Source organism: Cyclospora cayetanensis, unplaced genomic scaffold (assembly GCF_002999335.1).
Source record: "Cyclospora cayetanensis isolate NF1_C8 unplaced genomic scaffold, CcayRef3 CcayRef3_contig_219, whole genome shotgun sequence".
In the NCBI taxonomy this organism is placed as follows: domain Eukaryota; phylum Apicomplexa; class Conoidasida; order Eucoccidiorida; family Eimeriidae; genus Cyclospora; species Cyclospora cayetanensis.
In genome coordinates, this window is record NW_020312169.1 from 1 (window position 1) to 57858 (window position 57858).

Consider the following 57858-nt stretch of genomic DNA (forward strand, 5'->3'; position numbering starts at 1 on the left):
CTACATCTGGAGCGCTACATCCATTGCAGACGACTTTGGCGCAACCAGGTATTGTAAGTGTGAGAGTAGGCTTGTCCTACGATCCACTAAGATTCAGCCTGCGTTGTCCGATGTGTTCATTCCTGCCTTCCTCTTTGCTTGCTGGGAGTGACGAAGAGGTGCGTACCATTGCAGCGCAATAGAAGTCCGTGCCTGCATCCGAGCCAGCTCCACTACACTGCACAGGGTTCACGTGCTCCGGCCATCGAAACAATGAGCCGCCTCACTTGCCTGCGCCAACCGATGAATTCGTGGATTGCACATACCTACGGCCTTCGTCGATCCTCTGGCCTTGCACACTGTTGAAAGCGATCACCAGCTTTCGCTTGCTGGGCCGTCGAAATACCTAGGCCGGACTGAATTTTTCAGGCAGCTTGACATGCGACGTAAATACACTATGCTTGCTGAAATTGGGAGTCCACAATGAACGACGTGCTCTTTGGCCCAGCAAAGTGGCAGCCTTGAGACAGTCACTCAGCACGCCTCGCTTTTCGAAAAGGAGTCATCCCTTCAGTACCTTATCTTGCCTGATTGAAAAGTAGTGCAGATGGTTTTTTTTATGCACGCTGTAGGATCAAAATGTTCGATCTGTGGCTCAGCCTTCTTTTGCTTGGTGGGCGACAATACCGCCTGCACTCCTTGATGCCTGCCTCAGGCAGTAGTTTTTTTTCCTTTGATGGCTCGATAGAAGCAGTGAACATGCGTGAAGTTACTAACTCATCTAGAGAGTAATCTTATCTAATTGTGTGACGTCCGCAACAATGGCAGCTAGGAGGATTTGTAGTGCTGTTGATACTGCAACATCCTAGGTGCCTGCAACGGAGCCATCGAATATTCTGCCTGCAGCAGGAAAACGCATGCCCAGAGTAGCACACTCTACAGCAGTAGCGCGTGCGCTGACGACAAAGCAGTGGCTTGCATTCTCGCCAAGACCTTTCATCCTTCCATGGCCTTGAAGAAGTACCATTCTACACATCGCTGCTGCCCGTTTGCTGCTGCGGGGCATATGCATGCCGCATGTACCACCACCATTCAAACGGCAATGCAAAGCTTTCAAAGCTGCTGCTCTTCTTGTAAATTACATAAGATGCACGTTAGGCCCTTTATGCATGCTGTGTGAAACAGCATTTTGCTCACATTATCATTTTGCTTTCAAGTCATCCTGTATAATTACCATAGCATATGCAAAGGGAGAAGTGAGCCTAAGAGTGAACCTCGCGCTCTTTTCCTCAGCACACTCAAGAAAGCGAAAAAGGAAATACATCAATAACACTACACCTACAGTTTTGGGCACGCTTATCTGCAAATCGCATCATCTCATTATGCAGCCCCTCCTGTAGTAGGAAGCCGGGGACCACAGTGAAATTGCATCATATTGGCAAAACTTCGTCGCTGCATTTGCTCGAATCGCTGCTCGTCGGACGAGCCTACTCAGGAAAGGTGGCCCAAGACTTGAAGAGCAAAGGCTGGTGCCACATCAAGGACGCACATGCGCTGCCTTGCAACGCCTTTCGTACCCGAGCCACCTCAGTTGATTTTTCTTGCTAGCAACCAGAGCTATTGACGTACGAGTCACCGCCTGACTCTCTTGACATGCTACTGGTTCTCCCATAGACCAAATTGCTGCTTGTTATTCTCACTGCTTTGTCAAAAATGCGGAGCGCTATTCCGTGCGGGAAAACGTACGCTACGCGGCGTGATGCAGGGCTAACAAATGCAGGCAATTTGCAAATGAGCATCTTTGTATTCCCTTAGGAATTTTCCGTCTTTACTGTACCTTACAAAATATTTCAGGTCCTTCATCTCGATCGAGTTGTTTGCTGGTTTAGGCGGGTCGTGCAGGGCAACATGGCAGTAAACTATATATAGAAGACCAACATGGTTCCTGACGCCGTGTCACAAAGTTACTTCCTATTCTGCAGCGCGGTTGCTCTTAGCTGTGGTGATCCATGGAATTTATTAAGCTTGCTTGACGACCGGGCTTTTGACATCGATATTTTGGGGACTATTCCCAAAAATCCAGAGTGTCAGAAGGGTGAAGCACTAACATATTTAGGATGGCTGGCTGCGGCTCAAAGCAACTTGAACATTCAAGATATGCTTCTCAATGCTGCCTTCCGCGCAGCAAATGGCCATGTCCTTTCGAACAAAGTTGGAACTCACACTGCAATGGGAAAGCTCTCACGGTTCTTCAGGCTGGATACGATGCTTCCCACGACACAGTGGTGTGCATCTTCGTGCCCAAGTTTCAAGCCTCTCAAACTGCGACTTTCCTGCAAGCGTGACACTCCATAAAGCGTTCTTGGTTCTACATTGCTTTGGATTTATCTGATTATGGGCGTCATCGTTGCCCTGCCGGGGGTGAAGTATCAGGATGGCATCTACTCCAGTTGAGTGACTCAGCAAATACGCCGAGTTCATCGCCTTGCTGCAGCTGTATCATGACACCGGAGGAAGCCCAAGTACGTTTTCCTTTAAGTATCGAGATGCGCGACCAAGCTCGCTAGCTCGGCACAGCGCTCTAGAGGAATTTGGGTCGCTATGCGTATAATTCCTTTACGACCCGCCAGCACAGTGACCATATCTAAGCCAATGAGAACCATCGGAAAGCAGATGGACAGATAGAGCGCAGCGAGCGCCCTCTCTGGGCGTACGCGCGACCTTTGGCTTACAAAATCCAATCGCTTCTCCGGATTTTTTTACTGGTGATAGGTTGCCTGTAACCCAGCAGTATCATCCTCCAGCCTTTGTGCGGCAGCGTACTTGATCTAGACTGAGCAGGTCGCTTTTGAGCTGTTACCTGCCCTGACCATCCGGGGTCAGCAGAAACTTTTTGCAGAGAAGGGATTCAGAGAGCTCGTGGCTAGCGCACGCGAACGACTCCGCAAAGCAAAACAAACAATCAAGGATTCCTGATAGGCGACGTTAGGCCGAGGGTTTCTTGCAGGGAGATATCATTCTCCAGAATAAGCGGGCTCTACAAGGCGTATCGGAAAGTTCACTACGCGAAGACCCTTGCGGCCAGGAGTCTAGGACCACTAAATATTCGCCTCACGATTGAATGCCTTGAATATTCGATGCATTTCGTCTAAAGTTGGAGGTTCCGCAGATGCGACGATCGCGGGTTGTTTTGAAGAACTTTCAAAACTCGCCAACTTATTCGCAAACAGTGCCGCGGAGGCAGGCGAGTTGTCAGAAGGCGCAGCATCCGCAGTGGTCGATGAAAATGTTGGGTTTTAGGACTCTCAAGTACCTAGGGGATACGAGGCAAGAGTTCCTATTAAACCGGTGTGGGAGCGCTTATATTAGCGGTTGATAGAGAGTGGTCGGTAACTTGTGCTGGAAGAAACTTTGTGCTGCTGGTGCTAATGAGTTGGATGAATACCTTCAATGGTAACCAGAGCCGTTTATCCAAATGTATCCCCGGCTATCCTCTGCGTCAAAGGCCCATAAGAGCCTTTGACTTGCCGAAGCACTTTTCTCGGGGCGTTTAACAGTCAGGATGTGATACAGCCGTACTTGACTTTGGGAGTGCCGGTGCGAGCGTCGTTTTGTGGGTGCCGTCTGGATGTATAAAGGATCCCCAGAAAGGGACTATGGAATACACTGTGTAGCAGATCCTTATGCTCAGATACGCTTATGCAGTTCGACAGTATAATCCTCGGGAACCTGCTTCACAATGATTCTGTCCGATAGCATACAGTTAACGCATGCCCTACCTTCCATTCATTTTCAAAAGCAAAGCCGGTTTATGCCCCCAAATGCTGGTCGATTCTCGCATTTTGCGATTTTTCACGTCAGCTGCGTTGTGCTTATTGTCCCCTTCATGCTGCGGGGGCTTCCCAAGTATTTGAACACACGCTGGGGCTGGCCGTGGAATCAGCTGAATGCACTGAGCTGGAAGGCCAGCAGGTTGCTTGCTTGTTGGCAGCTCGTCATTAGTTAGAACAGCTGGCTTGATATACGGACATTTTCGCGGCATGGCCGCTTTAGGTCCATCAAAATATTAAACCAATAAGTTGATTGCAGAGGCATTTAGACGCCGAGTTGTCTTTAGTTACCGCGCTGCGGAACCCACCATAAAAGACAACGGCTTCAACTTATTATGCTACCGGCTGTAGGCCAGTACCCACATAGTAAATGAGTGTTGTTGATGAGACCAGGAGGGATATACCACCCTCCACTGCGTGTAGCTGTGGCTGCACGTCTGTCTTTAATTGGGTCACCACGGCATATGTAGGACCATCTCTCGGAACTCTTTGCTGCTCCACCTAAGCTGTCACTTTTGTGTGAGAATCGTCCAGCAGTTCAAGCGGCATTTACCTGGTTGTGCGAATCCTTGTGCCATATCTCCCTTTCGCAAATCTATGTCTCAGGACTGAGCTAACGACTGTACAGCCAGATTGTACTTCAACCCCATTTCCATTGCATGTGCCACCGGTATCAGATTGCACGACATTTTTCACAATAAAAGAGATTTCGCTTCTGAAACGCTATTTAGGGTTTCTCAGGAGAGCAGAATCCCCATGACCTTTCTGTCCTATTCACCTGTGCCTCTAGGCATTGGTGGATAAACACAGCCGTGATGCCCATACGAGCTCGATTCAGGCACCAGAGCTTCCTTCATAGCCACAGACGCAAGACGTGAGCTCCAGTGCTCGTAGGGTCTCCTCTACTAAATTGTCTGGTGAATCGTCATCGCTTGATTGTTCAAACATCATGAGTCATCGCCTAGTCTGTGACTACCTGACCTGACGTTTCGGGACAAAGCGCGATACACCACGTATAGGGCAGCTGTCTTCTACTTTGTGGCTCTTTGCGAAGCAATGTCATATATTGTTTTGATGTGCTCATGTATCCAGAGTGTTTCTTGGATCAGCTTTCTCAAGTTTCCCAAAGCTATTGAGCTTTTTGGGTTCTCCCCTCATAAGCCAATCAGTCGGGGCGTCTGTAAAAGGTTGAGCTGTACTACTCCCTGCTGGCAGACAATTTACTTTGCTTCCATACAGCTGCCATTAAGCAGCAAAATGCCTCTGGGTTACAGTCAACTCGGTGTTCGACTTCTCGCGCCGCAGCCGGCATCGTGCTATCGGCAACTTTCACAGACACGGGCTACTTCTTGGCCGGTGGAAGAGCTATTGAGCTTGTTGGGTTCTCCCCTCATAAGCCAATCAGTCGGGGCGTCTGTAAAAGGTTGAGCTGTACTACTCCCTGCTGGCAGACAATTTACTTTGCTTCCATACAGCTGCCATTAAGCAGCAAAATGCCTCTGGGTTACAGTCAACTCGGTGTTCGACTTCTCGCGCCGCAGCCGGCATCGTGCTATCGGCAACTTTCACAGACACGGGCTACTTCTTGGCCGGTGGAAGAGAACAAAATTATTACATTGCCAGGTGGTGTGATAAGAACTCACTACTGCTACAGGTTGCTCGATATGTCACTGCAGCAGCTAATAAATCAGTTGGGAAAAGATGATCACACGGGTATGTTCTAACAACTGTAATGCTCCATATATGGTCTCCGTAAGTACACACCTCGCTTGAGATTCGAAATCAATGTATCAGGGATGACTCACTGGCCTCCACAAGAACAGTCGTCCTCCATTGCATGTACTTTTCAAAATTACTGCAGTTCGGGGCAGGTCGTGTAGCTCTACCCTGTAGCCTCACGCAGCATCAACAGGCACTTTTAGATAGCCTCTACCTCATACGCAGACAAACTAGCGTCCTGTTGTGTCGAGTTAAGAGTACTCTATAATACATTACGTACACCATCAAACATCTATTAGTCAGGCCCTTCCTAACATATGTTTGAATGATTCTAGTGCAGTAGAGCGCATCAAATTGTAGGTCAGCCTGCTACAATATTGTTCAATGGTGATTTGGTTAACTAGTGATAGAAAAAATTTTATCCCAATTCCCATCAGACATGAAGGCTTGCACCCTACGGTGGCATACATAGCTTCTCAGAGATACTAAAATTGCGCCCCAACATTTGTCCCTCTTCTGCGTTGTAGAGCAAAAATGGGCGGTGCAACGCAAGTTTCCTTTGTTGTTCCTGAGGAACAAAACAGCGCGAGGAGGTGTGTGGCATTTCAACAGGTACCACAGGCGGTGACTAGGCAGATGCACCATCAACACATTCACGTGAAAGTTTTTTCCTTAGTCTAAGCATGACGACATGCTTGTACAAAGCCATAGATTAGATAGTAGCCCGATCATTCCCCCCAAAGCGCGCTGCTGTCGTTTCATAGCAAACCAAAATCATGCTAAAATGCAGCAGCCCCCTTTATATAAGTATACAAGTGCAGTCAGACCCTGATTGCTCTAGTTGGCATTGCCCCATTTCTAAAGGCAGCGAGCGTTCACACGCGACACTCTGGATGATATCTTCTGAGCGCGTAGAGTAACACGGAAAAATCTAGGCAAGCTTCCCCGCCCTGGGTGCATGGCACGTTTTCTGCAATGATGGCATTACGAGTAAGACGAAGTGGCTTAGGCTAAAAATGCATGAAAGCAGCCCTCATGCACGGTCGAGGGGGCATGCACGATAATTCGCGAATCGTGGTATAGAAACAGAATTCCATACACGAATTGTCTTTGTGGAGTAGCAGAGCCGGAAGAGACCCGGTTTGTGGAGGAGCAAGCATACACAGATTGGATGGCTGTGGTGTGTGTAGATAAACTGGATAGATTCAGTAAGTAATTGAGCTTCAAGATATGCTCAAAATGTGTTTGCAGCATAAGCACCAAGTCTAAAGACTCCAAGCTTCGCAGGCGTTTGCTGAAAAGCAAACACCTACAAGCGTGAACCAGCTGACATCTAAGCAATCACTGCCAGAGCCAGTGTGCTGGTACTAGCATACATGTAACCATATGCGTAAAAGCTCCTTGCAGGCGTCCCTGTGCGTCAGAAGGCTACCCAAAGGCAGTCAACTTGCTACCTGGCTAGTATAGCAGCTCGCTTATGCAAAGGGATTTCTTCTCGTTGCGCGACCGTCCGTCAATAAGCCGCTGACATCCTTGCCGCTGTATCGGCTGATGCTGCCAGTGTAGCGACCGCAGTTGCTCAGATTGGGACTATCGCCCATGCAACTCGGTTGATTTTCACACGTGCTGCTTAGGCACGAAGAATCGCTTGCACTCTCTTGCTGCTGCAACTGCTGCTGAAGTATTTGAAGAGCCCCCATATGCGGCGGTTGCTGCTGCAGTTGCAGCTGCTGGAATGCGCGCGCTCCGTCGCTGCTGGCACCGGCAACCGTACACCACACGCTTGAGGGTTCTTTGTACGGCGAGGGATACGCCTGAAATGTGCTTTTGCTGATGCTGCCGTGGGTCGTACTGGTGCTGTTACTGTTTTTACTCCACGGCATAAAGGCCTTGAGCACGAGCAGGGAGGGCAGTAGCTCGGAGCCAAACAGCAGTATCAAATCAAATGTCAAGTGCTCTTGGTGCTGTTGCACAACCGTGGGATACATATGTCTACCCCATAGGCCTACCAACAGCATATACACGCCAAGCAGCAGCAACAGCGGCGGGCAACAGCACGCTATCAGGAACAGCCGCATGCGCGCTTCTTCCCCTAATTCATCGATATTGTTGCTATCACTGGCGTGCCGTCTACTAGCAGCTGGAGCAGCACCCAGCGAGAGTTGCAGAGTCAAGTTGCTGCTGCTGCTTCCGCTTCTGCTCCCACGGTGCTGCTGCTGCTCCTGCTGGAGGCCACAGTTCGGTAGCAGCAAGTAATCTCCTTCCGCCATGGCCGATTCGGCAAATGTTTCTGGTGCCACGAGCTCCTGATGTTGCAAGTGTTGCAGGTGGTGTTGCTGCAGGTGCAGCAATGGTTGTAGCATCAAGGCGTCTCGCTTGCGGAGCTCTCGCAGCACCAAAGTGCCAAAGAGGAGCAGCAGCGAAGCTGTCAGCACGTAAAGCCCACCCACGATTACACATGCCAGCCTGCAACAGCAGTCGCAAGCGCAGCATGTGGGAAGATTCAGCGGCGACGTTCGGCAAAACAAAATCATAAATGCCTGCGCAGCGACGCGCTGGCCGGAGTACCTGTGGAAAGCGTTGCAGAAGGGTGACACCACACCTACAGCAGCAGTCTCATACCGTTGAAAGAGGTGCTGCGAAGCCTGTCCATAGCTGAACGCAGCTGCTAAAAGGAAGGCGGTCATGCCAGCAGCAGCAGCAACAAGAGCCGCAGCAGGACCCAGCTTGCTGCTGCTTCGCTGCAGTGTGGCTGCAGCGTACAGCTGCCACGAAAAGGCGCCAAGCAGCAAGAAGACGGACACAAACAGGAGAGAGGGAGTAAATTGAAAGAGGGTGCGCCACCAGATATCCAAGGGGGCGCACTGCAGGGGCGAAGGCCATAGACCGCGCCTTGCACCTTCGGGTAATGCTGCTTCTGCAGGCGAAGCGTATGGCAGACGAATCCCTGCAGCAGCAAACGTGCCGTCAGGCGCGGAAGTAGTAAAAGCCATTGAGGCGCCACGCGTCTTCACCGAGGCATGCACAGACTCCGATATTCTTGGTGCTGCAGCTAGCACACGAAGGTGCGCAGCAGAATCGGTGACCTCCGGAGGTGTGGTGGCCAGGGGAGCTCCTCCAATTTCAGCTGGGTTTTCGTCCCGCTTACCAATCAGTAGATCCTCTTCTGAAGTTTGCTGCTGCCCCTGCGCAGCACTAGGAGTGTTTGGCGTCGGAAGTTGCTGCTGTGGCTCCAGCTGCTGCGGGGGGTACTCCTGGTTTGGGGGCAACAGCGGCATCACGAGAAGCAGGAGCATCACTAACAACAGCACGGCCCTCAAGAATGCAGCAAAAGACAACAGAAGCAGCAGCTTAGAGCGTAGCGCGCCACCTCCCAGAAGGCCGCTGCGCGGTCTCGATGCTGCTGCAGCAAGAGGAACGGCGGCAGCGGGAGTCTTGGTACTGTGCCATTGCAGAAGCGCAGTGGCAGCTACAAAGCCAAATCCTGTGAGCAGCAGCAGCAGCAGCACGTAGGCCTCTAGAGGGACGCTTCCGGGTGTGCAAGGATACTCTTGAAACTTGGAGACTCGTGCCAGTGCTCCTATACCGGTCATTGCGGCTCCACCTGGTGCGGATGCAGGTCCAACCGATTCCGCAGTTGCCGACACTGCTGCTGCGCTGGTTGACGTCGCAGCCTCCATGGCTCCAGGAGCAGCAAGAGCGACGGGGAACCTGCGCCACCACGAGCTCCCTCTGCCTCTACGAGGAGATCAGGCCCGTAGGCAGCCGCTTTAGGATCCACTGTTCAGCCTGTGAGCAGAGAGGAGGAGGAGGAGAAATGGAATTCGCAAATACACAGAGCAGCTGCCTGCCCTTGCTGGGGCCGCTGGTGCGGAGCCTCACATGCCGAAAACCTGCTCGGCACACCAGCGCTGCCAGGAGAGTGCCACATTCCGCTATGGAGACACAGCCATCAAGAAACGCCCGAATTTCACAATAAAAGCAGCAAAATGCCAGTTATGTCATCGTCGAAAACCGCTACTTAGCCTCTTGGGGGTAGAAGGTTTGTCTTGGCCGCCTACCCGTGCGGTCGCTGCGTGCATGCGACTCGGGAGCTTCAAGTGGCGTAGCACTCCTTCTGGTGGATAAGCATCTAGCAGTCACCAATTGGCGCATCTAGACCAATTTCTGCTGCAGTTTTCGCAGTTTTGCTTGCCTTTTAAGGGTGTCCGCCCGCTCGCTGTCTACGCAGCCCAGTTGTCTCCGCGTTTACTGCTCTGCTTGCAGCTGGATTTGGGGGTAATTCAGCGACGGAGAAGTTTTCGCTTCTGCCTAATGGCAAGGGTGTGAACTGCGTGTGTTTCCCGCCATGCCGGGGGGCGGTAGTTTATGCACCATAGCCAGCAGCAGGAGCAAGAGCGTTAGTGGGACAAAATTAGCGAGCGTAGCCGCGCCTGCAGCTGCAACCCATGCGGCTGCACCGCTACACAGGAGCCACGCCGTCAAGACGCGACTATCAGCCGGTACAAAAGCATGACCTCGAATTCCGCAGCGGCTAGACTGCGGAGGGAATGGCGCGCCCTTCAGAGGGAGAATTTGCCGAACATTGTCACGAAACCCGATGGCGATGATCTGCTCACGTGGTTCTTTCTATTGTAGGGCGAACAAACCGCACTGACCCCTTTTCTGTCTACCCCCTCTGCCCCTTCGTCCTCTTATTTCCTTCCTCCTCCTTTGGCGGGTGTCGGTGTGCACATGGCCAGCCCCCGTGTGTGGACATACTTGAGCGCATTTTTTACTATTGAAAACCTGCTTGTTTCAGCGAACTCAATCTGGGTGTAGCGCTGATTGCGCTTCAGACATGATTTACCTTCCGACACACCCTTTGCCGGCGGATACTTTCTAGGAAAACTCGTATGCCAGCCCTCCTGCGCCTCCTCCATATGAACCCCTAGTTTCAACAGTATTCACCAGTATAGGGCGTCCAGTGCTCAAGAGAATGCTGCTCTCCCTTTTTGACTCCACCTTGTAGCGGCATGTGCTGCATCTCCTGCCGCCGCCACAGCTCCTGCTTTGCGGCCACAGGTCTTTCCTGCCAATTACCCCTTCGCGCCTCCGTCGATTTCGATGGTCACGCCAAATGGGCGTTTCGAAGTTAACACGCGGCTCTGCACGTCTTTCAGCGACTTCCATCCGGTATCCGCATGCTGCAGGATCCCTCCTCCCGTATCTGTTCACACCTTCGTGGTGGCTGCGTGCTGCATTGCTCTGAGAGATAGACGTTCTGCTCGACTGCTTCTGCGCTGGTGCCGCCTCGCTGTGGTTGTGCAGGAGCTCTGGAACCCCTCTTGGAAAGTCGAAACGCTCCTCACCGGCTTTGTCTCTTTCATGCTGGGTAAGCTAGGCTTATAGCGGTTCTTATTGCTCAATATGAGGCCGTAGTTTGTGCACCAGGAGATGTGTCGTTGGCGCCACGCGTGCAGTGGTAGCCTGGTGCTCCACTGTCTCCATCAACCACTGAGCGGGACGCGCGCTTATGGCTGTTGCTGCAGATGAGAGATCCTCTGGCTCGGTAGGGTGTATAAACACCTCTGCGGAGCATCGAATGCGGCTGGCGAGAGAGTCGGCAGCGGCATGCATAGCAAATAGCACATTTCGGCGGCTGTTTCCAGAATTTATCGAGGTGGGGGTTCAAGGGAGGCGGTGGCGTCCGTCAGCACGCTGGTGTTCTAATATCCGGGCTTCTGCTGGAGTCGAAATCTAGCCGTGCCGTTGTCTGTGTCCTTGTCGTAGTATGTCAGTGTCAAGGAGTGTTCCTTGCCGTTTCGCGCACCTGCTTACCCTCCTGAGTGCGAGGCGCTGCGTCTGCATGCGTTTTCAGCGCGTGCGCACAGCACGGGAAGCCTCAGCAGTAACGCAGGAGGCCTGCGCATTGAATGTAGCAGCTGCTGACGGCCAGAGACATTATCGCATGTCCTCGCGTTTTTTCGCCGGCGCCACGAGCCCTGTGCCGTCACCCTACGCTGACCAGTTGGCCTCCGCAGGAGCAGCAGGAGTAACATCAGTACGGTCCATATGGCGGCTGACGTTGGCGATTGCATGCAGCGCGGTGCTCGCAGTTGTCTTTGGGCTGTGTGCGAGTCAGCGCTTCTTCTAGGGCCTCGCCGGGCATTTGCTAGAGCAAGCGGGTGGCTACAATAAGGACGGCGTTTGCCATAAGAATTGGCTTCAGTGGGTCAGCGCTCTGTTGAAGAGGGGGCAGCAGGTTGAATGTGGTGTATGTACACCTCATTCTCGTGGGACAGAATCCCTGGGTCTCTATATCGAGAAATGGGGGGGCCCCTTAGAAAACCGCTTGACCCTGCACCACAGCAAACATTGGAAGGCGTGCTGTTGCTCCTCCGAATACTTGTTATTGGCATTCACTGTACAGACTGCCAGAGAGGCTTCGCTTCCTTACCGCAGCAAGGCAGCGAAATGGCAACGAAATGTTTGGCCGTTCCTCCGTAGACTTGCAAGAGCTTATCGAAAAACTCCTGCAGCGGCGCATGCGAGTGAACGCCAAGCAGCACAATTGTATCTGGTCCCTCGAGCCGGCCATCGTGCGGCTGCATGACGGTGCTTAGGTCTTGAAAGCAAAAGGCTTCAGCAGTCCCGCGGAAACAAAACACACGGTTTTCGAGGCTGCCCACGAAGCGGCATTTTGTCACTGTATGTGCTGAAGCAGCAGCACTAGCGTGCGCAGAAGGTGTATGCTGAATCGTCGGATCGCAGTGTTGCGGCTGCATTCGGGGGTCTATTGACACACATCGCCATGAAGCTGGAGTCTGAAGACACACAGCAGCAGACGTCCTCTGCGAAGAAAGACCACACGGACACGCACAGGCCCACTTACGTCCACACAAAAACGCTGCATGCGTACATGCACAAGCATAGATCGCGGTGCCGGATTATCGTAGTCTGTTTCTTCTGACGGACGGAGTTAGTGCTACTGGTGATGGGCAGGTATCCCGCACAAAGTTGGGCGGACACATCCCTGGGGCATAATTATTTATGGTTCGATGGCAGAAACAGCTCTTCATTCATCCTCTATACAGCAGTCCAGTGGTTTTTACCGGGTGTTGGCCGTCTCCCGGGACGAACACTAAAGCTGAGAGACTCTCTAGAGGCAATCGCAGACATTTTTTGAATGCAAACTGCCTACGACGCCGATCCACACACACAAACACACATACACCCGTACGGACACAAATATGCTCACGAAAAAGTGCACATAGACAGCTGACAAGTGGTCACAAGAATGTTGCCCTTGATGCCATAACCGATCTTGTGCTTGCGTGTCCGTAGAGCTCTCAACAATGAAGTTCGACAGCACTACATGGGCTATCATCTGTCAGCACAGCAAAAGAAATGAGCATGTGTGGGTTAGGGCATTTAGGCTGGTGCGGCGCGTGTCTATCAGCATATGCCTCGGCTGCCGTACAGTTACGGCCTTGACTAGGCCTAAGGAGTGCAGCCATACCAGGCACTGCCTAAGAGCTAAGTGAAGCCGCCAATATAGAGCCCTCTCTGTCGGCACGTAAGAATACAGCACTCAAGCTCATCACAGTCCTCTCATCACGCATCGCGTCTGGGGCGAAACCTTCAGTGGGCGAACACAGGGCAGAGCTGAACAGTCAGTTTCCAGAGGTTTACCGCCTACGGAGGCCGTCTGTAGGCAGCACACTATCAGCGCGAAACTTACAAAGCTGCAGCGACTCCCATGGACTCGCTGAGTTCCTTTGCAGCAATAAAGCCGCCCCCCCGGCTCGCCTGAACGCGTTGAAGGCGAATAGCAAAACACAACAGTCGCCCGAGCAAGAGGTGATTTAGGAGCAACCTGCTTAACTGCAACAGCAGGTAGTGTTCGGAGTGAGGCAGACACTAGGCCAATTGAAAATATACCCCCGCCTCCCAGTGGAACTACTATTGATGGAGCTGCATGCAGTAGGCTCGAGGAAACAGAGCTGTAGAGGAGGCTATTAGTTCCACAGTGTTGATGGCGTACAATGCGCATCAAGGGGAGATTTTTTTGTTGGCCATGGAGTAATGACAAAAACTGGGAGATGTGGCGAAAGAACAGCGGAAAGTCAACGGCTGCTGCTTGGGTTGCTGCTGGGGAGGATGGGTGCCTAGTAGGCGATGCAAAGGCTGCCGGCGATGCTGGCTGTGCTGCAACTGGGGCGGCTGCTGGAGGCGGAGTTGTGCATGTGCTCTTTAACGGAACGATAAATGCAGCAGCAGCAGCCTCAGCTGCTTCTGTCTCCTTGAAGTGTTTGGCCACGCTGCAGCACGTACACCTGCACGCTTTGCTGCTGGCAATGCGGTCGCCGTCTAAAAGGTGCTTTGGGAGAGAGGGCGATATCTTGGCGAGAGTAACGGATAGCCTTTTTTCCTCTCTACAGCCACTGGCAGCTCCGTCCAGGTAATGAATGGCGGTCGCTGCGGCTGCGGCTGCACAGGGGTATCCAGGAGTGGCATCAAATACACTCGAGGGCAGACTGGAGTAAGTAGCAAAGCAATAGCCGTGCTTGCGTTGAAAAGAAGTGACGTGGCCAAAGCAGCTGAAGAGACGCGCCAGAGCGGCGCTGTTGCTGGTGCGGCTGATGCCACGCACTGCAGCATATGAATAACAGCAGGAATGTCTAAGGATTGAAGCGGCAGAGTGAATGAAGGACAGAGCCAAGACACACAAGCCGCTAGACTCTCGAGAGCAAAGTGAAAGGGCGTGCCTTGCACAGGACCGATATTAGCGCAAGTCTCTCTGCCTACCGTAGACACTATACTCCTCTCGATCCTGGCTGCGGGGCAGCTGAGATTCCCTAGTGCCAGCACGCTCTCTACCGTTGTCAACGAGTGCTCCTTGTGCATCGGATTTCTCTCCAGGCTGGGTGTTATCTTCCTCCACAATAGGTTCTTCCCCCTCCACAGTACGTTCTTGACGAACTAGGCGCTCTAGGTGCTCCAGAATCACGGGCAGGAGCATGTGGTATTCCAGCGCACCCGCGGGGGGGATTCTCTCCTTTTGATGGTCAGCAGCATTATAGACTGCCGCAATTAGTGCATTGGCGGTAACAAACTCAGGAGTTGGTGGTGGCTGATCTTTTGAGGACTCGAAGATGGCTGGCGTAGATCCTGAAGCTGAGGGTGCTAAGTTAATGGTTTCTGCTATTGCTGATGCTGCGGTAGCCAAACGTGCGGCAGCAGAGGCGACGTTAGCAGCAACAGCAGCCGCCATTGAAGCGGCTGCGGACAGGTGTGGTTCTGCGGTGGCCTTTTTAATACCCGCGCACTCGAGCCCGTTGAACACAGTAAGAAGACTCATTTTCATAGTGATGCACTGGAGGATATTCCTAAGAGAGACAGAGTTTAAGGATCCTCCCAGTGGCTAAGCGTGCGGAAATCCTTGAAGGGGGCCTCGGCTGCGGTCGGCATGTTCGCACATTACCAGTACGAGGAGGAATACAAGTAATGGAATGTGAAGCGAAAGAAACCTTTTGAATATCTGCAGGCGTTCAAGTAGCCTCTAACTTTAGGGTGCTCTCCACAGTAGGGGCCGCATCGACGCACAAAGGGGGGCCCCCGCGCCCGGAGGGGGCCCCCCTTAAGAATGTGCCTCCCATGACTCGGAGTGTATTTTGGGAAGCAACCTGGAGTAGAGTGTTGATGGCGCTCATTGAAATCTAGGTGAAGGGCCAACCCGATATCCCTATGAATGTGTGCTCTCCTATATCCTGCTGAATCCAGGCATCGCCGTCCTCTTGCCTGCAATTGAATCTGCATGCTTTGCCTTCGGCTGCCTGTTTTGATGGACAGTACTGTGTGACAGGTGGTATGAATTTATTTTCATATCTTCTCAAGTCACAGATTCAGAAACAGCCAGAACATCGGCAATCGCTACATGAGCCGATGCAGGAAGAGGGTCGCAACATTCCCAACATCCCAGACAGAACCAGGCAGTTTTGTACACCGCAAGGAGAGGCCCCTGTGTATCCTCTTCTAAGTGGGCAGGATGCAGACCCTCTGCAGCTGCTGGCGAGTCATCGGCAAAAGACGAGCTATCACGGGGGCCAGTTGAAGCGAAGGGGAGGCAGTGCTTGCCACTCACATTGTTCGACTCCCAACCATCGCGAAGGCTCCGAAGTGCTGCGGGAACAGCCGCTGCGGCTGCACCCGCAAGCCCTACAACAACCGCAGCAGTTAGCATCACCGCAGCACCCACAGCAGCACGAGTTGCAAATAGCTTTTTTTGGAGATGAAGACTTCCCCGCCCTCTCCGCTTCAACGCACGCGAAGGGCTATCGTGTTTCCTGCTTAGCCACTAGTGACAGCAGCGGCTGCCTCACTGCAGCAGCAGCCTGCCCGATCGGCAGTGGCAACAAGAGACATCAAAGCAGCACCAAGGGCAGGCGATGGCCTCATGGGGGACCAACTGCATCCATTCCTTTAGAGCTCTGCGTGAAGAAGCAGCAGCCGCAAGAAGCGCAGCAGAAGAAAGGGCCAGAACAGCAGAAGCGCCTCCAGGAAAACAAGCAGCGTCCAAGGCATGGAGCAGCGCGTGATATCCCTTCAGTGTCGGCAGCAGCTGCTGCTGCTGCCGGACTGCCTCTGGAATCCCTTCGATACAGAGGCAAACCTTTGGCGAAAAAGGGCAGGCTCAAAGGCATGCGCAAGCTACTGCAGCACGAAAGGGCGCACAAGCAACTTCTGACACGCCAGCTCGTAGACGTCTCCCAGGACGGTGAATCGGAGCTGCAGCGTGAGGCACAGCATGAGCAGCAGCCACAGCAACAACAAGACCGTGTAGTGCTGCAGCCGGAGGATGAAGTGATGGCACCGGGAAATGCAACACTGGCGATGTCGCAGTCCGGAGCAGAAATAAAGACTGCTGCTGCTGCTACTGTTCCTGGTACTGGCGGAGCAGAGATCACAGACACGCCACAAAGTAGCGGCGTGCGACGTTTGCCTGCTAGCCTTGTTGCGTTTGAGCCGGTAGCCACAGCAGATTCCAGAGAAGCACTAGCTGGCGTCAGTGGCTCCGATGACCATTGCGCGAACAGCGTAGAAGAGGAAGAAACGCTTTCTGGGGTGGCCATCTTTCAGGCGAATCACCCGCAGTTGCATAAAGAACTCTCAGAGGTAAGCAGCAAGAGCAGTAGCAGCGCGCTGCATATGCATCAGCCAGGGTAGTTTTGACGCCTGAAGCAGAGGTAGAGAGAATAGGCCTGACATCGTAGCCTCATGCCGCTGCTGCTACGGCCTCTCTCGACACGCGTAGCGCTTCGTCTTCACGTGCTGTACTGGAGACTCTGTGGGCGTTCACTGCGGATATTGGTGCGGCGTCCACTGCCACTGACGCCGCAGCGCGTGGATCTACTGCTGCTGCCTGCCTTGAATGTGGTGCTGAGATTTTTCCTCAGCTGATGTGTCCTGAAATAGATGCAGCTGCTGTGAAGCTTCTCAGCATACTTCGAGGCTTTCAGGTATGCATCCTGCTGCTACCACAGAAAGCTCTCGAAGCGCTCATTTTTGTTGCGAATTCTCCCTGCCGTCGCGCGTAGCTCTGCGTGCGGTCCTACGCATCTTTTTGCTGCTACTAGCGTTGCACATTTGCTGCTGCTATAGCTGCCCTGGCTGCTCTTTTAAGGTTCGCCTGCAACAGCGCGCTCCCGTACGGGCTGCTGCGCGGCGACGCTTTATTTGCGGCCTCAAAGAGACTCGCAAAGTGCTACAGCACTATGCGGAGCGTCTCCGCCAGTCGAAGGAGCAGCGGCAAATCGCCAGCCTTTTGGCAAAGCAGGCAGCGGCAGCAGCACTGGAGCAACAGCTCCGATGGAAGCAGCACGTGGAGGAGTCACTGGGTTGCCAGGCAGCTAAATGCAAGGCTCCCGAGCAGCACAACCAGGCGGAGCCGCAGGCAGTTGACTTTAGTCTAAGGAGCAGTAGCAGCAGCGACAGCGAAGGAAACCAGCTGGAGCTGGTGGAGTCCACCCGCAGAAAGCCTCTTCTTGTGCTTTTGGCCGCCAATGTGGAACGAACTATTACACCTGGTGCGCTGGTGCTGACTGCTGCCTGGGCAGAATGCCTCTATTAAATCCCTCGCTGAACTGCTTTTTCCCGCAGCTGCGTAGTTTGGGATCTCAGATTTGTCATTCCGGTTGCTGACACTCCCGCCGACTGCCGCTTTTCTGCACGGTGAATCTCCTACGGCCGCCATTGTTGCTTCCGGTGCAGTGGCTGCTAGAGCAAAAGAAGCAGCACAAGCTTCTGTGATGGCTTTGACGGCTTTCAGGAGGAATCACTGATCAGGTGGACGCCATTTTTTCCGCAGCAACAGCAGCGCGGGTGCCTGTCGGAGTTGTCTCTTCTCGCGGAGTCTTGAAGAAGTAGGACGCCGGCTTTGCTATTGCCTCCACCATGGCCTTCCTTCTTGCGGCTGTCGACCCTTTGCCGGCTTACTGCTGCTATAGGTCTCTGGGAGTTGTCTGCTGCTGTGGTTGCGGCTCCTTATGTGTGCCGCTGTTGCTACAGGGGAGTGCAGCTGGCTACTCGACAGAGCTGCGTGTGCATTCTCGATGCACAAGGCGCAGAGGCACTGCTACACACTCTGTTAAACCTAATCGTCCAGAAGCAGCGGAAAGTAGAGCAGGACGCCACCCACAAGGTTCAACAGACTCAGCAACGTAGCAGCCATCAAAAGAAGCAATTGGAGAAGGAGCAGCACGACGAGTTGAGCAGCATTTCAGCTGCAGACCACATTGGTTCGGAACAATGGCAGCAATACTCAGAATCAGCGAACGTAGGCCAGCAACAACAGCAGCAGTAACAACAGCTGGCCTTCCGCCTGCGCAGTGACAGGGGAGCCAGTCGCTCCCCGGCTCTAGTAGAATTGTTTTGCCGTCCAAGCTTTCTGCGATTCTCTCTCGGCACCACAGGCTTGTTAAGAAAACTCCACTGCGGTGTACCGTGACGCTGCGAGCTTGCCACCGTGTTTTTTCGTGGGTGCTCCTGCACTGGTGCATCCAACAACAGGCTTACTGCTATACGATTGTGGAGGGCACCGCTGCGTTGCGACGTGCTTAACCTGATGGGTGTTCTGCTGTTGTTTTTGTGCCGCACTTCGCGATTTTTCGGCTTGCTATGTTCCAGCCATCTTGTGGCTTGCAAGAGGAGGTGCTCTTTTCTAAGCTGTATATATTTGCTAACGTACATATGCATGTAGGGACACTTACGCCGGAGCAAGGAGCAGGTATCCTCAGTGGTGGCACTCCTGCCCGCCGGCTTGGTTACCGTTGTGCTATAAAAAGTGTCTGCCTAAAACTAGGGAACTTAAGGACAAATAGTTACACCCTTGCAACTGCATCCCCGTGCTGTGCTGCTTCGACATCCTACAATGCCTGCGGCCGTGTGGGGGGCAGCATCAGTTGGTCTACGGCTGTCAATAGCCAATTGAGGAAATTGCGCAGCAAGTGCATGCCTTTAAGCGCCGGCAGGTGCTGCTTCTGCTGCTCGCACTGCTGAGGTGAAGGCAGCCGAAATTTGTGTCTTAATTGCTGCTGCAGCAACAGCACCGGCGGCGAAATCAGATTAGAGTCAGCGGCTGCAGCGGGTGCATCAAATGCCTCTGCTGCCCACGCGTCAAGGAATAGCTGCCGTAGCGAAAGCACAACAACGCGCTCGAACTGCCGCAGCAATAGGCCGCTGAAGCTGCAGCAACGGTTGCACAGAGAGTTGCTGCTGCAGGTGGTAGAGTTGGTGGCGTCGCTGCTAGGGGGGCCAGAGGCAACATAAGCAAGAGACAGCGCAAGATCATGTGTGTGGTCGCACTCGGGTGCCAGGCCCCCTTTCCGATACACAGGAACATTCCGTATGAGGAGGTCGACGCGATCACCGGCAATTTGAAGTGCCTCAACGGAGAGGCACTGACTCGCGCATTGAATCCCGCACCAGCTGCTGCTGTTTTCTCTGCTGGCGCGGTGCCGACAGGCAAGTGCAACGCCTCCTTCCTGCAGCAGCAGCTGCGAGATGAGAACATGCGCAGCTGCCAGATCTGCCAGCACCCACTGCGCTGCCTCTAGGTGCTGATAGACTTCTGCCGCTGCGTCAATTACAGCGCTCTCGCCGCTGCTGCTGGCGCCATCTGCTCGCAGAAGGGGCCGCAACTCAGGAAGCGGGGGCAAACAGGTGGATCCATGCGGTGAAAGCGAAGGCGAAGCTCCCGCATCGGCAGCTGCAGCCTGAGCCTCCCGCCTTGCCAAAGTAGGTGCTCCGCACCCAGCTGCAGCATGACTTCCCTTGAGGGCGCAGCAGCAGCAACAGCCATTCTGCTGTTGCACGCTGCGCACCTCTGTATCCGGCAACGGCAGAAGCAGCGAGACACTGCAATGTAAAAGAGACTTGGACTCAACGAGAGGACCTATCGGTGAAGGAAACTCAAGTTGCAAGTGCAGCTGCTCTGCCTGGTCTTTATGGTTCCGGAGCTTCTCATCCAGAGGCTCTGTAGCGGACAGCAGCGCAAAATGCTCCTGAAAGGGAGGCGGGGGGGGAAGCGGCAAGCGTGATCTTAGGTCGGCGTTGCCACCCCAGCAGGTGGATGCGACATGAATCAGGTGTATGTACACCTCGGCCCGGTACGGGTAGTTGCCGTCGCCCAACTCGAACTCTAAAGGCTGGTATTGCTTCTTAACTGTCTCCCACTGCTGCTGCTGCAACAATTGGAGGAGCAGCAGCCACTGCTCAGACGCACATGCTCCCTGGCGGCCCGTAAAGCTGCCTCTGCAATCAGCAATCGCGACGTGGAGCTTGGCGGCTCGCTCGTAGCGCTGCTGCAGTCCTATGAGAAGCTGTTGCTGCTGCTCCTGCTCCTGCCGCTCCTGCTGATCCGGTTGCTGAGGTTGATCTACAGCAGGCAGCAGCGTGAGAAAGCGCTCTCCTGGTGCTGCATTTATAGAACCTAGGAGCATATCGATTGCCATCCCACCTGCAGCGAGACGCTGCGCTGCTCTGTCTCTCTTTTGAATGGCTTCGGCCCATACCGCCTCGTTCCGCAGCAAAAGGCTTTGCTCCTGCTGTTGCTGTTGCTGCTGCTCGTCAACCGACATAAGGAATGCACCGCTCTTCTGCAGCAAGTCAAGCGGGGGGGCGACGAGGTCTTCAGCTGCGGATTGCGCCAGCCATTCTCGCAAATTGTTCCTCTCCTCGTTACTGCCAGATTCGGAAGCCGCTCCTGTTGTTGCCTTCACCACTGCCGCGGAAGTACTTTTTGTAGTAACCCCTGAGGCAGCCGGTGCAGCGACACAACCTGTCCCGACAGAGCCAGCCGTACCTTCAGAAACTTCGCGAGCAGCTGGGCTGTGCTTCAGTTGCTGTAAATGCTGCTGCTGCTCCGGGAGGGGCCTCATAGGAGGGGCCTCCCAGGAAGGCTGCGGGGGGTGTTGCTCAGTGAGAAACCGCAGCAAGCGGCCATCTCCCACAGTTGTTGGCTCAATGCGAAAGCGAACCGGCTGTGACATTGCTGCCGGGCCTACTGCTGCTGCTGCTGGTGCTCGCAGGGCAGAAATTTCAGTTGATACCTATGTTGACAGCGGTGCGCGTTGCTGTTGCCGGACGTTAGCAGCAGCCGCTGGTTTTCACGCCACAAGGATCAGAGGAAGGCGCTTGGGAGCAGTGGAGGCACAGCAGCTGCTGGTTAAGGTGAAGTTACATGAGCAGGCGTAGCAGCTGTTGCGTATACCTTCTGAAATGCGTGTAGTAGCCGCTGCAGTAGAAGCGCTCAAGAGCAGGAAGAACTTGCATACATTGGGGGCCTACATGCGGGCTGCGGGTAACCAGGGCAAAACTGCTATTTCCGGTGTTCCCGCTGCACCCTGCACTGCCCGCCGTGGCAGAAGTAAGAGCAGATCATCCGAAATGGGTGCTCTTAGGCAGCATATAATCATCTACATGAATCTGGAAGGCCGGAGGAGGGTGGCCCCTCGTAGTGCCGCAGGAGTGGCGGCGTCGATGGCGTTGCTGTACTGCAGCATCAAAATAGAATACTTAATCGAAAGCAGGAGTTTCTAATTAAGCAGCTCGTGCCCGCTGCGACTTTTCCCTAGCTAGGGCTGCTGTCGGCTGCCCCTGCTGCTACTCCTGGAGCCACTTGATATCCACTAGCTCTGTCGGCGGTGTCGCTGCGACAACATAACTAACCGCAGCAGTTCCTCGGTAGTCTGATAAACAGATTAAGCCTTCTGGGTTACTGATTTTTTTTCAAAGATCCGCTCTGCTGCTGCATGCAGTAGCATCAGCGATCCCGGACTGCAGCTGTTGCCCCCATTGGGGGCATACCTACCATAGGAGCTGTGCGGCTGCACTGCGGGAATGGTTCCATTGGGTGCTCCTAGAAAGGGACTCTGTAGAGTTTTTGCGCCTTTCACGAGCAGCTAAACGAGCCGAGCAACGCCAGGAAGGGCCGCGGCTACCTACGTGCAGAAAGCAGCTCGTGCTGTCTGTGGAGAACAAAGGGCCGACCGCTCAGAGACATGCGCATATAACGCATCCACAGTGGCACTAAGAGTCGTAGGACCTCATTGAGAGCGGCATCGCTGCCTGCAGGAGCACTGCACATGCAGCCAGCGGAGGTCAACTAGCTCCCGACACTGCAAGTGGATTGTTGGAGAGCAGAGGACGGGGGCAACACGAGCAGCAGACGCGGAGAGAGGAGCAACATCGCTTTCAGCAGGATGTCTTCAGCGAAGGCAGTCTGCTTTCTGGAACCGGAAGCTGCCGTATCGCGGCCGACGCGCAGCGCTGTCTTCATCAGCGAATGGTTGACGCACTCCATGATCAAAAGGCCCGTCAAATGCAAAGCGGTCCCTTACCACTGTTGTTCTCCATGTGTTTTTCCTATTGAGTGTGAGCTATTCCAGTTTCTGTGTCAATTCCGATGATGCGCGTGTCTGGACGGGCTGGTGCTCGTGTGTGCAGGTACTTGGCAACCTTTGCTGAACAACAGTGGCCAGCAGTTGTGAAGTGGTAGGTAGACAATGTGTCTTACGCTGCTTTTCTAGCGCTTTTCGACATTCATAGAGACCCTCGGGTCTAGTTTCTAGGTTCGAAACCACCCTTGCAGCCTTGAAACACTTATGGCTGCTCTCTCTGTTGATCTGCACTGTCTGTCTTGCTGAAGGACCTTTGTTTTGGGAGTCGTGTCGCTTCGCAACTCGGGACTGCCCCTTCATTCTCTTTCGGTTCAAGATCTTATCAGCATCGTCAATGGTACTTCCTTCATGATGCCCTTGTGCGCCTGCGGACGCTTGCGCTTCCATGATAGATAGTACAGCCACCACTGCTGGTGCTCTCAGTACAGCTACTGGCTGTCGAATGTTCTCTGGTGTCAGTGCACTCAGCCGTAGCGCGGGGTTGTGTACGACCGCAGACACGTGAACCGTCTGTTGTTGCGGCTGCAGCAAACACCGACATTTCCTTGACGCCGGCGCACAAATTAGCTCCCTTACAGCTGCTGCAAGGCAGCAGAGGCCGAAAAGACGCCGCACAGGCTGCCGAAGCTGCAGCGGGAAAACACAGGAGGAGCAGCAGCGCCAAAGCAAGCAGCCTTTGGAGGAGGGGGGACTGTGGGGCCGACCCGTAGGTTGTTGCTTTGACTGCGGGTGGAAGTGCTACAGATGTGGCTGGAAGTTTCTGCTCTTGGATCTCGTACGAGCATGCGTTTGTGATTGTTGCTGTTGCAGGTGCACGGGTAGCAGCAGCACTTACCCAGCCTGGTGGGGAGATGGTGACGTGCCGCAAGAGGAGCTGCCGCAGCAGGAGAACCAAGCGGAGCAGGAGCACTCCATACAGCAGCAGCAGTTGCTGTCGCTGCGGGAGGCGACTGACCCCCAGCACCTTGACACTGTCCAAAGGTGTGGGGAGTCGATCACTTTGCGGGGGACGGAGCAACGGCTGCCGCAACAGAAGGCGGGGGACGAGCAGCGGGAGGAAGTGGTGGAGCCGGATCCGGAGGAGGCACTCCAGCTTGAAATGCTCCAGAAGCAGCAGCGGCAGCTGGAGCAGCAAAGGAAATGGCTAGAGATGCAGATTCGCCTGCAGCAGCAGCAGCTTGCAACGCGCTTACAGCAGCTGCCACAGCAGGAGGTGCACCACCAACACCAAGTCGATCAACAACCCGAGGTAGGGTTGCTGCAGGTCCGCAAGCAACAGCAACAGCAGCAGCAACAACAGCAATCGCAGCAGCAACAACAGCAATCGCAGCAGCAACAACAGCTATCGCAGCAGCAACAACAGCAGCCACAACAGCCATTATTACAGCGACAACGCCAACAGGACCAACAGCAGCAACAACAGCAACTCCGCAGGTCGCGCACTCCGCTGAATGATGAAGAGGCTGATGCCTTGGTGAGGAATCGAATGCAGCGGCTGCGGCTAACGGACCAGCCGGAGAAGAAGCAGCGGCAGCTTCTGCTTCGGCAGCGCAATCTCCAGCCTGGAAAAGCGGCAGCAGCCAGTCGAGTGGTTAGCGGTTTCTTTGCAGATCGTCAATCAGCAGAGCAGGTGTTTCTCTCGTCTCTTCGGGCCGAGAGCAATTCTGTATCTCTTTGCGCTGCTGCTGCGAGTGCAAGGTCAGCTGCGGCAGCAGCGGCAGGTAACAAAAGACATCTTCGTGCGCTTGGGTGCAGCAACCTGAGAATAAGGCAGCAGCAGCAGCTGTTTGCTGCTGCGGCGGCTGCGGAAGGAAATAGCAATCTGCTTCAATCCTTGACCCGCACTCAGGGATTGCTGCTGCGGCAACAAATGAAGCAGCAGCTGTTCCTGCAAAAGCAGCTGCTGAAGCAAGAGGAGCAGCAGCGACAGCACCAACTTCAGCAAGAGCAGCAGCAACAACCTCAGCAAGAGCAGCAGCAACAACCTCAGCAAGAGCAGCAGCGGAGCGAGAAACAGCCACAGTGGCTCGTGCTGCGACATCAACTACAGCAGCGGGAGGAGCAGCAAAAAAGCGGCAAAGACAGTTTAGAGGCAACACTGGAGCAGCAGCAGCAGAAGCACCTTCAGCTACAGCGAAAGCAGCAGCAGAAAGAGACTTTGATGCAAGAGCAGCTGCTGATGCAGCAACAGTTTGAAGAGGCACTCCTCCAGGAGGGGCCGTCTGACGATAGCAGCAGCACCAGCAGCAGAGGCAGCACGATTGGCTTGCCCACGCCTTGTCTGCCTGGAGGGCATCCACTGCCACCCACTCTTAGCAGCAGTAGTAGTAGTAGTAGCAGTAGCAGCAGCGTTGGCATTGCCATGCCGCAGACTGGTTTTGCTGGGTGCACACGACCTCCACCTACGGAAAGCAGCAGCAGTAATAGTAGCAGCAGTAATAGTAGCAGCAGTAGTAGTAGCAGCAGTAGTAGCAGTACCTATACTGGTGCCCTACCCCTCAGCTTTCCAGAGCGCGTGCGGGTAGGATCCTCTACTGAAGCTCAAGGGAAGGCAGCAGCAGCAAACTCCGGCTTCGCGGCGGGCAGTGCTGCAATCCCTGTTTCCCCTGGGTTATCGGATGTTGTTGATGTTGGAGGCTTTGCCTCCTCAGCAGTACCTTTGGCAAAAGAATCAGCAGCAGCGCTGTCTGTTGGTGCCGCCAAAGATAGTCGTAACGTCTCGAATCCTGCGAATGCCTCAATTTCCTCTACGCGTGGTAGAGGCGGCGACGAGGATGCCTCATGGCGACAGCAACCCCAGCAGCGTCCGCTGCAGGGATTTGTGACTGCCGAAGACTTACTGGGGCAATTCTCTTTCGAGCCGCCAGCTCACCAGCTTGACAAGCACCAGCCGGATGGGGCAAGTACAGTGGGAGACGCGCTGGCGTCTGCAATGCTCGACGGCATGCTAAAGCAGCTCGATGCTTCCGGCAGCAGCAGCAGCTGCAGCAGCGGGAATAGCTCGCCGATGCTCCAGCAGCAGACCAGCGCCTCACTTCTTAGCAGCAACAGCAGTACTACTGAAGGAACGGGGGCTATCACAACGTCGGTGCTGTTCGCAGCGGAGCAGCATATTCTCTCGGCTGTCTCCGCTGCTGCAGGACAGCCAACGCTAGTCCCACCAGCAGCGTATCCCCAGGCGAGCCAAACGGGCGAGTTTCCCGCAGCGAGTGGCGCAGGAGTGCCAACATTCGGAACCAGCAATAGCAACACCAGCAGGGCATCAGAAAATCCTAGCGAGATCAGCACTGCAGTGTTGCTGGCAGGCAGTGAGATGGAAATTCAGCGCGCACTCAAGCAGGAAGACCAGCAACAGCAACGCCACCACCCTCGCGCATGCGCTTTTGAGATTCCGCTTGACTGAGGTGCATAAGCAGCTAAAGCTCGTGACTTTTAATGAAAATATGATATTTTCATTAAAAATAGTTTTGGCGTCACCTGACTATGGTTGAAACAGCGAGGCACTGGAGGATTAGCAACTGCCACTGGGTGTGCTATTCCCACTATAGCACAACTTTGCTGCCATTAATGTCCCAGAGAGCAAGCGGAATCAATAGTGGCGTTGCCGTATCACCAACACGTAGATTCTTGTTCACCCCTGTTGGCAGCAGTCGTAGAAACTGCCTTGTCGGAAGAATGTCAGTAGTTCAACTTCATTGATGCTTTGTGTAAGGAGTTACTCGACTTGAGCCCCTCAACTTTTTATTCATTTGCTAGTTGTATATAGCCAAGAATCTGTTAAAACGCTGGCGATTTGCATAGTCCATTTCTTCTTATTTACTGTAGAGTGCTGCTTGCTCGATGCAAAAAGGCTTTATCTCTTTTTCGTCCGCGCAAAATGCGACGTGCAACTAGCTGTGATCCCTCGGAGTGTTTTGAACTTCAAGCAACACGCAGCCTAGCTGCGCCTTTTACTTCATGTCAGGAATTCTTGGGGGCGCGCCTGGGATAAGGGGGCAGTTCCAGTGTGAAATACACAATTGCATTTAAAGAGATTATCGCTGAGTGTGGACGTCAGCGTCTGTTTGTAGACACTTTGAATGAAACCACTGTCGTTCTCCCTACCAACTAACGTGTGGGCATGAAGAAACATGAGGCACTAAAACTGCGCATCTGAACATCTCCTGAGCCTTTCGAGTACTTTTCCATCAGTAGAGATGGTAACTTTGCGCTCCAACGGACTCCAGGCGTTCCAACAGTATTTGATTTGCGCTTAGGTAGAACAGGAAAAGTGATCAAGAAGCCGAATGTATCAGCCAATTTTTGAGAATTCTATTGCTGAACAAACGAAGAATCTGAAAAAGCAATAATGCAGCTGCGAGAGGAATGAATGAATCGTCATAGGAGGCTGCTGTTTAAGGGTCCAACTATACTTCCGTACTTGTGACTACACCTAATACATTTAAGTGAGAGCTAATGAAAGTCTAACTATTCGAGCAGGCTTCTAGTACTTCGAGTGCAGAGTAGATTTGGTTTAACACAATGATAGTTAATGTTGTGTGCTTGTGAGCCCTAACACGCATCATGACTTGCTTAACACATTTTACCTGTCGTCTGTACCCACGTAAAGGGCTCAGACATGTCGGCGCGGTGACCACAGAAAAAAGATAAGTGCCAAATTCGCTTTGTGCTGTTCCCTCGTTCGTTGTTGCATAGTGTTTTGTCTGCTTCTTGCTTCAGAATTTACTTAAGCGGTTGACGTGGTCTCTATTTTTTTAAGCTGGAATGTTTGTCGTCTGTGCCTGCCTGGAGAAGGGCAGTAGTTCAGATGGTCTTTTGACGTGCTGCAAGCAGTTGTGCTTGAAGTACAGGCATGAAAGAGGAGGGCAAATATAAGTGGGGAAGGAAAGAAATCGCAGTTTAAGGTACATATTAGGATTTTGTAGCCCACTGATTATATATAAAGGGTTCATTTAAAAACTGTCTATTTGGATAGTCTCTTCGCGTATCTTTTTTTGTCGAGATATGTGAGCTAGATAAGGTCTCTTTTGAAAGAAAATTGAGCAACACTAATATTCAAAATATAATCTGGTTGGCGTCTGACGACCCATCCTTCAAAAATCCGTGAGTGAGAGCTCGTTACACTGCGCGTACACTCTTGCGCCTAACTGAGTGAAAGTTAGAAGAGTCGCCCATTTTACTTCATCTAAAAAGATCATCCCATCGTTGGGTTAGGACCTCCAAGGACCTTTAAAAGAGATCTTTGGAAAGCCTTTTTTCACAGGTATGTGCAGACACATTGCTGCCCTTTAGCTCCAGAGCCTGTACAAATTTGGAAGGCTGAAGGCTTTTCAAAATAGCTGCCCCCTTTTATGCACGCATCGCTTCAAGATCTCGACGTAGGCAAAAGGGCTAGCTAGGTTGCAGGGTACTACACCTCCTAAACCCTCCAAGCATTCTCAGGTTACGCAGATGCACGCAACATTGCGTCTTACCGTTTGGAGCTAACTTTCTTCTGCAGTAAATGATACACATAACGAGACCGAGCAAATAAAACGTTTCTACTACACTGATTAAGTTTAATTTAGCTCAGTGAACTGGCTTCGCGTCGCTTACTGCGCAGCGCTTTTCTCTTCCCAACTCATAAAATACGCCTTCGTGTTCCATACAAGTATGTCAGGAACATCGGTCTGCAGGAGAAAGAGAGATTCCCCTCACGCTATTATAATTACTCAGGCAGGCAGAAGCGTGAAACCATGCAACAAACAAAAGAAGGGAGGCCTTAATCTTTTTTCGGCAAAAATTTACTGGAATATCACACACCTATACACGTTGCGAGAGCGAACTAGGGTGGTGGAGTCAGCGCTCTCTCTTTCGAACGTTGAAAGGTGTGAGTTTCCAGCTACGGGAGAAGAGAAGGCAAGTAAATTGTGTGACGAGTTTCCTAGCCTTATTAGTTTAGAAGAGCCTTTGCTATTCATAGGGAATCTTCTGCAAGCAGCTGCATTACGCCAATGCATTGTAGTGTCGTTCAAAATCCCCTAGCAGAACCAAAACGAATATTGGGCCAGCAGACATGAAAGTGACCGTAAATGGATCCCAGACTCGCAAAAACGTCTGTAAAAATGCTCGGCCGCTTCTAAAGCAGTGCCGATAGGTGACAAAAGCTGCTTGAGGCACTGCGTGCCGTGGGGAAGGGAATTTTAGAAGGAATACTACAAACACTGTTCGACTAGAAAAGAATGTTTAGTCAAGCAGGGCGTATCTACTCGTTTAGTCTAGGATGCACCCCACTAGGTACCCGAAGCTACTAAGGCTGCCTTTTTCGGCGTGTTACACTTGAAACTTTCGTTCAGTGTCTCCTTGGCGCATTTGTTTCTTTGATCCCTGCGATCCCCCATCGTCCGGCTTCACATTGTGCTGCAAGGCGTGGGGATATTTTCAAAACATTTGAATCGATAACAATATATATAGTTTCGGAACACGTAAAGCTTTAAGGGAAAATCAAGAGGTTGAGAAAAAGCACTGTGTCTTAAGGTGGGTCGTGGACACGTAGGAGAAACTGATGGGTCTCCTCAAATTCCGATGCACCTTGTAAACCCTGCGATCCACGATGACCGTATCTCTAGGCTCACAACACACGGCCCATGGCTGCTTTGCATAATTCCGTACGTTGCGCATGCGTTCACGTGCACTAGCCAGCCACTCCCTGAATCCCTCAGGTTTTAAAGGGTCTGTTGTCCCTGGACCACCAGATCCAGGAGCGAATTGTAGAGGACTGGGGCTTCTCACTATAGACCAAGGATGTGGGAGAAATGAGTCGGCGAGTGAGCTGTTTTATTATAAACTCAATCAGCATAAGGAAGAAAGTCAAGCCAAGCAGCTGCACTCTTGGGAGGACAGCGTTGCACATCAGCAGAGAACTGCGGTTGATGCGTTCTGTCCCTTCATCTGCCTATGGATACTTCGCAGTGGGCACATTGTGGACAGTTTGGAAGCGGGTTACGGTTACTTTAGGGCGCACTAACAAGCATCAAATCCCTTTCCGCAATGACGTTGCCAGGGGATCCCTAAAGCGTCTAGATAAAGGTGTACTTCTGAGTAGTGACATAGCTTGAGCCACGGATACAGTGGGCATGTATGCAGATAATATATACAAGGCATGTGCTAGTCTAGCTCATGATATATAGCATTATCACCGTAAACTTGACAGGAATTTCTGTCCAAGTGTTTTTTTTTCACGGACCAAAAGGCTTTGCAAAGGGTTGGAGCATCTAGAAAATCGCTGCTTGAGCTGCTGAAAAGCTGGGCAAGACACGGAACCCTCCGCTCCTGGGAAATGCATTCCTGGCCTCCAAATGGGCCGCGAGGGTTCTGGTAATAGCATGCGATCACACCATGGGACTAGGGGACGCGGTCGTGTAATTTGTATCAATTACGCTTTCAAAGTAGAGTCAAAGCATACGCGTGGCAGTCCCCGCTCGTTGCGAACCGCTTCAACTCACCGTCAACGTGTTAGTTTTCAATCCCTTTATTAGTGTGGACTTCGCAAATTGTTTAGCATTCATGAGTATCAAAAGTAAAACTTACTTGATTCCGTTGCCAATCGTGAATTGTCAGAGAAGAGCGGTTTCTATGTCCAGTAGTGAATGGCTGGGGCATAGTAAGAGCACCAGCACCATGGGTCCTTCTCTGATGGTATCCGATCGTAAAGTCGCACAGAAGATATCATCCAAGCCAGCAAACATCTATACGGCTACCAAACTATGAGGGACGGTGTGTAAAGTACCTACAGAACAAGTGCACGCCCCTTCTAGTAGAAGGCCGCCAATAGAAGTCGTTATAGTTATTCCGCGCCCTCCAAGGCGCACAGAAATGGTGGCCCCACTGAATATATCTGCTCGCTATTGGTGAACGGAAGAGAATAACGAGCAATAATTAAATGAATTAGAGAGAATTCCGTCAGTGGAGAGAAAATGGCGCCACTTGCTTCACTAGTAGCATCGCTTGTTAGGAAAGAATAGCACTCCTTCTCGGGCAATGTGGGTATGGGAGGGGTTGTATGGCCGGCCGTAAATGTTCTTCCTGTGGCATCAGCCTTCTCCGGCCACGCCAAGGGCGACGTGTTCCTCAGTTGATAAAAAAAATGAGAACGCTCATACACGTGCATGTGAATGAAGTTGCGCTAACAACCTTATAGCCCATTGAACAAGCCAGTGACCGTGGGAGAGCATAGAGATGAATGCCTCGGCATAATGGTTTCATTTATGCCATTTTAACACATTCCCTGGAGACGAGAGAAGAGTGCCTGAAACCAAGTGTGTTCTCATTGTAAGATGGACATTTTGCCTGCCACTACACTATGTTAGTGTCTTATAAGAGCTGAAGCACAGTCGGTAGTCACTATGGGTCCTCTTCAATCGTTCGGCTGGTGACTACGATGTCTTCCATGTAAACATTCATCCATCCTTCCTCGTCAGGCTAGTAAGCATCCCTATCAATATGCTGCTGCAGTTCAGCTGGCGTATCAACAACCTAAACAGCATATACGTATGATTATGTGTAGGAATGCGAGGGCGGAGTGCCGTTTTGTGCCCGCATCAGGTGGTTGGAGACTTGAAAGAAAACATCTCTGAGGTCTACTATCAAGTAGGCTGCTTGTCCGTGTAGTGGAGGTGCCCTTCACCTCGTCACTATAAGGCTCAGGACAGCTATGCGAGAAAAGATTCTTTTTAGTGTCTCGAAGTCACGTACAAGGCCATCGTCCGGCATTCTTAAGGACCAACAGCGCGTTATGCCCCAAAGGCGTATTCGATTCCTCCACTGCTTTTCGCACGAAATATCTAGTCTGTTGCTCAATCGCTTATTTACTTCGTGGGGACTCCTGTGATACCACGGTGCATATCCTGGGGCTGATGCAAGGAACATTTTAATGTGGTGCGCTGAACAACCACCAATTGGTCAGCCTGCCAGCAGTGGGTTATAGTTCAACACATCCACAAATCGCTTTTTAGTTTCTTCCTAGCCGAATATTCAATCGAATTGCTTTTCACAGAACTAGTGTTAGTTACACTAAAACTCAAGGGTGCTCGCCCTCGTTTTCTCTTGATTCTATCTTGACACCCCCCCACGGAGGCTCTGCTTCAGCTTGGAGTATATATACTCACTCCGTCACCATAGATGAGATGAGCGTTAGTAATAAGATGACAAGCTGTCTCTTACCAGGTCTTCCTGGAACACTAGCTTCGGCAGCGCGAAGCTGTAGCAGCGTGCATGCCCTCCATGTTTCACCGGCGCATTTTGTATGACATCATGGTGGAGATTTTAATGTAGAACTCACAGATCCTGCTGAGAGCGCCTAGTTCCTGTTTGAAACGACATGCACATATCTTTGGCTTGCGACTCCTTGTCTTCTGCCACCCGTCGGCATGCTTTAATTTAATGGCTGCTTTGGAGGGTGAACAAACAGATTGCCCCTGGGTGGTCTCTCCCGACGGTCGATCCACTTCACATCCTGTGTCAGCTAGCTCTACCAATGCTCGAAGATTAATGCGAACATGGCTCAGCGCGCAGGAGGTCCTTGGTGCGTCCTCTACTGCGGCGCTATCTTATCTGGCCCCTGAAGCTGCAGTGCAACGTGCTTGGGGGCATTACGTTTGCCTGATGTGCTATCTTTGCTTTCCAGGCAGCCCTCTCCCGCTGGGCTCAGTCATCTTCCTCTGGTTTATATTTTTTGCGTAGGGCTGCAGCTCAGTATTTTTTGGACAAAATTTTTTCGTTAAAAGCAGGTGCGTTATTTGGGGTCTGCTGTGGAGTGCAGGCTGCTTGTGGCTTTTTTTTCGTTCACTGTAGACCATAGACGAGCGTCGATTATGACAGCCACGACACCTACACACTTGATTTAGTGACTGGGCTGTTGTTCATAGCCAATGAGGCTATATTTGCAGTTGTGTGCTGCTGAGATGTCTACTAATCCATCATATCTGCAAGCTTGACCAGTTGACTGTCCAATCAGAGAGTGCCTTCCGATCGTGCAATTGATGATAGACAATTCGGGTAGATTAGAGATAGTGTACAAAAGGCAACTGCTCATTTATTTCGTGACTTTGGAGACGCAGGCTTCAGATTGCTCTACATAATTAACTATTGACAGATTTCCCTGCTTCAGCTTCCTGAGCTTTCCCAAAGCTTGCTAGTGAACTGATTTCTGCAGTCGCTCACAAATCTGAGATTTGATGATGATTGCACTGTAGTAACGTCTCCCCTCAGACAAATTAACCGGCATAAAAGACCATTGTCAAAGGGCTTTCCCCAAGAGTAAACATACCTGAGTGATGTCTCAATTCTCTTCATCTTGGGGCGCAAAGCGAGTAGTGTTTCTAACCAGCTGATGATTTGTTTGACTACTTGAGCACACTCACTGCCATCATATTTTCTTGGTCGATATACCTTCATAGGTGCGTTCATAAATATTTTTTCGGCTGAAACGACATGGCTTTCTAACAGCTCTAAACAGCTGCGTTCTAAATATCTTGCAGGCCGGCCTCCTCTGCCTCAACTGCCATTGTGTCATCATTTGCTTCCTTCAGCAAGTAGCTATCTGTCAACCTGCTAGCAGGGCAAGCCAAGTTCTTGAATCACTAACTAACGGTTAGAACTACAGTTCCTGTTGTAAAGCCTGACATCCCACGCCGTCAAAAGACTAAGGATGAGGGGATAAATACGCTCATAGAAGTATGCGGTGTGACTAACTGGAGCGCGTTACGTAGGGTCTCCTTCAGGGCAAGTTAGACCTTGAAAATACAGAGTCGAAAAAGACTTATTTCAAGTATATAACAAGAAGTCCTTTCCTTCCCTCAGCGTCCGCCTCAGAGTTCCTGACATCAGCACAGTAGGGACAGCTTAGCTGCGCATTGTTGGACCCTTTGAGCTTTCCGAGTCTCGAAAGCTATCTTGCACATAGCAGCTACTGCTTGCGAGGAAAACATTTTGACATCTTCCCTGCGGCTCACAGTACTCTGAAAAAATACGGTATACGAACAGAATATTCAATAAGCTAATTCCTACGTAATTCTTCGGCCGGTAAATTTACCGATGTAGGGAATACTTACGTGTACTTCGCCCACTAATGACAGCTCGCAGGAAGATGTTGCGCCCCTCCCTACAGACAGGAGCGAAGTGCACTGTCCTCCGGGTGCCCGCGAGAGCCGCCCCTCTTCGCTTGGCCCCAGCACCGACTGAAGCTGAAAAGGGGCACTATGTCGAGGATTTCTCTAGGCCTCATAAATGAGAGCAATATCTACTAAGAGATATGTGGGCTAATAGGACGCAGAAAATCATTGTGACCTCGTTACACAGATCCCTGAGAAGATAGCATGGTGTAGATTTGCTATAAGAAGAAAATTTTGATCACTTAGAGGCACACTGGGTACCCAATTGATGTGGATCAAGAAGCCTACGCCCAACTTCAGATTTCGCCGTTAGGGCGTCGATGGTTACAGCCCCTCTGATCATCAGTCCTAAAAGGCAGTGACACGAACTCTCCAGCACTCTTTTTAATGAAGCACAATATTTTATAACAAAATATAATGTTCTATGCAGGGTGGAAGGTGTAGAGAGACACTGACCGGGAAGCAGGCTGTTTGCGATGAGAAGGCAGGCACGGAGACCACTGGTCAGAGGCAATTCCAGTTGAGCCGTGCATGGGGTCATACCCACGCAAGTCTATTAAAGCGCGCACAGTGTATCATGTGGAAAGCAGTGAGAAATGCTGGTATGTGTGTCTACGGGTGCAAATAGAACGCATGCACGCCACCTCCTGTACCTTACCTTGCTGATGAGGCAGCTAGAGCGCTTGTGGATGAAAAAAGCGACGGACCAAAGAGAAGTAGCTACACATACATCAATCTGGTACTATTTATGTGAGCAGTTGAATCACTACGTGCATATTTTCGCTAGAAGAAACCCGGCGGCTTTCCCAAGTAAAGTGTGGGAACTTCATTGCCTTTTGGCCGACCGCTTTCTTTCCTCTGCAGAGGAACGCAGCCCTCGCACTTTGCTGCTCCAGTAATATTGCAGCAGTCGCAGCGTATTTGATTCCCGGGGGCGCTGCATTAACAGTGTTGTAGGACCGGCAGCTCTCCATCTAAGCGGACGTTTAAAATGGATCGTGCTGCAGCAGAAGTGGACGCATGGCGTCGCAGCAGCGCTCCATCCCCTGCACAGAACCCTATTGGCTATCTAAACCTGGAGAGGTTTGTCACTTTTTGTATCCACCAGCAGCGGCAGCAACAACATCAAATGAAGCAAGCGGCATGCACTTTCCTCTGCCACACTGTCAGCAGGGCCGCCAAGAGGCGGGACAGTGAACTCCTGCGGCAGAGCCTTATCTCTTGGCGCTGCCGCATGATCGCTGAAGAAGCCGAAGCAGCAACGATAGTAGCAGCGACGGCAAGCCCAGACCCTGTTGGCGATGTTGCGCTTCAAGTCAAACGACAACACGTCCCCAGTGGACCTTCAGATGGTTCCTGCTATAAAAACAACAAACGCGATTCCGGGATTGGGAGCAGCGACTTGAAACCTGGTGCAGGGTCAGTCTTGGAGTGCCGAGAGTCCCCGGATATGCCAGGCTTAGCAACAGCATCAACACCGGCAGTGCCCAAAGTCGAACTGGCCAAGAGGTGCGTTTTTTAGGAACTCAAACTCGTGCGTTTCTCTGCCTCTCTTCTAGTTTTTGGCGTTGCACGTGTGCTGTGTCTCGTGCTCTTGTTTTGGAGAACTTTTTATTCTCTGCAGAAGCCTTACTTATGATGTGCGCACACAAGGGTGTTTCTTTACAGGTTTAGCGCCGAGGCTGCTGCAATTTTACGTCTCGATTTTTCAGCTGAGCCCTGCACCCGTCGACCCTATCTGCAGTAGCGCTGTGCCAATACTTCATCTTGCCAGCTGCAACTGGCTTCGCCCACGCTGCCGCGACAAGCGCAGCAGCCAAAGGCGCCGTTCTCTGCAAATAGCGGAATTCATGGCGCTACCGTTGCAGATACGGTAGCAGTAGAGGTGGGCCAGGCAGCAGCGTGACGAGAAGCTTCGGCTTCGGTTATGAGGCCCTGGAGAGCAGTAGCCGGCAATGATGCGGCATTCGGGCCTCCAATGTGTTTCTACTGACCCTTTGCTGGCATTTGGTCTTTTTGGACTTTTTCCCTTCGGCCCTACCGCCCATTTCCTGCACGTTGTCGCCATTATCAGCTTGGTAGTGCGCTGTCATGGGCAGTGGAGGGCTCTCTTTTGTGACCCCCACGCTGCAGCTTCTGCTGGGCACAGTTGGTCGCTGTCACGAGGAGCTGAAAGCACTTCACGCCCCTCCTGAGCGGCAAGTCTGGCCAGCCTTAGGGAGATATTGCATTTGCGACAGCAGCAGCCCCTACAGAGCCTTGGCACAAGGAATTTGTCGCAGAGAACAGCAGGGGTCTGCCAATTTTAGGTGGCCCTGTCCTAAAGGGACATTATAGAGCGTGTTGCTACGTACGATGCCGTCTGTGCAGTGGGATGTGCTGGCATAGCTCAACCACCTCGCTAGGGCCAGCTGGGGATTATAGAGCTGTACACGTTTTACTGCAACACCACAGGAGAACTTAGCTTGCAGCAAAAGAGGATGTTTCGCAGCAGTAACTCAGATGCATTCGTCCATAGTGAGACATAGGTCTCCTTCACCTTCTTACCAGTAGTTAAGTGACGCAGTGACCTGCTTCCACCTGTTGTTTCCATCCCTCATTGTATTTTCTTGTGTATTTTTTCGCCGGGTCACTGCGCTGTGGGTAGCCAGAGCAGCAGCATATGGCAGACATGGCAAATAGGTCTCCTTGCCCCTGTTACACGCTGAGGCGGGTGTCTAGCGCCATTTTGGTGGTCTGGCATTGGAGCAGCAGCTGTTGCTGCTTCCACTGCCCCTACATTGCAGTGCGTGGGACATGGAATGGGGACCATATCCAAAACGCGGAGAGGATAACTCTGCAGTGCCATCCATGGGGACTCCCATTGTGCGGCTTGCACATTGTTGCACGGAAGACCTTGCCTCCTGGTGCTTGCGTTCCTGCTGCTGCCTGTGGTTCAAAGTTTCCTGCTGGCGCGAGTGGCGTTGCCTTTGCTCCAGAGAGGTAGACCAGGGCAGCAAAATACTCATTAATAGTCTGTTATGGCGTGTAGTGTGCGTATACATAGTATTCTGTTGCGTGTTCGTACTGCACTCATTGGTATTGGTGGTGCCGCTCATGCTAAAGCCCTCCTTGTCTACTAAGGCAGTAGAAGGTGGGGGTTTGCAATGGGACAGACTTGTGCGTTACTTTGGCACTTCTTGGCCCTGCCGGTGCTGCAACAGCTCCTGATGGGTTGCCACGCACCGTTACCAAATTTGCTGACACCGCTGCCAGAGAGGCCTGCCAAGATCGGCATGCCAAGCAGGTCTTGCCCTCCAGCAGAAAAGAAGGAAAAGAGACCCTATGAGGCCTATTTTTCGTTGCTTGACAATCTAGCATCGCTATACTCTGCTGCTGAGTGGTTGGGTGACCGTCCCCTCCAAGGAGCGGCGGCATATTTAGGGCGGCTCTTGAGGCTGGTGTTGCCATATCTTCCTCGCCGCCGTCGAACAAACAACAGGTGCACTCGATGTTGGCCACGCTGGGGGTGCGTCAGCTGTTGCATTCGCAGCTGCTGCTGCGAAGTGTTGGCCTGACCCTCCAGAGTGGCGATACTGTCTCGACAGGAAGCGTGAAACTGAGTAAGAACCGCAAGCGTGTTTGCGTTACTACACCCATACTTGCTAACGAGGAAATAGCGTGCTACCTGCCTTGAGCTAATACTCCAGCTCGCCACCCACCGACGCCCTGCGGGGTCATAGTGAACCCCTGGCATGTTTGAATGAGCGATACCGCCCTCGTTAGGCGGATATGTACTGCTGGAATCCTCAAAGGGAAGGGGGAAGCAGCATTCCTGAGTGCTCGTGTTCTGCATGTTGGCGCTGCTACGACGAGGGCTCCCGCGTGAGGGCCTGCTGGATCAAAAGAGACTCATGAGAGTCTCACCTCCTCTGTTGCTGTAACAGCAGCCCAATGAAGACTTGACTGGCAACTGCATGTGTAGAGCGCCACGTGAAACACTTGCAACCACAGCTGCAGCTGGTGGTTCTGTCAATGTTATCGACTGTATTTCGACACAGTCCTGTAGACATTGAATCTCTCCGTCGCTTGCCAGCGGCCCCACATGGCGAAGATTCCCTGTTGATAAGCATGCGGTTTTTGTTTTCACTCCCATTGTTGATTCATTCACTGTGTGTGTTCATGCTCCTGAGACCGCACAAGAGTAGGCATCGCCTGTAGCAGTACTATCACCATCGAAGGAAGAGTGGGTGTTTTTGTCGTCCGGCGAAGTGCTCAGCGGCCGATGGAAACGCTGTGCGCCAGCATCGTGTGCGACTGTTCCGTTCTGGACGGTGTACTCGCTCCGCTGACTGCGCACCGCAGGTGGTCGTACGTGGGCTTCTGCCTGCGTGGGTTGAGGCTATTGTGCTCTCGAATGACAAAGATCCTCAGGAATCCAGAAGTAGGGCAGCGTTTGGTACCTGCGCTTTTCGCAAAGCCAAAGCCGCTGCTGTTTGCCCATATGCTGCAGGCAGGCAGCCGGTGCAAGATTGGAAGCGCGACATACTGTTGCATCCAGTGCTCCGCTGATCGAGTTACCATGCGCCCGAGGCCCAGCAACAGGTGAGTCCTCCATGAAGCACAGCACACCCTGTCGCTGCCCAGGTCCAAGTGCGTGTGGGTGCAGAGACTGTTGCTCAAAAGGTTGCTGTTGCTCGTGCATCGGCCGCTGCAGCGGGCGCTTGCTACTGTTGCACTATCCTGGGGCGTAGTTTAATTGAAGCCGCCTACTGGCGTCGATCGCCTCTTGGGACGTGTAGTCTGCTTGTCTACCAGCGGATGTCTCAGTACCCAGGTGCCCTGTTTGTTGCTGGCGCTGCTGTGGCTGGAGAGCCTCGCGTGGATGTGGCCTAAGATTGTCAAGAATGTTCTCTGAAGCGGTAAGCACACACAAGCAGCTTGGGCCGCCATTGGACGCGTAGGCAAATAGTTGCAGCAGCTGTGGATTACGTCAATCACCGCGTTACTCATAGACAGACCACTAGGTAACTTTCTGATGGCGCCTGCATATGCCGGGCCTTTCTGTGTTCTTAGGATGCTTCTGTTGGTAAGAAGAAAATCGAATGACTTCGCGAAAAGCTGCGAAATACTCAACGGCAAGGGTGCACTTCTCCATTTTTGTTTTACTGCTGCTGTGCCTGCTGCCACTGATGAGGCTTTTCGTGACATACTGCAAATGCTTCACCGGCATCTTTCGTACTACCTGGGTAGCTACCCCGTTGCACAGCGCTTTTACTTTCGACTGCGCACCACATGGTGATCCAGCTGCGGCTACTGCTAGCTGAGTCGTGGAGCTGCTGCTGAGGATGCAGATGCCACGCAGTGAGCCCCCGCAAACCACGCTGTAGCACGTTTCGGCGATACTGCATGACCTGAGGTGCTGTTGTGATGCAATAGAGCAAGCGGCTCTAATCTGCGTGTTCTTATTGCAAAAGCAGCACATCGCTTCCCGGCAGCGTGCAGAGCTGCAGCTCAGGTTCCAAGAGGGTGCGTCGGCCTTTGAAAAAGTCCGCACTTGCCATACATTTTCTTTCTAGGTGCCCTGGCGGTTCTTCATCAGCTAATATGGCATGCCCCTGCGCAACAATATGCTCATTGCCACCCGCGCCCTCTAGGAGCTCACTGCCTGCTGTTGCAGCTGTTCCCACAATTCGCTGCATCACGACTGTCGCAAGTGGTGATGAATGCCGCAGTTGCCGCTGGGGTTTCTTTAACGTGCATGGCACGGTGAGTGCTCGGCAGCAGGGCCCTTTGCAACTACGGTGGAGCGCCGATAGCATTCCTGCAGGTGTCGCTGCTAAGGCCGTGTGGTGAAGGAGAAAGGAGGACAGCATGGTGCTGCACAAATGCATGGCCTCGTCTGTTGCTTCCACGGGCTGACAGGGAGCCGCACAAGAACGCCCAGAGGAGAGCGACAGGAAACAGTCTCGCAGAAGGGGTATGAGCCGCAGTACATTACTGAAGAGGAGATAGCTGTAAGTCAGCGATTGGTAAGAGCTGAGTGCAGCAGTTTAGTGCGCAGGTGCTGTGGCGGCTGGGTCCCACGTCCCCGCGTCGCTTTTAGAATCAACAGCAGCAGCAGGGACAGAATTACACTGAAAGATCAGCAGCACTATGCTTCGGCAGCAAGGACCCCATCATGCCGAGCAGCGGCAACTATGGCAGCAGCGAAAGCATTACTAGTATCCGCAGCAGGAGCTCACCTGCAAAGCAGTCCGTGGTGTGACGCAGGTCGAGGCTCGCAGCGGCTGGATATGCTCTGCAGGCTCTGGACAAGGCCCACTGTACCACAAGAAAGTGCCGAACCACGGAGGCAGTATCACTTAGTGCATACGGCTGGAGGCAAGTCCAGGGAGGGAGGTGTCTTCAATGTTGTAACACATGTTTCAGCGGCTTTCCCTGCGTATGAGCGGGGGCTGACCTGCGTGCGCGGTGATTTGCGCCGTTTTTGAGAAGCAGTTTGCATCAGCAGCCATAGGTATGCCGCGCTCCAGCAAGTGGAACAAAAACAGCATGCCATTCTGTTGCTGCTTTGAAGTCCCACAACGCAGTGGACAGTCCTACAGGGTTCTCGTGTTTTTGCGCAACTAGCAGCGCCAGCTTGACGCTGCTGTGCGCGTTTCCGTTGCCCCTGTAGTTCCTGCTGAACCTGCTGCAGGAGCCAAAAGCCTCTTGTGCCGAGCCATAGCACTGGATTCGCGAGATTCTTGTTTGCCATCGTTTGCGTGGACAGACAATCTGAGTGAGACGCCGATGGGCTGCTGTGCGTGTCTATGTAGCTGCCCGCGTTCCTGCTCTTCGGGATAAAGTCGCAACAACCGCTGCACCACCAGCAGAGGCAAGCTGTAGGTACATATGTCACTGCCTGTTTGTTAACTACGGCGCTTTGTTGGTATTCCTGTGGAGGGTTCAACCGAGGCGGCTGACGTGCATCGGGGAAGGTTTGAGATCCAGTTTGCCCTCGAAAGGCAGCGGCAGCCCGACTCTGGAGTAATGCCTGTTAAGAAGGGACTTGCTGGGATTCACTATATGCTGTGGCCGCAAGAAAGGCCGATGCGGTGCTGTTGCAGGAGTGACGGCTACTGCTTCGCTGTTGCCCTGATGCTGTAGGAGGCTGTGCAAACGATGCAGGCAACGAATTACCACACTGATCTGAATGCTCCTTCTCAGTATGTGTGCACAGTCCTGCGGTGCAACATAGCGCCTTTACTCTAGCGGCAGCGGTTGCAGGAACGGCCGCGGGAGGGAGTGCAGAAGTGGTGTGATTCAGCACGTCGACGCCAGGAGTTAGAATACGGAGCATATGCTGCCTCAGGTGCAACATAGTTGCAGCGGCCGCAGCCAGTGCAGAAGGCGCGGCCATCTTCCATTGTTTCGCCTGCAAAATCGTGTTGCATGTTATAAAGTTTTTCAAAAGAGGGGGTAGCAGGAGGCGCATAGCTCTTGCTGCTGCCGTCGCCTCTTTCGCAACTCTCAGCAGCTGCCCGTTCACCTGACCTAACAGTGTGTTTACCCTCCGCAGGCGCAAGTTGAGGTACTGCTGTGCAGTCTGCATTTGCTGCTGTTGGTATAGCCGATAGCGCATCCCCTGCAGATGCGCCTATGTGTATAGCTGGGCTGCTGGGGAAACACAAAGACCGCGATTCCGTGTCAGGGGCCATCCAGATGCAGCTCCGTGCCTGTTTCGTGGAAACTCAGCAGTGCTGCAGTGGCTGATGTACTGTACAACATCATCCTTGCTTTGTAATAATGAGCATCGCGGGATCTGCTATGGCGCTTGGTGCATTCGCGTTTGCTGTTGGTCTGCATTTCGTGCGCTTGAGGTGCTCGTCATTCGCTGGTAAAAAGACTCTGCTGCTATAAAAGGCCTGTAGCGTGCTTCTGCTTCTGCTGCTCACGCAACGCCGCTTTTGACCGTTCAGCTGCTTCTGTGGCGAAATGATGGGTGGCCAATTTCGCTGGTTTAGCGGCCTATGAGTTCTGAAGTCCTCGTCATCGTGGCACTGGTACCGCAGGGGGCTGTTGCGGCTGCCCCAATGCGTGCCGTTGCCGCAAAAACCTTTGTGATTTCTAGGGCAGCAGCGCCTTTTGCTGGATGTCTTATCGATACTGCAGTAACTGTCTGCGGGTCGGAAGCTATAGCTCCTTCTTAGGGCTCTGCTGTGGACACTGAGGAGCGTGCTCCTACAGATACTGTTGCTCCTTGCCCGTTTTCTGGAAGACTCGCTACTGAAACAAACGACGGAGCAAGGGAAAGCGTCGCTGCCTCGTGAGGGGCACAGCAACAAGCCCCTTGTGCCGGCTTCAGCAACTGCTTCAGCTAAAGCTGTTGTGTTCACTGTTGCCTGCGTCTGCTGAAGGTTCTGATGCCTGTATCGATGCTTCTGGTGTTGTTGTTGGCAGAGCTGCGCTGTATCAGTCGGCGACATTCGGGTGAACAACTTGGTGTGAACAGGCAGCAGGAAAAGGGCCTTAATGGTCCGCTTCTTGGGAGGCCCTTAGACCCCACCCTGGAAAGCCGATTTTGCCAACAGTATTGCTGTTGCTGCGACTTGTTCACAAAGTTCTGTTCGTGCGGCGTCTCACAAAGTGTCGATAGACTTGCAGGCACTATAGGCAGCAGCATTAGCCTCGCTTTGTTCCCACGTAGAGCCATGGCTGTCGCTTTTCTGCCTTCGCTGCGGGAGTTGTGCTGATGCACAAGGGGGTATTTGGCAAATATTCAAGGATAAGAGGAAGCAGTCAACAGAAATTTCGTAGCGCAGGCTCTGAGGGCCACGGAACGCTGTGAACTCGGAACCGCATGGGCAGCAGCACAAGCAAGACGGCGAACACCGCCCTCATGCATTTTGTCGAGTTACGGGGCCGATGAGGTCTACCGTTTGTGGCTTAGGAGCCTCTCCAGTGGTTCTGTCGGCTGATTCTCTCTTATAAGCATGATAATGACTTCCTGTTAGAGGAACTTTGGGCCAGGAAAGCCCCTCCTGCGTAGCACAAGTGACCCTAAGCCCACGACTCGGCATTAGGGGCCTCACACACCCACTCAAGGTGCTGCAGCAAAACCATCTACACAGCCATCAGACTATTCGCCGATGTTATGTATACGAGCATTGTCATATTCTAATTTTGGGACTATGAGGCAGAGTCCATATGTTGGGGCAAAAAAACTTTCTTGAAAGACAGATCCCCTAGCCGACAGGAGGAACGCCGACAAAGAGCCGGCCACGCCATCGCTAAGAGCACAGGTGCCCAGTCTGCCGACTTGAAGGGTTCTACCGAATCACTAAGTGCATGTTGTGTTAAAAACATGTTTTGCTTATTTCACTATTGCCGTCAACTATAGAGGGGTTTGGTTAAACCAAGCGCTGAAAGTCCGAGCACGACACGAGCAGGAGACACTGAAGCACTGGGGTATCTTTGATCAGGAGACCTTTTCCCAGCCTTTCCCCTCTTCAGGGAACGAAGTCGTTTTCTCGCATATTGAGCTCTAAACAGACATACTTACAGCATCCAACAATATTATAAATAGAAGTCAATACGATCCGAGCTCCCGCTGCCTCGCCGACTACCATAGCATTGCAGTGTCGGCACAAACCACCCTGCGAGAACCTACGTTGCGCTCAAGTAGCGTCTAAAGGCATTGCATCATTCCACAGAAGATGCGGTAGTGTGCTCCTAGCAGACATGAGTGCCATTCACTACGAGTAGTAGTGTTCCTAGCTGACCAGATGTAGTTTGAGGATACCAGGTGCAGCGCTCCGCCTATCGTCTTCATACGATAAGAATTCCACCCCCATAGCCCGTGGATTGCTTAGCCCAAACGTTTCTAGTGTCATTCCAAAGGAGCCGCTTCTCTCCTCACAGTGCCCTCTCCCAATAGAGTTCCCGCGTGAGGCAAAGCTTGAGTGCACATCGCTCAATCATATGAGCACTCCAAACACTCACACGGAGTTGTGTAGAACAAATCGCATAGAGGGTCATAACCTCGACTTTTAAGGTATCGATGCTACTTTACTCTGTAACCCACAATGTAAGAACAGCCACATTGAATAGTCAATCCTTTCGCAGCTCTGGGATGAAAAGTGTAGCACCAAGCGCTGGCTTGAAGCTCGGCTTGCTGCACTTAAGGCCCAATAATTCTCCGAGGTAATTGTTAATGGCATTATCAGTGCTCAAAGGCTGACGAAACGGCACGGTTTTGTCGCGTCAATGCACGAGTCCTTCCTCTCGCTGCCCTCGCCTACGGCAATGTAACGAGGATGTGAGCAGTGTAGTGTGGAGCCGCACTCAGTAACTCAGCACACGGACAACTCGGCGTTGCATCTATAGACGAAAACAGCCCTGCTCTACAACAAGTAGGCCATACGCGCCACCGAAGTGCACGCTCATTACCTATCTGCTTGAGGTAGAACTGCCGTGTTAGCAATTGCCGAAGTGCACAATGACTAGCAGTGTTAAGCAAGCGGCGCACCTGACTGCCCATGCAGGAACGCTCCACGTGCTAATACAACCGCAGTGGCTCACCGCAGCCAGTTCCTATGCCACTGACTGAACAGTATATTTCTGGACGATCCTCAAAGTGACAGGGAGGTCATCTTGTTCTTCGATCGAGTCTGGACTAGATGTGAGCTTTGTATCAATAAGCATCTGCAGCTACCGATACTAAAATAAATTTCCTCCCATGGCAAATGACAAGCTCCTGGAGGTACATCCGCAACCAGAAAACCTCTTGCGGCTCAAGTGGGTGCGTTCCTGCAGATAATGTAAGTGGTCAAGAAGCCAAATGACGCGTAGCATAGGGGGTGACAAGTAAGCGCACTTCAAGACTTAACTCAAAGTCCTGAGTTAGACAATCGAGGCCAAAATCCCCAATGCATAGCACAGCCGTATGAAGCACGCGAAGTCGCCATACAGCCAGGCTCTTCCGCGAGCACTGTTCAAGGCGGAGTGTCCATTACACGTTTTTCACCGTGCATTCCACTTAGAATCCCATGAATGGACGCATGGCAGGACAGATTCCATTTTTCCGGCTGGTGTTCCTGCCGCTCTGAATTCATGTGTTACGTCGTAGAAGAAGACTGTTCGAGAGAAGAACGCTCTGAAGCAGTAGTAAGGAAAAACTCTTGCTGCAATTCCTGCTGCCTTTGTTGAATGACAAGCATCTGGGCGGTAACTGCTGCAGTAAGCCGTAAGAGCGAGGAGACATCTGCAAGAAAAGCGGCAAAAGCACCTCACGGAGCGAGCCATCAACAAAAGCACTCCCACCGACTCACCCATCATGCAACTATATTTTTGGGCTTGCAGTTAACAGAAGCAATCCATCACACCTGTGGGATGCGCTGTATTTTTCGTCTCAGCGTCCCGCTGCATGACTGCGGCATCGATGCGGGAAAAGAGCTGCGAAGGCAGCAGCTGGAGGAGCAGTCCGTGTTGTGGTACGGTCAAGGCCAGCTGCTGCCGGCGAAGGGAAGCTGCAGTAGCACCAAGTAGCGTCGCTACAGAGTCACAGCGGCGCTTCAGCTCGTCCTGCATAATATATAGCAGCACCAGCCGACCCAAGAGTTAGTGAGTGACCCACCGCTGCAAAAGGGTCCTTGCAAAACAGTCCATACAATAGAGAAAACAAACCAGAGAGCAGCGCAACATGCATGCATTCAGACGCAACCCACCCATACCCCTCCCTCTAAGACCTACCGACTGCCGTTCAAGCTCTGAAATCCTTTGTTGTTGCAGTTGCTGCTGAAGATCCATGCGCTCTGCTTCGTCCGCTTGCAGTAATAGCTGATGCTGCAATATGGCTGTTTTACGCTGCAGCATTCTCCAAGCTTGATGTTGCAGCAGACGAAGCTGCTGCCGCTCCTCGTGAAGGAATACGGATTCGGCAATATCTACCCACTTCACAGCCGCAACGGCAGCTTCCGCCGCAGCGGCCGCAGCTGCTCGCCTTGCCTTCCGGCTACTGCTTCCCGCTGACTCCGCCTCAGCGGAAGCTGCTGCTTTAGAAGCGGCCACACGCATCCTGCGCAGTTCATCCAGCGCCTGACGCTGTTGCCGGTACGCTGCACGTACTGCCTCGGCAGCCTGCAGGTGTATCTCACATTTTTGATCCTGCTCAAGTTGGAGCTGCTGCCGAGCGCCTGTCGTTCTGTTGCCATTCAGTGAGTGCTTTGGTGCGGGGATGGGAGCAGCTGCATCTAGATCAAGCGCGAAAAGCAACGGCAGACGCGTTGCTGCTGGTTCTGATTGAGGCGCCGCTCCTGCCGATACTGTTGTGGCTTTACCTTCCGCATAAGCAACAGCCAACAAAAGATTTGGGGAAGAGACAGGCGAAGGAACAACGGGGAGGCATCGAAAGCCGCTCAGGCCAGCCTCAGTGAGGCTGCTGCAATGCAAGGTCACTCCGTTTCCATTGTGGAGCTGCTGCTGAGGCACAATTGGGAGAATGCCACTCACCTCCACGCGAAAGGCGCCGGTGCTGCAAGAGAGCACAGCGTCGCTTACGCTGCAGCGACTGTCGCCAGCGGGAGCAGGAAGGGGCTGGAGCTGAAGAGTTTCGCCTTTGCACGAGAGTGGCAGCTGTGATGCAGCAAGGCATACGAACGCCGGTCCTCTATGTATCGGTTGCTTCAGAATCTGCTCGTGCTGCTGCTGCAGGCTAAGCTTCCGATGCATGCGCGGCTGCAAACTGTCTGCAGCTGCAAGGCACTCTAGCTGCGTAGCTTGGACTCCGCCGCTCCAGCGCAGCAGCAACAACAGCGGGGAGGCGCCAATTAGCAGCTCTCCTTGCTGAAGTTCATCTGATATGTCTTCAGAAGGACGCGGTATTTCTAGCTGCACGGGTTCCGCTTGAAGCTCTTGCTGCATGCTGCTGGTCTCTGTGGTACTGCTGCCCCGTGCTCGATCCTTGAGCCACGTAAAAACTTCCTGTTGCATGTCCGTTCGTACGCCACAACTTTCCCCGACTTGCGTGTTGCTGCTACTGCCCTCCTGGCCTATGCACATCTGTTGCACCACTTGATAGTGCAGCGAGGCGTCTTGGAGCTGCAGAACTAGCGCAGGCGGCAGTTCGGCTCGGTTTGGAAGAAAGGGGGTGAGGCAGAGGCAGCTGCCTGTGGTGCGTGGGAAAGACACGAAAAGAGCAAGTGCAGTCCACAAGTCGATGCGTTCAGCCGCAGCACCAAAGCTGAAGTGAGAGGCTAGGAGGCCGGAATCGGCGATCGGCGGAAGAAGTATTTCTTGCTGAGGTATTTGCGTGCTGGAGCTGACATCAAACAACCGCACCACTGCATGAGTGGAGCACGCAGTTGGTTTTGTAGGCGTTGCTGCTGTAGCCGGCGTGATGGCCGTCTCGGGCAGGGCCTCGTGAGTCAGCAGCGTGACTGCGTAGTCGCAGAAGGGGTGGAAAGACACCTGAACAAATGTGCGTTGTTGCGCTCGTTGCGTTGGCTGCTCCACCAGGCTACCGCTGAGCAGCACTTTTCCAGTGGTCTTGCGGGACTGGAAGCCAACACCACTGGCGCTGTGCTCCGTCCGCGGCAGAGGAGGCACTGCAGCGACACAGCAGCAACGGGAGCAGCACAGCGCCACTGCCTTGCCGCTCCTGCTGCAGCACAAGAAATCAAAGTAGCCATCTTCGTCTACATCGTGGCCCGCTATATGCACCTCGAAATCACCTCGGTAAGCGAGCTGCTCCTGCTGCTGCTGCTGCTGCTGCTGCTGCTGCTGCTGCTGCTGCTGCTGCTGCTGCTGCTGCCCCCGCTGTGCTGCGACGTAGCAGCCAACTCGCACCACAGAGCTGTTGTGACCTCTTGTACTGGTACTCCTCTGCTCCAGCACGCGGAACACCTGCAGCACATTGGGCTTCGCATCTGGATCTGCTCCGCCAAAGTAGCAGCAAACCACTTCGTCATCGCGCCTATGGCCTGGAAGCTGCTGCGTGCAGCGGTGCCGCTGCTCGTGCTTCACTGGGAAGCTGTACGTTGAAAGACGGGGGCCAAATGAGGCTCTGATTTGAAGACCGGTGAGCGGTTCGTGGGCTGCGTCTTGCTGCCTGAGATGCTGCTGCGGCAGCTGTTGTTGCACCTGGTTTGGGGGTGGAACCAGCTCGAAGGGCACCTCTCCAAAGGAACTGAGCTGCATAGCATTTCCGCCTTTCCTGCTGCTGAGCGCAGAAGCAGCCGCACACTGGGTGGGCGCCGTTGAAGGCGGCGTCATGTTGAATAGGGCAGCCATTGTCTGGAGAGCTGGGGAAGGGCCGCTATCGCGCATGCAGTAGCAGGTTGCGCCGCAGCTGCACTCCGTGCATCCGCAGTGGCATGGATCCGCCGGCTTAGAGTCGCCGTTGTGCAGATGGGATGATAGTATGATTGATAGGCTGCGACGTTGTTTCCGCTACCGCCTAGCTCCACCACCTTATGCCAGTGATGTTCTTCTTTTCCCTGTGCTGCTTCTGTGGACAGGCACATACCAGCACCGCTTGTTCGGCATGCATCAGTAGCAGTCAAAAAGCGCGCTCGGGGGTGTCGAGGCCAGTTTTCACTGGATGCAAGCGTCCACAGAATCGACTGCTAACGCAGAGCTACCCTGCTTATTGTTGCTTCTGTCTAGCATCCACATGCAGCCACACACTGCCCGTGGTCTCTGTACCCCCCAGCGGCTGCAGCCCCAAGGATGAGGGCCCTGAGAGCTCAACATATTCAGGCTACTTTTATTTTCCTGGTTTCTCACAAGATTGGCTACCAGATCATGGATGCGTTGGGCTAAGTACAGCACACAGGAGGGCTTGGGAGGCGCAAGTCCTCCCCCCGGGGCCTTATGAGCCATGCGAGTTATGTGTGGATTTTGTTGCGTGCTGCTCCTTGGCCGCTTGAGATTTGCCGACGGCAATGGCAATCTGCTGTCGCAGCGTTTCGCGGTTGGCGCTGAGAATCCAACCCTTCTGTGCTGCCAGGAGCGACACTGCGCCGTGGACCCCCAGCAGATGCATACCGAGTAGAAGCGCAGCACACAACAGGCGATCATCTGCCGAGCGCTTGCTGCCACAGAGACAGCAGCACTGCTGCAGCAGCATACGCTGGACCGGTTCCTTTGCGGCTCATGTCGCTTCGCAGCATCGGGAGTACCTTGTTGCCAAGGAGACAGCCTGGTGCTGGAAAAAAAGCCATACAGCTACAGCATCTGCTGCGCGATTCACCACAAGCACAGTGTCAGCGAAGGCTGGTCGTGAGCTGCTTTTGGATGAGCCGCAGAGGCTCGTATTAGAGCGTGTTGCCCAACTGCTTCAGCAGCCAAAAAATGCGCACAAGCATCATGCTGTCCTCGAGGGTCTCCTTCCGCCTGCCCTGATGATGGCTTTGACACGATTTCTAGCATTAAGGGATGACGCGAAAACTCTGCGGGCGTTACTCATGGAGCAACAGCAGCAGCAGAACCCTAGCAGCAACGCCACCTGCAGCCTCGAGGAGGGAGAAGATGTAGATTTGCTGGATCTGCAATTGCAGGAAGGTGCTGTTGTTGCCGAGATATCTGATTTGCTGCTACAGCATGCTGAAGTGCTTGCAGCAGTGGCAGAGGGACGAACCAGCGCCCGGAATAAGCATAAGCGCTCCGAGGCCTCGACGGATGAGGCCATGCTAGAGGTGCTTTAGTGTCGCATTCTCTCCCCACTGTGGCTGCAGCTGCTTTAGCCTCTTCTAGTTCGGGCGCTGCATGCCCCCACTCTCTTTTCTACTGCATTACTTTCTCAGGCGTGTCATGCCGCGTTGCCTGACCACGAATTTACCCCACTTTTGTGTCCCTAGTGGCCGATTCTTTCGACTGCTTCTGCTTCAATAGGTTTTAGCAGGGGTTGGAGGCGAAGAGGCCGCTCAGTTTGCGTCCGAGCTGTTTGGAATGTATGGAGCTCTTGCCGAACGCCAGGGGTGGCGCTTCGATGTCTTGGAGAGAAACAAGAGCGCGGAGGGCTGCGGCCTGAAAAATGCAAAAGCCCTTGTTTCAGGTCGGTGCTCTCTCTGCTGTGACTGCTGCTTCTCTGGATTTTGTCTCCGTCTGTTTTAGTCAATCCGCTGTAGAGAGAACGGAGCTGAGGAAAATGTTGCTGTCGTGCAAGCTTCTCGGGGAGCAGCGGCAACATAGACCTACCCAGTGACCCCGCTGCTGTATAGAATCTTCATTCTTGTGTCCAGACCGTTCTACTGCCGCCTTTACTGCAGGTCATGGAGTCGGTGTATTGCTTGTTTTAGAGGCTGGAGTTCATCGTGTGCAGCGTGTACCATCGACGGACGCCAAAAGGCGGCTTCAAACGTCTACTGCTGCAGTTACTGTGCTTCCCTGTGTGTCCGAGGTTGAGGGTAAGCAGCGGTAGACTTTAAAGTTTTTAGCGTCATTCGCGGAGAACAGTGCCTCTGAGACTGCTTCTACAGGCGATGTTTGCTGAGGCGCCCTTGGAATAAAGGAGGGTGGCACACCCCACCTTCGCTGTACCTGCCACTGCGTATGCTGCCGCTGCTAACGTCGGTATCTGGATGTCCAGGCTATTCCCAGCTTGCTTCCCTTGGATTTTACTTGCTTTACTAGGCCGCTGTTGGCGTTGCTGCTTCAGTGGATATGAGTCCTAGTAGTCTCCGCATTGAGAGCATGCGAGCAAGTGGACCAGGCGGTCAGAGCGTTAACAAGAGCGAAACAGCCGTCCGAGTGACACATCTCCCCACAGGGCTCTCCGTGTGTATGAAGGACACCTCCAGTCAAGTGAGATTGCTATGGTCCTGCTGTTGTTCCCTTCTGAGATTGGCATGTCGTTCTCTTTGTCGCTTTGCTCTACTTGAGACTGCTTTCACGATTTTTGCCTTTTGTTGATGCACAACTTGATGCGTTGTAGAGAGCCCGTTTTCTGTTCCCGTGCACAGGTGGAAAACCGCCAGCGGGCATTACTTCTCCTACGGCACCTGCTGCAGCAGCGCGTGCAACAGCAACAGCGGCAGGAGCTACATGCTGCAGCAGGGGCCCAGATGGGCGGCAAATATCGCAGCGAAAAGATCAGGACATACAACTTTCCGTCTGATTGCGTACGCGACCACAGGTGCGTCTAGGCGGTGATTGATGCTTTGTTTTAGGATCAGATTTTGAGAGGTTTCACAGCGTTAAACTGCCTAGGCGGTATTTGGAACAAGCCAGAGCATGATAGAGGCCGTGAGGCACATTGAGAGACGTGGGCAGACCGGCTCGGGTGCTCGATGAAAAGAAGACAGCATGCCCTCTGGACGTGTGGAGTCTCAGGATATCTCAGCATGTTGCCAACGTCAGGGAGTTCCTTGGCAGCGCAGATGGACTTCCTCAGCTGTTAAATGAACTTTACATGCAGCACCAGAAAGTCGTGCTAAACGAAACGCTTCAGGCCATACAGAGCATTGTGGAGCAACGCTAAAGCACCTACCGTTTTGTCTTCATACACGCCCGCAATGAGCATCCGGAAGTAGCAGCGGCGACTGTTGATACTGGAAGCGTTACCATAGGGCAGGTACAACAAGTGCAACAGGAGATATTGTAGTGCCAGTAACGTTGCAGGCAGTAGCGGAGTGCGGCTCTGAGGTTGCCGTTGGGCCATTGACAAAAGTTTGAGTAACAGCAGCGTATGTATTGTCGATTAATAGTGGTGGCTGAGGGCCGTTGTCATGAGATCACCGTGCCACTTGGGATACTCTAGGTAATTGTATCAAGGTTAGTTCCCCAGGCCGCCTTTCTTCCGCTAGTCTATCTCACAGCAATCCGTTACGAGAAGAAAGCGTTTGCGGTATACCCTTTGGTTGCTACCTGTCTGCTAAAGTGCAATGTTGCATGTTAAATGCTTGCGGAGTGACAACATGTATGCCACTGGCAGTTTTTTCGAGCTTGTTTCATAGTGAATGCCGAAAGAAGAACCGCTTTGATTGGTATGTGTCGGGAGCGTAAGTATTTCTGTCGCTGCAAGCTGGATCTCCTATAGTTTTCAAAAGGGACTTCTGCCAAAATAATAGTTCTCTACCAGGGGGACAATACGAAAGTCACTTCCCTCAGCGCAGCACAACCCGTCTGGACCATCAAAGCGAGCAACGCATACCGAATGTTGGGGGGGACGGGGGCGGCAAGCGAGCACTAGTAAGACTAAGGCATTTTGGATCTAGGGAGGCTGATGTGCATCATAATCAACGAGTTGTGAGCTCTGGCATGTAGTGACCACAGAGCGGGTTTAAAAAAGGATTTGCAAGGAGTGCACCCACAGTTTTGTGCACCAGGTGCACAAAACCGTAGAACATAGCCTCCAAATGTAAGGGGAATAGAGATCACAGTAGCTTGAATACGGTCTTGTGGGGTCGTACGGACCATGGCTACATAAACAGAAAGTGGAGAGACACTAGTTCCACGTCCACTAAGATTGCTGCTTGACATACTTCGCCTTCTTTTTCGGTGCTTGTGTTGAGCCACGGGGGTAGGAGACCTGCCTTATGATGAACGATTGCAAATCCCGATAATGTTGTGCCAAACAGCACGTGAAGCAGACGGGGAGGTACCGAGGACTTCTTTCTGCGGAAAAGCCACCAGCGCTCCCCGAAGACAGTGACGCATAGGTGATTGAGCCAAGACCCTTCTCAGACGTTTTCGCCTTTTCTTCCACTGTCGTCTCGAGGAGGGGGTTTGGGCTATACCCACTAAAAAATGGAACAAATACGCAGCTACAGCTCCATCAAAACCGAATAAAAGTGAAGCAGTTGCGTTCTGTCGTATCTACCCGTAATGCAATGTGCCACTCTATTCTAGCGCTCGTTTTTCAAACTAATCCGCTCAGAAGAATGACATACCAATGGAGTTCCCCCTTCCACCTGCGGAGGAAGCTAAAGTGAAACAATCGCTGGACTAGATCTCATGACTACATCGAGTTTCCAAGTCAAGCGTGTAGGTCTGTCCTCTTCAGGTTTCGCGAATCATTCCCGAACTAACAATTACAACTTCAAGTGCATGCCAAAACAACAGCACGTTCATATTACACTTTTGGTGTATGAATGGATCAGTGGCCCCGTCTGTGTACCGGGCCACATTATCATTCCGCACTTTCTGATACACTAGTAACATTTGATAAGGAATTAGTAAGGAATTCAATAGTTGGCTAGTCTGTCCGTATACCGTGATTATGGCAGAGTACTGTTAAAACAATGCATTAAAAATGCAGTGTTGTGTGCATGTGCGCTATAAGCTTCGTGCCGCTAAATGTTAATTTTCGGAGGGCTCTGAGGCTGCACCAACGGGCACCGTTAATTTTCCAATTCCTTCATATCCGGAACTCTGAGGCACGCGGGTATTGAATGGATGGAGCTCTTTCGAGAGACACACAATAGCTTTCTATTAGGTTTGTATTTGAAATTTAGCCTTCTTGCTAGGGATCCCTTAGATGTCACGGTAAATGCTTTTCAAACCCTGAGTGCTCGTTTTAATTGCCAGCGGCTAAGTCCCAAGTTCCGGTTATACTTGCGCTACAGTTTCTGAAAAGGCAATTGAGGAGCAGCTATCTCCGCGCGTGATACTATTGGTGCAGCATGCTTCTTGCTGCAGCGCGGTGACAGCCGCCCAAAAATATAACTCAATTTTTGCCACACAGCTGTTCCGGTTTGTCCTTTAAAATACTTTCCCCAATAAAGTAATCCAACCAAAAGAGGCATACAGAGTGCGTGACTCTTTGAAATCGTTTTTTTTCAGAATAATGTGGAAAAGAGGCCATGACGGAAGGAACAATGCAATACGTACAGAAGTATGTGTACATATCTGTAATTGCTGAAGGATAACGAGTAATAGCAAACGAGGGCTCAGAACCAACTCAACTTGTGAGCGACGACCAGAAGAATGAATACAATGCACTGATACGCATATGTATGGATATAGATGGCTAGAAAAGATGTGTAGCGACAACATGTTTAGCGGGCCGCTGCGTTTAAATAAGGTTGATAGCTTTCCAGGTGCGTTTATTCACAACGTGCGGCAGGCTCCCAGTTCGACACCGCATTTTGCACCGAAATGATTCGAGTAACGTGTACGCACGCGCCCACGCACAAATAATTTGCTGCGGTTTGTATTTATCAAGTCTATGTGCAAGCCGGAATCTAGCAGCTCTGCTGCAGTGTGTCGACAAGAAGCCAAAATATCGAAATCGCTTCTTCTTTTACAAGTCATCTGGTCACGAAGTAAACGGGTGTGATACTTACTCTAAGGCCATTGTATAACTGTTTGTTGTTGGTTCGATGCTCTGTGGTTTCGCTTACTGTGGGCAGGTTGGTGACCTCCGACTTTTAAGTCCTTCGCTTTGGGAGGAATGACCGGCTGAATATATGCGCGAAACGATTGACAAGTGCCACTAAACAGCTCTTTTAGATTTGTCTTATTATCCACATAAGTAACTTTACGTCATCTGCTTTCCTGTTGGTGCTGCTAGTACTCTCTCAGTGTAACTGCCTGCAACCTAATAATTGATGGGGCATGGTGCGACTCCTTGTAGTGCTCTTCCGGCAGTCCCTACAGTGCTGCTCCTTTATCTGTTCATGAGTGCACCATGTGGGTGCGTGCTTGTCTTCTATCCCTAATATGTGGCCATGAATCGCATTCCATTTTGTTATGAAGATGTGCAGGGATTTGGAAGATTTTCGCCTCACAGCCTCGATATGCAGATGGGTTCAAGAGATGTAAAACTGTCGATTGCGGTAATATTGCTTTTGCGTAATAAAAGGGACAGCAGCTGGGGGATTCGAGGCGTCACCGTGCCCTCCCGATTGTCTAATACCTTTGCAGCCTTTAAACTCGGTGAGCACGCACCCAAATGCTCAACATAAGGCTCCTCTGGGAATTAGCCAGCTACGTACATGGGCTGAACCCAAGCGCAATTCTTGTAACACGTGAGAATGTCTGCCTTGTGATGATCCGTAATGTGAAACCCTGGATAGATGAGGCAAACTTACAATAAGTTGTGATCGACACTATCTGTGGTAGTGAAATTGCACACGATATAATAAAGAATGATAATTCGTTCAGGTATTAAGCGGCAGCAATTCACCAGGGCCACACCAATGACGCGTCTCCGCCAATTTGGCCTGAGATGATCCAAAGACACGCGGTGCTGAATGCAGCCCATGTTAATGGAAAGTCCTGCACTGCAAAGTTAAAGAAGATGCGGTACAGGATAGCTGGATACTCTCGGCAGTAAAGCACCAAAAGTAGCTGTTCTTATAAGCCATAGAGGGCAAGGGGGTTTGCTGTAGAACACTTGCACTTTCTCAGAAGTCTTTTAAGCACGCCACCTGTAGGCGTCGCTAGCACTGTCGAAAGCACCAGATCCCTTTTGAAATCCATAGTTGAGTCATGCCCGCTCAGCAGATTCACGGGGAGTTAACCACCGCAAGGCCCAACATTAAGTGTTCCGTAATGCTCCAAGCTTACTTACGGTTGTTTATCTATGCCAAGGTTGACATCCGGGGGAATCCTTGGCGCTCTTCAGCGACTGCGGGCATCTAATACAACGAGTTTTCCGTTTCGGCAGCTGTCATTCATGGTAGAGGATTATTCTTGCGCCACAGGCCACACCGAATTCTTAGGGAAGGCAGTATGCCTTCTCATGAACGAAAAGCACAACGCGAACCCAAGCTTCTCCGAGAGCTTTGCGAGTAGGCGTAGGCAAGGGAGCAAAAGTTCATAGCATAAGCTAGCGGTAGCAACGATGAAGCATGCAGTAGCCGCGCTGAGCCCTGGGAAAACGTAAATTCGTGTTGGCATGAGTAATGGTCTGACTTAAGGTGGCCCAGTAACCTTGTACAGCCCTTAATGTTGAGCGATTTGGTCTGCCTTGCTTGGCGAGCTCTACTTACTACGCGTGCACCTGTAGGATTCGATACGCAGAGCGGGAAGTGGCTCATAGTTGAATGTGGACCTTAAAGCGCACCATAGCCCGCTACAGTTGCTTCGCCCCGCTGCTGGTGAAGCAGCACGGTCTGAACATAGCTGTTATGTTAACGCCTTCTACGCACTGATTCATACAGCACGGCTGATTGTTTAGTCGACTCGTACATTTGAATTATTGCCGAGTACTCTCAACGCAATCCGAGGAGACGTATTGTTGCGTGGGTATGCCCTTGATGCTATGTGCAACTAGCAGTGAATGCTCGGAATGGTTCGGGGGTCCAGCCATGAATACCTTAGCTGCCTCGCATTCCCTGTGTAGGGAGTCCTTTAGGGAACAGGCAGGTTAAGGAGACATTTTCGATGGGCAGTATTGAATTGCTCCTTTCATGTAGGTATTGAGTCTTGAATTAAGCGTGTTTTGCCAACATCCTAGGTAGTGTACTAGATGGACCCTTGAATCGGGATACTTTCGCCGTAACTGTTAGCTAGATGTGAACAGCGCTCTTTGCTTGGGCAACAGAGGAAGATCAAAATGGGTGGCAACAATGACCTGATTTATTTGAAGACCATGGATTGGCACTCATGCCTGGGTAACGTAGCTTCCATTGTCAGCTGCGTGCACGCTCGCAGCGATAGCAAGAAAATGTGCCCACAGCGCTCGATCTTCACAGCATTAGTGCCCTTGTTAGACGCATAAAACAGCCAAGCACACAATGCTTCTGGGTATTATATGTCCTAGTCCTTTGTGTGTGGAGCCTAAAGTTTGGACCCCGTGTGGGCAGACACAACATCGACCACCAGGAACGCACCAGCGTCCCATGTGGAAAAGCGCTAAAGCGGGTCTGCGCAGGCAAATGGCAACAACGCAACCGGACTAAAAAGCACAGCTGAAGAAGCCCCGAAGGGATGGCGTTACGTCATTAGTTTGTAGCGCCATGCATGTGGCGGGTGAGTCAGCCCTGTAACGGCCCCACACTGCAGTGGCATTTGTAAGAATAAGCCATAATTGCACACTGCAAGATTTTAAATGTCTGCAAATACTGCTTTTTGCTTGGTGCGCTCTAAGAAGGTTCCAGCTTTCTTGGCAACGTTGCTTATTTCCGCTGCCCTAAGCTCTGGCCAGCTATTACTCCAATATCGAGCACATTGAGCGTATGGCACATTTCCATGTGGAGGGCGCCACACATAAATGAGTTCCATTGTCCTGACGGCTGGAACACCTGCACTTCACCAATCATTATACGTAGGTAAAAAGGCGACAGCAACAACACGTACCCCAAGAAAACCCAAATATGGCTCTGGAATCCGTCTTAAACCAGTAATAAAATAGGCGACGGAGGATGCGCTGGCTCCGATATCACAATTTTCGTAGAACGCATGCCACGGGGCAACAGGCGTAGTCTGTTGATATCGTCAAGCGCAGCATGAGCGCTCCAGTGGCTCACTGTTGTCATACGGCAGTTCCCCGGCCAACGGTGAAAGGGGAGAGAGTAACCTGGGACGCGTGTTTGCGAGTTGCCTCCGCAGGTTGTGCTGTGGTAGGGGCGTGCTGGCAAGCAACAACAAGGCTGTGTCGATGAGAATGGGCATGTGAAAGCTAGGAGACAATTGATCCTGCTAGTCTGGAGGCTTCACCTGTTCGTCAGAGAGGCTTGTTGACTAGAGGAGCGGTTGGTTTGTGGCATTAAGAGCTGATCGAAAGCATGTGCAGCGCTTGTGCGGTGCAGCTTATCGAGCACGAGGCCGAAGGCTTGGCCGGGTTGTTGGTGTTGTGTTGGTATGCTTTGCAAAGAGCTATGGCAACGATTATTGAAGCGAAGGGCGCGACTAGCACTATCGAGTTGTAGACTGGAGAGTGTTGGCGCGCAAGGTACTGGCTGTTCGCTACCGAGCAGGCTAGACGACTAGCAGACTAAGAGGACACAGGCGAGTGGGCGTGTGTTGTGGATGTAGAGCTTGGTGCTAGTTCGTTTGGCTGTTTTTGCGAGGTAGGAAAGCGAGCAGTGTGTTAGGCCTGTAGTGGTGAAGGTGCCATGTGGGAGGAGCAGCAGCTGCTGCTGTGCGTACAATCTTAATCATACTTTTGTTCCCCTCTCGTGTTCCCACTTGTGCTGTCCTTTTGCAGCACGGCACTTCAGTGGCTGCAGAGATGTCTGCAATGTCAGCTGAAGAAACGTGTCAGTGTGAGGGCAATATGTTGGGTGTGAGATGAGGCGCTGGGTATGTGAAGAGAGAGTGCAGAGCGGTTGTTGGTCTGAGGCTAGTGTGTTGTTGGAGGCTTTTTAGACGGCAATACTATGGCAAGGC

General features: G+C 52.4%; 5 protein-coding genes across 5 annotated transcripts; 2 read left to right on the top strand and 3 right to left on the bottom strand.

The window, feature by feature from the left end:
* Positions 1–7003: 7003 nt before the first annotated feature.
* LOC34622704 lies at positions 7004–14871 on the bottom strand. Its single transcript, XM_026337981.1, has 9 exons — positions 14319–14871; positions 13860–14162; positions 13555–13718; positions 13252–13319; positions 12623–12707; positions 11968–12361; positions 11776–11868; positions 8151–9222; positions 7004–7994 (listed from the first exon to the last, which is right to left on the bottom strand). The coding sequence occupies exons 1-9, from the start codon at positions 14869–14871 to the stop codon at positions 7004–7006; spliced, it is 3723 nt and encodes a 1240-aa protein (XP_026193766.1).
* Positions 14872–17478: 2607 nt separating this feature from the next.
* Positions 17479–21058, bottom strand: LOC34622702. Its single transcript, XM_026337982.1, has 4 exons — positions 18939–21058; positions 18631–18734; positions 18163–18468; positions 17479–17831 (listed from the first exon to the last, which is right to left on the bottom strand). Exons 1-4 carry the CDS (start codon positions 21056–21058, stop codon positions 17479–17481), a joined length of 2883 nt encoding a protein of 960 aa, XP_026193767.1.
* Positions 21059–22270: 1212 nt separating this feature from the next.
* On the top strand, positions 22271–25871 carry LOC34622701 (zinc finger protein 853). The gene is made up of 8 exons (XM_026337983.1): positions 22271–22380; positions 22515–22562; positions 22717–22805; positions 22997–23174; positions 23279–23681; positions 23742–23809; positions 23903–24732; positions 24979–25871. The coding sequence occupies exons 1-8, from the start codon at positions 22271–22273 to the stop codon at positions 25869–25871; spliced, it is 2619 nt and encodes an 872-aa protein (XP_026193768.1).
* Positions 25872–44699: 18828 nt separating this feature from the next.
* Positions 44700–47853, bottom strand: LOC34622695. Its single transcript, XM_026337984.1, has 5 exons — positions 47722–47853; positions 46427–47484; positions 45334–46021; positions 44967–45165; positions 44700–44845 (listed from the first exon to the last, which is right to left on the bottom strand). Exons 1-5 carry the CDS (start codon positions 47851–47853, stop codon positions 44700–44702), a joined length of 2223 nt encoding a protein of 740 aa, XP_026193769.1.
* Positions 47854–48524: 671 nt separating this feature from the next.
* On the top strand, positions 48525–51061 carry LOC34622694 (peptide chain release factor 1). Its single transcript, XM_026337985.1, has 6 exons — positions 48525–49277; positions 49474–49636; positions 49851–49988; positions 50240–50385; positions 50544–50716; positions 50914–51061. The coding sequence occupies exons 1-6, from the start codon at positions 48525–48527 to the stop codon at positions 51059–51061; spliced, it is 1521 nt and encodes a 506-aa protein (XP_026193770.1).
* The last annotated feature ends 6797 nt before the right edge of the window (positions 51062–57858 follow it).

What these genes read in the sequence shown, in the direction of transcription:
- LOC34622695 (XM_026337984.1), bottom strand. Translation starts at nt 47,853, where the DNA reads ATGACGCCGCCTTCAACGGCGCCCACCCAGTGTGCGGCTGCTTCTGCG. An exon ending in TGGTTCCACCCCCAAACCAG is followed by an intron (nt 47,485 to 47,721) that starts GTGCAACAACAG and finishes AATGTGCTGCAG; the next exon opens with GTGTTCCGCGTGCTGGAGCA. An exon ending in AAATACAGCGCATCCCACAG is followed by an intron (nt 44,846 to 44,966) that starts GTGTGATGGATT and finishes CTTTTCTTGCAG; the next exon opens with ATGTCTCCTCGCTCTTACGG.
- LOC34622701 (XM_026337983.1), top strand. Translation starts at nt 22,271, where the DNA reads ATGTCTTCAGCGAAGGCAGTCTGCTTTCTGGAACCGGAAGCTGCCGTA. An exon ending in TGGCCAGCAGTTGTGAAGTG is followed by an intron (nt 22,563 to 22,716) that starts GTAGGTAGACAA and finishes GTCTTGCTGAAG; the next exon opens with GACCTTTGTTTTGGGAGTCG. An exon ending in GGGGACTGTGGGGCCGACCC is followed by an intron (nt 23,175 to 23,278) that starts GTAGGTTGTTGC and finishes TTGCTGTTGCAG; the next exon opens with GTGCACGGGTAGCAGCAGCA.
- LOC34622694 (XM_026337985.1), top strand. Translation starts at nt 48,525, where the DNA reads ATGGCAATCTGCTGTCGCAGCGTTTCGCGGTTGGCGCTGAGAATCCAA. An exon ending in CGGATGAGGCCATGCTAGAG is followed by an intron (nt 49,278 to 49,473) that starts GTGCTTTAGTGT and finishes CTGCTTCAATAG; the next exon opens with GTTTTAGCAGGGGTTGGAGG. An exon ending in TGAAGGACACCTCCAGTCAA is followed by an intron (nt 50,386 to 50,543) that starts GTGAGATTGCTA and finishes TCCCGTGCACAG; the next exon opens with GTGGAAAACCGCCAGCGGGC.
- LOC34622702 (XM_026337982.1), bottom strand. Translation starts at nt 21,058, where the DNA reads ATGTCACAGCCGGTTCGCTTTCGCATTGAGCCAACAACTGTGGGAGAT. An exon ending in CCCACACGGCCGCAGGCATT is followed by an intron (nt 18,735 to 18,938) that starts GTAGGATGTCGA and finishes AAATATATACAG; the next exon opens with CTTAGAAAAGAGCACCTCCT. An exon ending in AACAGCAGAACACCCATCAG is followed by an intron (nt 18,469 to 18,630) that starts GTTAAGCACGTC and finishes TGTGGTGCCGAG; the next exon opens with AGAGAATCGCAGAAAGCTTG.
- LOC34622704 (XM_026337981.1), bottom strand. Translation starts at nt 14,871, where the DNA reads ATGAGTCTTCTTACTGTGTTCAACGGGCTCGAGTGCGCGGGTATTAAA. An exon ending in ATCTCCCCTTGATGCGCATT is followed by an intron (nt 13,320 to 13,554) that starts GTACGCCATCAA and finishes CAACGCGTTCAG; the next exon opens with GCGAGCCGGGGGGGCGGCTT. An exon ending in CGGGAGACGGCCAACACCCG is followed by an intron (nt 12,362 to 12,622) that starts GTAAAAACCACT and finishes CTTTCTTCGCAG; the next exon opens with AGGACGTCTGCTGCTGTGTG.